This window comes from Cavia porcellus, unplaced genomic scaffold (genome assembly GCF_034190915.1).
Source record: "Cavia porcellus strain 051 isolate PalLab524CR breed Dunkin Hartley unplaced genomic scaffold, mCavPor4.1 scaffold_5, whole genome shotgun sequence".
Taxonomy (NCBI): Eukaryota; Metazoa; Chordata; class Mammalia; order Rodentia; family Caviidae; genus Cavia; species Cavia porcellus.
The window spans coordinates 98062126-98114001 of NW_026947488.1; the positions used below are offsets into that span (position 1 = coordinate 98062126).

Sequence of the window (51876 nt, forward strand, 5' to 3'; positions counted from 1 at the left end):
TGGTAGGCTTATTTCACCAGAACATAATGGCTGGTATAAATTACTTCCCAGAAATGTGGTACAGTTTCATTTCCTTTCTTGCTTTCTTTTTTTGGTGTTTTAAAGTTGTAGAGAACTACATTTGTATTTTTTAAATAAAAAAGTAGGAAAGACGCTCTTTACAAATAATTTTGATCAAGTATGTGCTCAAAGAAAGCAGGATCCAAAGGCTTTTCCTCCAACATTCTGCATTGTACTGTATTGTTATTCAATAGGCATAAGCTTCTGTCATTTGCTAAAAGAAGGAGAGGGGAACAGGATACGTTGGGGATTTTGTAATGAGTTAACAGAACCACTCTCCCTGGTAAACCACAGGGAGGGGCAGCTGTGCCGTCACTGTATGGCCTCCCATGGCCTGGAGCTTTGTAGCCAGGAGCAGCTGTAGCCCTGGTGAAATCTGCTCTCTGCTTTGAATCACCTGGCCTGCTTCAGACACAGCTGTATCGCAACACTTTTGCCTGAGGAATAATCTTCTTTTTCCTATGATTTGCCGCATTGGGTCCAGAAAACAGCTCCTTTAGAACAGCTAAAGCTACGTGTAGCTTTGCCACTTTATCATTTGGACCTGCGCCCTGAGCTTCCATTCTTCTACCTCCATCACGAAGTGCTTGTCATGGCTTCCACCAGTTTCTGGGATGAGTTCACACTTGAGTCCTCATCTTTTTGCATTGAGCTCCATTGCAGGATTTTTACCACTTATTGTGGAGACAGGGCCCTGAGTTCTTAGCTCTGAGGTACTGGAGGTTTCAGGTGTCACATTTCTAGAAGAATTACTGGAGTTTGAAGACACTTTCAATTTTGCTTCATTATCTGATTTTCATCAGAACTCATCTATTCAGTATCTGCTTTGAAGCCTGTTGGGTACCCTACTGCCTGTAATACCTTCACTGCTGTGTGAAGTTTTGAAGTTTCTTGGGTGGTCCTGAGGCTTTGTATGTTGTGCCATCCACATCTGCAGGCACTGTTAAGACTGGAACACAGACAGGGCTAGACTGAGACAAGAGCTTATGCTGAAGCCCAGGCCTGACTTCACTGAGCCTCATTAGTGCATTCAAAAGGTCTGTTGCTTTACGATCCAGGATTTACCTTAAGCTTCATCTTATCTTCTTATCAGGACTTTTATCAAACCCTAATTCATCTTTAAATGGCCTTTTTAGAGCTGAAGGGCCAACACCTTCCTTATCAGTAACTGACCAGGAATACTTCTGAAAGGGCTTATTAGATGAAAGAGGGCCCATCACCAACACTTAGTAAATCTGGCCCAAAGCTGACAGTGCATGCTGTGGGCTGTGGGCGATGTCTGCTTTGTCCGCTTTTTGCCCGACAGTCATATAGCTCAAAACATCTGTCAGGTCGTGCTCACGAGGACCATGCCGACCAGGACCCACTGGAAGCAGTATTCCAGACCCCAAACATTCCTTTCCTCATCTCAAGCCCTCAAACGTCTATGACAAGAACCTGTAGACTTTTCACATATAAACTCTAATGGCCATCTCCTAATGGTGCCCATGAGGGAACTCTGGGCATCAGTCATGTAGAAAGAACAGCTCTACATGATTTCACCCCTTTGCCCTTGCCTGGAACTATTTGGAGGGCTGGAGACACACCAATACATTGAGGCATTGCTGCTGTCCAGGAAGTCTGGAGGATTTTTTTTTTAACTTTAAAGTAACTTATATTACAACTTATAATTGTTCTACTTTACTATTAGTTATTATTGCTTAATCTTTTACTGTCTAATACATAAACTTTATAATAGGTAGGTCATAAAATGAAACAAAACCCCTCGTATATAGAGTTTAGATTATCTTTGATTTCAGGCTCCCACTAGGGGTCTCAGAACACATCACCCTCATAAAAGGGGCAACTACTGCTGCCCATCTTTTGCTGTATAAACAAGGAAGGGAGGGTCATGAGTGATCTGAGCTCAGCTGGAGAATGGCTTTGAGTCTGACCAGGTTCCTGCCATTACCAGCTTCTCAGTGCTCTCTGCTTCTCCCCAGGAAATCTCTGAGACTTCTAGCTTCTCTGCTTAATGGCCATTTCCAAATGCATTTGGATCCCAGCTAGCTTCCTAGGGAAAGCAAGGGGCTCATTTTTGCTGACACTTCGGTGGAGGTGGTGCAGCCTCAATAAGCACAGGGTCTCTGAGTAGACCTAACACCCCAGGGAATAGTCTTTAGACTTTTTTTTTTTTTGGTCTTTTTCGTTTTTTTATCGATACCAGGGATCGAACTCACGACTGTCTGCTTGCAAGGCAGGCACTTATGCCACTGAACTAAATCCCCAGCCCAATAGTCTTTAATCTCAGAGCTGCAGATCTCTAATTTTTGAGCTGTTGGGAATCTTCCAAAGACCCACTTGGGAGAGTAAGGTGAATGAGTTTGTTTTCTCTGTTATTCATCTTAATGACAGTTATTCCTCAGGAGACACAAGTGGTACCATGAGGAAATTTCATCAACCAATGTATACACACCATTTGGTGTGTTAGTGACATGGGGAACAGAGAATGCTGAGTACCTGACACATTTATTTGTGCCCTTGACGCTGTGAGTTAGGTACCAGAGGTACCATTCTTGGTATCATTTCCTGTTGAAAGATAAGAACATTGAGGCCAGAGAGGTCAAGCAAGTTGTTCAAGGTTCCAAAACCAGGAAAAGGGAACCAGAACCCAAGCTCAGGGACCGGGGCTCTGCAGTCCATATCTAAGCCCTGGGGGCCACTGTCACTGTGGTGCACATCTAACTGTTTAACTGGTCCATGTTTTCTGATACTAGGAATCAGAAAATCAGTCCTTTAGCTGGATCTTGCCCTGGGACAATCGCTATCCAGAGGAACACTTTTGCTTACGTTTGTTTCACGCATCTGGGGTCTGCATGGGTAAAGGTGCTGGTCTTGAAGGATCTCTCATTGCAGTGTTTTCTCCATCCCCTAACTAGAGGGCAAGTATCACCTTCAAAGTTGCAAGAGTTCTCTCGTATTCCTAATTACAGTAGATACCTCTTCTATATGGCGTTCCACTTGGTATTTCTCTCATGTGAATTTCTAAACCTGAATAGGAAAATTATCTTTGACTGTATTTAACAAGGTCTCTGTGCCTGTGCACATTAAAACCAATTCCAAGTCCGTATTAGTTTTTTCTCTTTTTCTCTTTCTTTCTTTATTTTTCTTTTTTTGTTATCAACAAGCTTTTTGCAGCCAGGCCAGTCCTCAATACACCACACAATGTCCGACCACTTTGGTCCTTGGACTAGCTTTCTAGCCTAATGTTCCTTCATGTCTGTCTCTCTCTCTGTTTTTGTGCCTTGTTTCATTCAGTCACTCCAAGACATGGTTAAGAGCACACTCAGCAGTGGACATTGTATTTGAACAGCTCCGCATTCTTCCGGAGATGGATAGATTGTGAATGTTTCACCATAGCATGGTGATTGTCATTATTAAACAATCTACTGGTTTTCTATAGCATTTTAAGCTTCTTTTTTCTGATCCTTCCCTCTCTTTATTGTCATCTTCACAAGACACTGTTGTGTGTGATGGTACCACTTCATAAGCCTGGGTCCCTTGACAGTCACTCAGCATCAAATACTGAAAGATGCTCGAAGGCTTTTCTCTGAAATACACTCATACACTTAATCAAGAACTGGATACACTCATACACTTAGTCAAGAACCAGAAACTATTTGTATGGCCATCAAAGTAGGACGGATAGCATTGCATTCATATAATGCAACAATATGAAAACAACAAATTCCTCCCCTGGGGTATGCTCTGCCTGGTCCCCACTTGGGCAGTGAGCTTGCTGGGCTCTTTTGGGGGACCCACAAAGATGTTATTGGATTGGAAAAGTCTAATAAGAAGGCACAGTTCAAATGGATGTTACTATCCTCCTTAAGCACCCCTCTTCTCTGTGATTTTAGGATTTGAAGAAAACATTAAAAACAAATGAAACTTTCCTCACCTAGCAAGCAGTTGGAAGAGCAGAGGAAACAACAGCTAGACACCCACTGCACACTGAAGGGAGTGTTCAGTTTCCCCTCAGGGCTTTGGTCATCCCTGCCACGAGTCCCTGTGCTCTAACCCGTTTCCATCCAGGCCAGCTGAGGCTGAACTGTCCACGGTTTGCACTGGTGTTAGTGCATCCAGGTTATATTCCAAAATACTACTTAATATATGCTGGATGCGGCCCAGGTTTTCCGGGAGGCCCCCACAGAAAGGTCTTTTCACTGGATCTTTATTAGGGATCTAAGAAATAAGAAGCCCCTTCCTGAAACATGGGCTTGGATGGAACTTTGCCAAATTATGTGGGCTATGTTTAAATGACAATGCCAAAAAATCAATATATGATACTGCATCAACAAAAAATTAAAATCTGTGGTGAAAACTTTTCTTTCATTTATCACGAGTGATAGCTCGGAGCGCTAATGTCAAGAGCCTCAAAGCAAAGCCTCCGCAGCCACCAATTTAGCATCACCCATCTCCAAGTGTCTACTAGAGATGCATTAGAGGTCTCATTGCTTAAGCAACCAGATTTATATGACTGTATCATTTTTATTAAAATCAGCTGAAGGGCTGGAGATTTAGCTCAGCAGTATAAGCACCTGCCTGGAAAGCACCAGGTCATGAGTTTGATCCCCAGTGCCACCAAAACAAAAAAAAATCAGCTGAAATAATAGGATCATAATACAGTAAGAAAGTCATTCTTTAACAGTTTGTATTTTTGACATCAGCATGGCTGTTTAAATCTGTTCAATGTCACAAGTGCTGTCTCACCAAGCTACACTCCAGTCCTCTAAAATTTTTTTCAGACACAGGGTCTTGCACAGTTGTCCTGGCTGGACTTTAACTGTAAATTCTCCTACCTCAACCGCTCAAGTAGCTGAAATTAGAGGCGCGTGCCACCACACTCCACTAATTATGGAGATTTTGATTACAATATTTGGTTTCAAATATATGCCTTCCTTTAATATTGTTTGAAAACAGTGAACAAAAATTAATTATAATTCATGTGTAAATGTCTTGGAGTGCTGGGTGTCATGGCACACACCCATCTGTAATCTCAGTTCTTGGGAGGCTGAGGGGGGAGGATTGCTGGGAGTTTGAGGCCAGCCTGGGCTACAGTGAATTCAAGGCCAGCCTGATCTATATAGTGAGATTCCACCTCCAAAAGGAAAAACAAACAAACAAACAAAAAAACCACCTTGGGGTATTGTTACTAATAATAATTAGCATATTAATGTTTGATATGCTTTTTAAGAAGTTATACACTTGTGACTTGGGAGGTGTAAGTGTATAAAGTGTATAAAGAGGAGCTCCTGCCACCCTCCTAAGGAGACCTAACCTACCTCTGCCCTGCCCTGTGATCCCACGGTATGTATTAACCTTCATTTGAGAATTACTCCTCTAAGCCTCCTTGGGCTCAGACATTTTCTCATTTATGGCCTGAGCCAACATGACCCTGCATACAGTATGTCTTTTCTTTGGGAAATGATTTGTAAGAACTGTGACTTTCTGGTAAGTCTGTTGAAAGCTCAATTTGTTTCATGATCACATCTGGTGCTGTGGGTACCAGAGTATCAAGCCTTTCCTTTAGTCTTCAGCTTTTATATTATGATTATTTTGTAGTGTAAATGATTAAGGACTGCTACTGCAATAAATTGCTTAATTATAGATTAGTGAGTAACATTTGAGTAGTATTTTGGAATATAACTGAAATTTTATTCTCCAGATTCTTTTTGAATTATCAGGCATCTATGGTGGTATGTGGCTATAATCCCAGAACTTGGGAGGCTGAGGCAGGGGAATCACTGAGTTTAAGGCCAGTCCAGGCCACATAGAGAGTTCAAGGCCAGCTTAGACTCCTGTACATAGCTGTATTTTTACTGATCTAGAAAACTAAACTTACTTCAGTGCCTTGTATTTTAAAGATGAAGAGACTATGTTGATTGAATCAAAGAAAAGAGTAAACAGGCAGAAAAGTTAAACATTTTAAAGAATAATGTAGCCACAGGCAGTTTTAGAAAGATACGTGCTATAAATTCATAAAGAAGGAAGTACCTTGTAAAGGAATTATATAAGGTTGAGCTCTGAAGAAAGTAGACTCCTCCATAAGATTATAAAGTCAGTAAACCAGAATTGAATGAGATGATGCATAGTGAAAATTTCTTCTGCCACCTGATACTAGAATTTAAATCTGAATATTTTATCTAAGGACTTCACTACACAGAGTGTCCAAAACATACAGTATTTTCTGCAGGATTTGAAACAGATCCATGCTTACACTCTGCTTCAGAATCTTGGGCTGCCCGATACAGTTTTGCTTAATTTTCTGCGCATTCCGCGGCTCTGAGGAAGCGGCTTGCGGCTAGAAGGACCTGAAGGCCAGGCAGAGGCTTCCCTGCAATCCAGCTTTGCTTGTTATCTTTCTTTTCCTCTCAAAGCTGCAGCTATGCTCATTATGGTCTAATTTACTCCAAAGGGAGGATGGGGGAGTAAATCAAAGAGCGTTCAGAGTTCTTGTCCTAGGTTTGCAGTCCTGGTGATTAGAGTGATCTCTTCCATTCAGTTCCTCTTTCCTGCCATCGGGTCAACTCCATTAGCCTGACTCTCCCAACACTGCTCTTTTTCTTAAATCATATGTATTGTTTGCAGCCTTCCAAGTTGAAGAAAAGTTGGTCCACTTCCTTCCCTGAGCTATAGAAAGCTGCCAGGTCCTGTCCTGTGAGTTCACTCTGTGGACTGCGGTGCCCACATGCCAATGGGGAGCTGCCAAAGCCTCTGCTCTGTCAGAAAGGTAGCAGCTCGGTTCTCAAAGCTGCCCACTCTCCTGCGGTCCTGCATGGTGGAAATGAGCTGATGGTCACTGGCATAAATAGAAGCAATTGTCAGGACCATGCTCATTGTCCAACACCAGCTCCCTCAGCACCCTGACCCCGATCGCAGGCTGTCTCCTCTGCTGGCCCTGCTCCTCCCTCAGGAAACTCTCAGGGGACGCTGGGCACCTTCACCTCCTGCCCCTCCAGCCTTCTGCAACCAACCACTTTTCTTCATGGTGTAGATGCTTTTAAAATGGGAAAAACAGGGCCATGGATTTAGCTCAGTGGTACAATCTGCAGTATCTAAATAAATAAACAAACTAGGGAGCGGTTTTTTGCTCCAGAATATAAGACTGTCCTCCAGAGCCCGAAGAATTGGTTCTGGGACACTCTTTTGAACCATTTCCCAGCCATGGTAGTGGCGGGAGTTGGAAAACACTTTCACTCCACCCTTTTAAGTCAGTGTTTGGTGGCCTGTGCATTCAACTGACAAAGATTATTGAGAGAAAGGAGATTTTTATTCAAGCAGGTATGGAAATTCACAGATTCCAGGAGGCAGTTAGAATTTGGGACTTACCTATGATTCTAATAAGGGAAGCGTGGGAGAGAAGGGCAATTCTGGGAAAATGAATGACTTAGGAGGTACACCTGGGACTTCAGGAAAAGGGGTGAGAGAGATGACAGCTTGGTGACAGTCTGTTTAGAATGTGTCCCCTGAAATTCAAGGAAACTTTATCCATAGGCCATAGGGATGGTATTGGAAGGCAAGGGCACTGGGAGGTCAGCAGAGGAGGTTGTGATGTTGGAATAGGAGAGCTTGTACTAACAGGCTTCCTCTGTCTCCTGCGTGATGGTTTCTTCCACACAGCACACGGAAGAAGCCCCTCACATGCTCTTGGACCACGCCATGCACCTGGACCTTCCAGCCTCCTGAACTGTAGGAAGTGAATGTCCCCTCTAAAAGTTACCCAGTCTACCATGTGACTGCAGCAAAAGAGACCAAGACAGGTGCAGGGCTGACCTGTCCCCAATGGTGAAAATCCGTCTCCCCAGCGATGCAGTTGCCTGGTACAGCATCTGTTTCATTTGGTTTACTCTGGAGACTCTGCTTTCAGATAGACCGCAGGCTGCAAGATGATGATTCTCAAATGCCTTCAGCTCAAAATAGTTCTTCTCCCACAGTGGTGGCCGCTGAAGCCTGCTCCCAACACCCTTCTGCAGTTGTCATCGGCATTTATCTAATCTAATTATCAAATCTAATCCTGCTGGGCACTTACTGCACTGTCTTCTGTTGTCATCAACACATTCAGTCACATTTCCCATTTAGACAAAAGTGCAGCTCACTGCCAGTGTTTAACTGATTTTCAGTGATTGAGAAGAACTAGCTCAACAAAACACCACTGCTGAGAGTAGAATGCTATAGTTTTTGAACTTTAGACAAAATTCACATTTTATTTATTTAAAAAATTTATTTTAAAGAGGATAAAACCAAGGAAAATAAAGCAATAAAACCAATCAAAACAAACCAGTGTAAGTGACACAGGACTTTAAAACAATATAAAAGCAACAATAGTTACCATAATGCCTCTTGTTTTTCTCAAAATAGCTACAGATACCCTCAGACACAGTGAAAATCAAACAGAACAGAACAGAATAGAGCCAACAAAAACAAAACAATGAATGCAGTAAAGGACTTCAAAACAACCTATGGTAAATCCAAAATGGCTACCACAGTATATCTTGCTGTCTTTGAAATAGCTGCCCATGCCATGGGATATAACAAGATCAAGCAAAACAAGAAAATAAAACCCAACCCAACAAAACAATGAAAATGATACAGAACTTCAAAACAAGACAATAGGGAATTAACAATGGCTATCACCCTCAGAAGGAGATTCCCCCTAGATGCCACATTGCATACCACCATCTTCTGAATAGATGATCAGACCACCAGCCCTAGACCTGCAAGGTAAGTGAAATACCAAACACTACAAGCATCAAATAACATTTCACCTCCATAGCTATCTTTACAGCCTGTGTTGCTCCAAATCAGCGGCTGACTTTGGGCTTTTCTTGATTGCCAGACTGAGCACAGGAAGGACCTGGGGTCTGGCTGTCCCCGCAATGGTGGTGGCCTGCCCATGGCCCACATTTTGTTTAGATTGAAATAAACTATATGAAATTTTCTTCACCATAAATAACAGCAATATTTTCTGTATCATTTCCTGATAAACCACAAAACATTCATTTTGTAGGCTTTCCAGGTTTTGTTTATAAATCAAGATGAGGCAGTAGCATCATGGAAAAAAACACAAGAAAACAGACAAGTCAGTTGCCTGTGTGATGGCCTGTGATTCCATCTTGACCACGAAGCAGAAGTGTTCAACATTTACCTGCTAAGGAGCTTAGGAAGATCTAGGTTCTACAAAGGAATGTAAACAGCATATCCAGATGTGGAGTACAGTGGCAAACTTTTCCATCCAAATGTTAACTGAAATCACTTCCTTTAAGTTCATTTAATAAACACAAAATCTACAATGAAACCTGGTGAGCTCATAAACTTCTCTCTAGTAATTCCCTTAACTGGCCATCACAGATTTTTAAAACACAAAACTCCTACAAATCACAAGTCAATGACAGGCTTCTCTGTAACATTTTATAAGATGCAAAGAATGCTATGCGTAGAACAATGACCTTTGCTTCCGTGCAGCTGCAAGCCCCCCCAAGTATTCTTCGGATAAAGGGAAGTGGAGTCATCATACGCTTCTTTATCCCCCCTACTCCTTTTCTCAGTTCTCCTGCAGGGTACCTATAGTATTTTAAAAGTACAAATCAGATCAGATCCGTCTGCTGCTTAAATCACTCTGTATCATTACACAAATGATAAACCCAAACTCCCTTCCCTCTTTTTCTAAGTTCTACAGAATGTGCTCTCTTCCTGCCATCCTGCGTGCATTTAATCTAGCTTCCATCGATCCACACAGAAATGGAACTCAAATCTAATCCTGCTGGGCTTTGTAAACGGTGGACATCAACAATGTCTCTTTGATAAAGATGCATATGAAGAAACAAGGGACAAACCTAGGAAGATTCACTGCTCCTGGAAAGTTTGGGGATTATTTGAAGTTTCCTCCTTCAGGGTATTAAATGCTATTTTAATGACATAGCAAGTAATGCAGCTTCCTTGTTCAATGGTCACTTGATTTTCATGACCACTTGGCACTTGCTGGGGTTTAGTAACACTCCAGGAGCTGCCAGATGGTAAATAGTTCTTTGCCAAGAAAGACATGGTCCTGTGATACAGCCCTAGAGGTTTTGCTCCTGACCCTGAGGCCACCAGAGAATCCACAGAGCTCCCGTATTCACCACGGGTAAGTCTTGCACCAGTGAACTTGGCAGGGATTTGTGAGCCAAGAGTCAAACAAGCTTCAGCACAGCAGTCTTGACCTAGCTCTGTGGTGGTGAACCCATGGCAAGTGTGTTCTTTTAGGACAAAAGATGCTGACGTGTAAGATTTTTTTTCTAAACCAAACATCAGTATTGAGGTTTAATTGCAGTGCTGGCACTTTGTGATAAGTGGGTTTTGGTTGCCGTTTGGGTCATTATCTCCAAAAGGTTTGCCACCACTGACTTCAATCCTTCTATGGCTGCAGACCTCCTCAACACTGGAAGTGTCCCAGGTTAATCAGTAAGTATATCGAAGTCACCTTCCACCACTTGCCACCTACTGGGTGCATTATGTGTGATGTCCTGAGCACAGTGGGCCACGGTAATGCTCTGTAGGATGTCAGGTCAAGGAAGATCCTGTGAAACAGGACTGCAAGGTTAACACAGCTCTGGAGCAGCACTGTGCCCTTTCCAAGACGGGACTGTTCTCCGTCTTCCTTAAAATGGTAGGGATTGGAAACAAATCCCACACTCTGGGCCACAGTCACATGTCATGTGCCACAACTGTGTAAGCTGCCACAGTGGCAGAGCAGCTAAGCCTTTGTTCTCCATTCTGTCATGTGACTTTTATACTTCCCTCGGATCTCAAGCATTACATGTGGAGATTTTCCTACTGAACACTGACTGAATTTCCCTAGCATACATCCTCAGAGCACCAAGGAGCTCTCATCAGAACGTGTCCTGTTTGTAACTTGCTATTTGTGTGATGCCTCCCCATCTAACCTGCAGGTTTATAAGGCAGCCTAGGTCAGCCTGCAGTGTCTGATTTGCTCACTATTACATCTATGTATCTGCCATGGTGCTTGGACATTTCAGGGGTTTAATAGTGGACAGATACATGCTGTAGTCAGGAGTTAGATTTTATAGTCATACAGACCTAAATTTGAGTTCTGCCATAGTAAGCTGAACAGTGATGCCAAAAGATGATGCCTGACAGTCTGAATCACTAGAACCTGTAAATATTACCTAACATGGAAAAAGGGTCTTCGCAGATGAAATTGAGGATTTTGAGATGATAACATTGTGCTGTGTCCTGACAAAAGAGAGGCTGTGAGGCTGGTATTTAGCTTAGTGGCATAACCACCTGCCTGGTAAGGTGCAAGGTTATGAGCTCAATCCCTGGTACAAAAAAAGAAAGGAGAGAGATTGAGAGAGAGAGAGAGAGAGAGAGAGAGAGAGAGAGGCTGTGACATAAATGATAAATGGAAAGGCAGCATGACCATGAAGTGAATGCTGCAGTGATGTGACCACAAGTCATGAGGCTGGTGAACTCCAGAAGCCAGAAGAAGCCACGGACAGATTCTCCCCCATGTCCCCCAGAGGGACTGGGGCTAGCTCACACCTTAATTATGAAATTAATTTCAGACTTTCATCTCCAGAGTTGTGAGACAATATATTTCTTTTTCAAAATTTTCTTTATTTTTGAGGGGATTCAGCTCAGTGGCCTAAGCCCCTGCCTGGCAAGCATGAGGTCATCAGTTGGATCCCTGGTATCAAAAAACAAAACAAAAAAACCAAACCAAACCAAAACAAAACAAAATTTTTTATTTTTGAGAATAAAACCAAACAAAATAAAGGAGAATAAAGCCAATCAAAACAGTGAAAGTGATACAGGACTTCAAAACAAGATAACAGGAAATCAACAATGGCTACCATAATGCCTCTTGTTACTTTCAAAATAGCTGCTCATACCATGAGACCTAATAAAATCAAATAAAACAGAACAGAATAAAACCAATCAAAATAGAACAGTGAAAGCAATACAGGACTTTAAAACAAGATAACAAGAAATCAATAATGGCTACCATATGTCTTGCTATCTTTGAAAGAGCTGCCCATGCCATGAGGTATAGTGTAAAAATGTCATTATCTTTCTTATCCATTTTGCAGTTGATGAGCAAGTGACCCCTGTTTTTTTCAGGTTCCCTTTGCATGCAGCATTTTCTCTCCTTTGACTTTGAAAAATGTTCTTGTATACTAAATATTGATGGATCTTGTGTCTTGATCCACTCTGCCTGTTTCTTTTTATTGGTAAATTGAGGCCACCTATATTAATGGTTATGGCCAACATACACTGGTTCGCCTCTGCCATGCTTTTTTCCTGCTGTTGGCTACTTTTCCCTTCTATTCAACTGTCTGCCCTGCTCAGTGATCCCACTCTGTGCGGTTCCTGATTGGAGGGGAAAACAAGAATCTTAGAATTTGTGTTGAGACATTTTATGTTAGCATCTTTTATTTTCATGGCTCTATGATGTTGAGTATTCTATCTTCTCATTTTGCAGGTGAGAAACAGTCACAGAGAAATGAACAATTTGCTCCAACTACATGGTCAAAATGAAAAATACTGAGGATATTTTGGAAATATATTTAGATGTTCCTAATATCTTGCATATCTTCAGACATCCTAGCCATTTAAAATAATGGTTGCTGTGTCTCAGAGGAAAGAGCAGATACGAGAACAAAGAAGTGACTGTCAAGTGGGATTTTCATATCTTTAGCACAGGATTAATCTGAAAACTGCACTCTGTCAAGTGAGAAAGGCCTTACAAATTCAGCACACATCAAGAAGCAGGACTGGGGTGTGTGTGTGTGTGTGTGTGTGTGTGTGTGTGTGTGTGTGTGTGTGTGTAGTTTCCCTGACTGAAAAGACACAGAGGGTATGAAGAAAATCCTTGCTGCAGGGAAGGAGTGGGAACCTGTAGATTGAGGGAAGAAGGGAGAGATGTTCAGTAGAAGCAGGTATTGAGAATTCAACTACCTGCTTTCCCACCATGGCCCAGTCGGGATATGGAGTGTCCTCCAAGGGGCCATGTGTTGAAGCATAGGCACTTGCTTGGAGGTGATAGGGCCCAATGGAAGGAAGTGAGGATGCCAAGGGCCTGTTCATGAGGGGTCATGGGACCACAGCCCTGCTTCTGCTCCATTTCCTTTTATATCCTGGCCATAATCTGAACAACTTTGCTCCACGCCTTCCTTTCCCTGACATAATGTTCTGTCCAGCCACACGCTCAGTGATGGACTGAGATCTCTGCACTCATTAGCTCCAGCAACACTTTCCTCTTGGTCAGCTGATTTTTCTCAGGTATTTGACTGGAGTAATAGAAAGTCAGCACACATTCCAATTCCCAGAGGTGCTGCTGTTGTGCTTCGGTTTGTCCAGTCCCAACTTTTACCACACCTGCTGTGCTGTGCTCTGAAGGGTTAAGTTTGGTGGGGTTCTAGGGACTTCTCACTGCCCCGAGGACAATTCTGCACCATGGTCTATGTGGTCTTGCATGCCTGGCTCTTATGTTAGATTTTTTTTATTTAAATTAAATCCAACCACAGTGGGCTAGGCAAATAGTTTGTTTTCTTGTCCAGGAATGGTGCTGGGTGAGAAAAAGCTCAGGTTTCTGCTACACCCTGCTCTGCCACCAGCACTGTGTGACTGTCGTTATTAGTGTCAAGACAGTGCAGCTGCTCCTCATCTGTGAAAATTTCCTCATCAAGTGCTGGTAAGAGAAGGAGGCAATGAGGCAAAGGGTCAGGGTGTTTGTGAAATGAACCAGTTTCCTTCACCAGGAAACCCATCCTTTTCCCAGAAGATCCATGCGGTAGATAGACTCTGCTTTCATCTCCTAGACTAGGGCCATTTGGCCCTTTGGCTGCAGTTAACACAGTGTGGTTAAATTTTAAAGAAAACAGTTCCGACATGTAACACAGAATAAAGAAGTGTGGGGAAACAGCCAGCAGTGTCTGCATATCAGCCCATCTGACCAGGACCTTCCCACTCGGTACATCCCCAATTGTTTGATCTGAGACAGGGTCTCTCAGTAAGTTGCCCAGGCTGGGTTTGAAGCTGTGATCCTCCTGCTTCAGCCTGCCAGAGGTCTGGGATTCCAGGTATCTGCCACCACACCTGCACCCAGATTATTATTTACTCAATTGCCCAAGTGGGCCTCAGACTTGTGATCCTCTTGTCTCAGCCTCCGGCACAGCTAGAATGATAGGCATGAGCCACCATGCCTTGAATAACTGGAGATGATTATTCTTCTGATTTACTATTATTCCTTACTGTCTTCAGTACAATGGCCTGTTTCTGCATATGGACAAGCACTTCCTACCTCAGGAATGCACTCAGCTTACAGTGTGCTAGCCCACAATGCCCTTTTCCTACTCTCTCCAGTGCCTGCTAAGATTGCCTTTAGGTCTCCACTGGACTGTGACCTCCTCAGAAGAGCCTGACACCTTTCCCCTGCAACCCAAAGTGTTACTTATGCTTCAATAATTCTCTTCCACAGTAAGTTTTGTTTCCCTCACCTTACTTTTCTTATTTCTTATTTACTGATTTTCCTTTCCTACCTGGAAAATGTTTGGGAGCAGGTCCTAATCCATCTTCTCCATGGCTCTAGTCCTGGCAACCAGGCCAGTGCTTGGTAAAGAGTACAGTACTTAATAAATATGAGTGGTATAAATACATGAATAGAAAAACAGCTGGGATTCTTTTAACATGCATATTTCTGGCAGCCCTATTAATTCCATTAACCATGCACATGGCAGCCCTATTAATTCCATTAACCATGCACATGGCTCTCCCACTTAAAGACATCCATTTCTCAGTACCTTCTGCCTGGCTCCCCATTTTAGTAAGTGGCCCTTCAAGTTGACATGTTTCCTAAATAAAAACAGCAAGCCCTCACTTCTCCAAGGTTCTGAGTACACCTGAGTAAGCAACATGGGTGAGCTGGGGCTGTGTTTCAGTTCTGCCCAAGAGCTCAAGCACGCCTACTCACTGTACTCTAGCAGCCACAGAGGAAAGAACCATTTCTTCGAAGGCCCTGGGAGGACCTGCTGCCTGCCTGAGCAGACTTGCGTTCAATTCTGATGGTGCAATGTTAGTTCAGTTTTTTAGGTTTACTCCAGCCTCTCCGTGAAGAGGTGGTTAGAAGACAGGCCGAGGAACTTCTCTTCCTCCAGGAGAGTGTTGTGATTCAGTCCTTTGCTCCTTTTCTCCCTAGTCATTCATCTGTCAGCAGACTTTGGATGAGCTGAATGTCACTAAGAGCCTGGCTGTCACATTTCCTGCAGAAGCAGTGACTAACACTGTTAGCAACCTTTGCATAGAGAATGTCATGTACTGATATTTTACTTACTTTTCATGTATTTGAAACATTCTTGCCAGGGTGGCTTAGAACTTCTGAGCTAAAGTAACCTTTTTGTCTCTGCCTCCTGAGTAGGTGGGACCATATGTGCCTGCCACCATAACCGGCTTAGTATTTATTTTTAAAATGCATATTTTAATAAAAGTACTCCACTAGCTGTAAAAGCTATCAAAGATAAAGCTGGTACTAAATTAGCAAAGAAAGATTTTATTACAATAGCCAAAAAGAAGAGAGTGCATCAAGAATCCAAAGTTCCCTGAAATAAAAGGCTAGAGACTTTTTAAAGGCTGGGGTGTACCAAAGGAAGGCACAGAAGGCTTCAAAGCATGTGTGTGTGTGTGTGTGTGTGTGTGTGTGTGTGTGTGTGTGTAACTGGGCCATCCGGACCTCCTAATTGGCCCTGATATAAAGAAACAAACTTCCCGTCGTGTCATGACAGGAGGAGGTGGCACAAGTGAAGCAGGACTCTACCTCTCCACAAGAACTGGGCACTACAGTGCATTATTTCCCTTAATGTTCCTCTCTCAAAAATAGTTATGTGGCGGACTTACATCTCCATGTAAGAGATGTTCATCATTGCCAGCTTTCCAAGGCAACTCATCCAGGGAGTTAAAGGCCCTAACTACCTATGACCTGATATTGGCTAGAACATACAGTAAATTTTCATTAACTTTAAGCTTTTCCGGGCAGGCATTAAATAAGGTTTTAAACTGCTAGAAGTCTCGCGAGAATGTGATCAAACTTGGTGCAGAAGTTTGGATCACTACGTGCCATGTGTTCTGCAGTTTTTTTCAAGGTCAGCATGATGGTGTATGCCTGTAATTCCCATGGTCGAGAAGCAGACGCAGGAGATGGATTCGGAATTCAACGCCAGTCAGAGACACATAGTAGGACCCTGTTTCTAAAGCACCCCTGAACTTCTCAGAATGTTACATTTGATCTTTCTTTTACGATGGCCAGTTTTACTTGTCTCTATTTGAGTGTAGTGCCCAAACAATGATAAAATTTACAATTTGCCACATTTACAATTAATATTTTTTTAAAAGGCCAGATTACAAAGTTCTCTGGATAACCTAGAATTCCAAATTCTAGGACGGCTGACTTTTTATTTCTAAGTTTCTGGTCCAGGCCGTGTGCCCATCCCACAGTCTATTTTTTAAAGCCGGAATCAAACTCAGGGCCCTGAGCTTGTCAGGTAGGCACTGTGCCGCTGACCATGGGTTCCTTTGAATCCCCATGAGTTTCAAAGGTCGGCCAGACCTTTGAAATCTGCAGAAACACCGAGCTGGGTTAAAAAGGGGGCTGCGGGGGAGAGAAACGCCTCAAGATGCTGGGGTTGTTTAAGTGTCCACCGCTTTCCTTAACAACCGACTGCTAACACTGTCCCTTCCTGTCCTCAAACAGTGCAGCCAACTTCTCTCGAGCTCTTCTGCTTCTCCTAGCAGCCACTTCCAGTTCTGGTTCCTTTCTCCGATCCGGGTATTCCCGGGTACTCCCCGGCGCCGCCCGGTAAGCCCCTCCACCTCGGCCCCGTGCGCCTGAGCGGACTGAGAGCCCGCGTGGGTCCAGGGCCCTACGACGTCTACACGACACTTGTTTTGTGGCGTGCCGTAAAACGCCACCACGCACTGGGTACGTCATAGAGTCCCGGATGCAGGTTCCCGTAGTTGGGTTGGCAGTGTGGGCGTCACGTGTCGGTGTGGACTGGGTCGCCCCTGGGAAAGCCCTCGAGTGTTTCTTGCGGGGGCGCCGGGGTGTGTGTGTGTCTTGGTCGATGTAGCGACTCTGTCCCGGGAGTTGGGGCTGCCTGGTCCTAGTGCACGGCGGACGCGTGCCCCTGGCCCCGGCGGTGCTGCGCTTGGAGTCCGAGGCCCAGCTGAGAGCAGCCTGGCTCTGCCGGGCGCCGATGGCCGCACGCTCCCTGGGAAAGGCCTTCGTCGCGGTGTCTCTGTCAGTGACGCTGGCCTCGGTGGCAGTCGGGTCCTCCGGCTGCCGCAGCATCCCGGCGCGCAGGTATCGCCGACATACAGCCGGCTCCCGTTCCAAGTCCCGGGACTGGGGTGGGAACCGAGCTTCCTGTCTGGCCGACGCCGTAGACTTTGCTAGCTCATGGAATTTTTATATCCCTAAGTCTGTAAGGGTCAGGGACCTTTTCGGGGTGCGAGGGTAGTGACTGAGGTTTAAACACGGGGCCTTCACAGTGAGTTACGTCACCAACCTGTTTGTGTACTTAGCGATAGAGTCTGTTTAAACCGTTGAGTTTCCCTGGCTGGGCTCGAAGTTTGGATGAGATGACAGACGCGCACCACAACCCCCAGCTTCAGGACCTGTCCTGACTCCTGATTTTGAAATTTGCCGTCCTCTGTAAGTCACCAACAGTACAATCACCGACCGGTGTTTTATTACTTGTGCGGAGCGGTGCTTCCCGTTTTCTTTTCTAGTTCCTGTTAGAGGTAATGGATGCTTGCCGTATTTTTATTAATGTGAGCAATAGGCCGTGTTTTCTCCACATGAAGTGGGGGGGGGGCCTGGTAGACTATTCTTTCTTTGTAGCAGGTCGTCTAACCTGGAAAGTCGCAAATAAATTGAAACTTCACAGGCGTGGCAGAGCGGCTTTTCCTCGGGAGTACAGTTTCTTCCACTTCCTTAGCTGATTTCTACGGTTATTAAGCCAAAGTTGGCAAGTTCTGAAACACTACCCTTCACAGTAGGATTTTGGGTTTTATTCTGGGGGCAAACATTAACCTCTGGTTTCTGGGGGAGAGTAATCTCAGGATTGCCTCACTGCCCACTTCTGAACTTTTACATTTTTGGGTTTTACTGTGGGGCAAACATTACATTTTGGGTTTTTTTTTCTGGGGGCAAACATTAACCTCTGGTTTCTGGGCGACTGAGTAATCTCCACGGTTATTGCCTCACTGCTCACTTCTGAACTTTGGGCGCACTGACCGCAAGCACAGTACTTGGGCTTCCCCTGTGGAGATGGCATTTCTCCCTCCCTCTTTAGGGATTTCATTCACTCCATCTTTCTGAAATTGTTTAAAATCTAACATTCACTAATAGTGTCCTTCCTCTGCTGCAGTGAATTTTATTTCCTTGAATACATTTTTTTTTTAAGTCTTTGAGTGGAATTTGGGGAAGAAAGGATTTAATGTACTGCTTTTTTTTTTTTTTTTTTTTGGTCTTTTTCCTTTTTCTCGGTACCAGGGATCGAACTCACGACTACCTGCTTGTAAGGCAGGCGCTTATGCCGCTGAGCTAAATCCCCAGCCCCTTAATGTACTGCTTTTTGGAATAATGCTATCTTTGTTGCCACCAGAATACTGTGAAGTTGTGTGTGACAGTTCTTTATCCCTCCTGCCCCCTTTCTTTTATTAGATAAGTTTACAGTACCTAATACATTAATTGTGGGGAATTGGTATGTATACATATGGGGTCTTGGTCCGTGAAACAGGTATGTGCAGACTTGCAGTCTGCATACTGGCTCAGAACAAGCTAGGGGGTGTTGTGTACATACCTGTAATCCCCACACTCCGGAGGCTGAGGCAGTAGGATCCTTCATGGCAAGTTCAAGGCCAGCCTGGACTATAAATAGTGAGTTCAAGCCAGCCTGAGCTATACAGAGCCCCTGTCTCAAACTACAAAAGCCAGAACCAAAAACAACCCAAACTATGTATTGAGTACTTGTATCTAATATTGCTAAACATCTTAGGAGAGAGATGGATGTCATGCAGAATATCCCCACTCTGTAGTAATTGTGGAAAATGCTGAAAGTGAGTTTTGTAATTAACTCCTGTGATTTGTCAGAAGTTTCACTGTTTTCAAGAAAAAAAAATAGTATATAGTCATGTTCCAGATTTCCCACCAGGATCCAACAGTGACAAATTAGTGGAGAATATTTGTATTTTGTTCCTGTGAATACATGTCCAAATTTCTGAACTAAAAATGAAGTAGACTTAATATAGCCTGGAATAAATATAAGTAGGGTTGGAATTCTGAGCCAGTTGCCTGGTTTGGATTCTGATTCTGATTCTGATTCTGCTGTTACTTGTGTGACTTTGGTAAATGTATTTAATCTCTCTGGGTCTTAATGTTCTTATTTCTTAAAATAAGATACCTTTAAACTCAAGAATTGTGAGGGTCAAATGGGTTAACAGTATTATATCGCATAGAATAGTGTTGTGCATAGTAACTGTAAACACTTACATTCAGCTACTATTACAACTATTACAATTATTATAAACTTTCTGTGGTTTAGAGAATCATGTCTGTGTCATATTTAAGTTTTAGGGACTGGTTTTTGCTTTGTAAGATGAACTTTATCAGCTTATTAATTTACTGTTTTATTTATTATAAACTTATTTTATTTATTATAAACTTATTTATTATAAATTACTGTTTATTAGGCCTAGTACATTTCTTGTATATTCAGTAACAGTGAAAATGGCCTGGGCTGTGTACATGCGTATAAGTATTTTCATTCTGGTGCTTTTCAGCATACCACTTTAAATAGCAGATATAAATAGTATTAGCACTTTTGTATGTAGTATGTGAATTTTTGCCATTTTTCTTGCAAAGTTAAATTTGTTTGGTAAACAGTCAATGTTTTTTTCAAGTCAGTGGTAGTAGATTTGTGGAATTCCATGTGCTTCTTCCCAAGTCAAAGAACAGAGAACCTAAGTTACCTAAAAAATATTTTTATTACTTGATTGAAGTGGGTGGAAAAAGATCAGTGTTTCCTGTGGAAATATTTTGTTCCTGCTTCCATACTATGAGCTCATTTTGTAATAGAATTTGGTCAGAGGGGCCAGGGATATAGCTCAACAGCATAAGCACCTGCCTGGCAAGTGTGAGGTTGTGAGTTTGATCCCTGGTACAAAAAAAAAAAAAAAAACAAAATTGAAGAATTCGGGCAGAAACCAACGCTCTCTGTTCTAAATTTTACTTTTTAAAACACATACCAAGGTCTGTGCATGTGTTTCGTATTTATACATTTTTATTGAGTGTGGTGGTAGAATGAATAAGGTCTTATTTTCAGAATATTCACTCTGTGGATTTCCAGAGCTGAGGCTGCTAAAGCAAGCAAGTCATCATAACTGGAAAATAATGGATGGGGTTACTACTTTTCGTAAGTTGGTCAGCAGTCAGATATTGTGACTCTAGGTTTCAGCTTTTTCAAGATACTATCCCACCACCACCAGGCATGAATCTAAAAGCTCTATGATTCCACCTGTATTATACTTCTTGAAGGCAGAAGAGTGGAGAGAGTAAAAGATTAGAACTGGGGGAAGACTCAGATGGACTGGGGCAACAGAGGACTGTCATTTTTTGATATCTTCAATTTATAGAGCAGTTTAGGTGCACTGCAAAATTGAGCGGAGCACACAGAGATTTCCCATACCCCCCAGCTCTTACACATGGGGAGCCTCCATCCTTAGCAGTATTCCTCAGAGAATGGTGGGTTTGCTACAGTTTCATGGACCTGTATCTCTTTATCCCCAGATCCCACACAGTTTACTCTTGATGTACACTTTTTGGGTTTGGGCAAATGTGTAATAATATGTTTCTTTCATTATATACATTGAGATGGGGTCAGGAGTGTATATAGTAGGCAGTCATTGAAAGTCAGGTTAAGAAGTTTAATCTTTTTAGTTAAAATTTTCTATGTAAGTATACACACATAATTTGACCAAAATGCGTAAATTGGATCACTTCATACTCCCTTTGGTAATGTTTGGATAGTCTTATTTTTCTTCATTTTTGCTGTTTTTTTCTTATCCCTTTTTATAACTTCATTTTTCTTCCTCTTCCTTTTATGTTTCTTTCTAGTCTTTACATTTCCCTTATCTGTCTTTGTCTTTTCCTTCTCCCTCTCCCTGTTTTTCTCCTCACATTAGCCCTGTATTAAGAACTTGACGATGTAAGTTGTTCTCTGGTTTCTTTCATGGTTATGCAGTAAATAGCATGGACATCTGTGGCTGGCAGAATATTGCTTCTTTCTGAAAATGTCCACATTCTGATCCCTGGAGCCTCTGCCTTACAAGGTGGGGAAAGAGATTGCATATGTGATTAAAGATAGGGACTCAGTTGGGAAGTTCTGTTGGGTTGTCATGGAGTACCTGATCTAATCAGGGCCTTACTGTGTCAGACAAAGATTTGACTCCTGAGGAAGGGTCACAGATAAATGTTGCTGGGGACCACAGAGGGAGATACTGGCTAGAAGTTGGGAAGTGAGGGCTTGGATTATTGCCAGGGGCTTCTGGAAAGAAATCAGTTACATTGAAAGAAATCAGTTACATTGGCTTTCTTAATTACTTTTCTCAGTACGTGACACCCAAAACTTAATGGAAGAGAGATTTAATTAGGCTCAGTTTATAGAGGTTTTCAGTCTAGAGTAGGCTGGCTCCAAGGCAAGGCAGCCTGACCGAGGGGTGTGGCAGCAGGAAGCAGAATCAAGGAAGGAGCCTGGAAGGGCATGCCCTCCTAGGCTAGCCCCACAGTGACCCACCACTCCTGGCAAACACCAGCTCCTAGCAGCAAATAAACCTGGGCACGGTGGCACAAGCCTGTAAGCCCAGCATGTGGTGTCTGTGGCAGGAGGAGTGCTGCATGTTTGAGGCCATCCTGAGCTACAATAGTGAGTTCAAAGTCAGCCTCAAATACATAGGTAGCCCTCCTGCCTCTATAATACACTTACCTCCCAAAGGTCCTGCCTATGACTGCATGCTGCCTCGGGGCACATCCGGATATGAATGGTAACATTGGCTTTAGTCCATTTCTAATGTGGAACCCTAAGGTCATAAGCTTGTATTGTTTTAAGCCACTGAGTTTATGGTACTTTTTTATGGTAGCAATAAAAAAATACATATTCTTACATACAATGTTGCTGTATAAAAATAGGATCATATAATACACACTCCCTGTTGTTTTACTGTTTAGTGATAACCTTATGAAATACTGCCAAGGCACTCGGCATTATTTTTAATGGCAAATGTATTCACATCTTTGCCAGCACTCACCTCTTCTTTCCTTCCTTATGTTCCCCTCTCCATTGGTGTGAGGTGATACTTCATTGTGGTTTTGATGTACTTTTTTTTAATGATTAGTGATGTTGAGCCTCTTTGTAATGTGGTTACTGACCAGTTTTACATGTTCCTTGGAGAAATGTCTGTGCAAGTCCGTTGCCTATTTTGTAGTTAGATTTTCTTGTTGAGTTGTAGGGCTTCTTTATATATTCTAGATGTTAACCAATACTTTATCAGATACATGATTTGCAAATTCCTTCCATTTTGTGGATTCTTTTTTATTCTGTTGGTTCTGTCTGATACACAGAAGTTCTAATTTTGATTGTATTTCTGTTGTAACATTTAGGAAATTATTGCCAACCCTAACGTCATGAAGCTTTCCTGCGTATGTTCTTAAAAGAGCTTTAGTGTTTGGGGTCTTACATGTAGCTCTTTGATTCTTGTTTGCCCCTTCAGTGCTGGGGGCCTGGTACACACCAGGCCAGTGCTCTGCTTCTGAGCCACATCTCTAGACCGGTCAGTCTTAGTTAATGTTTGTATGTGGTGTAAAGAAAGGGTCCAACTTCATTTTTTTTTTTTTTTTTGCGTGTGAAAAACTTTTTTTCAGTATTGTATTTTGAAAAGAAAGATCTTTTTCCTCTTGAATGGTCTGAGCGTCAGTTACGGCTTTTGTCCAGATGTCCTCCTAAAATCTAATGTGATGATGGGTAGGGCTTTTACAGAGGTGGATGGATTTAGGTTGTGTGATGCTGGGATTAAGAGCATGAGATTACTAAATAGTTCTGGGGAGGATTAAGCCTGCCTCACCCTGGGTGTGAGTGCTACCTGCCTTGGGCAGGTCACCTAAATAAAAATAAAAGGGACAGAAAGAGAGCTGCACTCTTGCTGCTTGTCACTCAGGGCTTGCTGCTTATTTTGCTGCCTTCTGCCTGCTGTGAACTTTTTCTCTTCTGTGATGCTCTTCTGCCACGCCATCCTGCCTTGGGAATCTGCCAGTTACGGACTGAAACCTCTACCAACTGTAGATAAATAAACCTTTCCTCACTTAGCTGTGAGGTGTTTTGTCTCAGCAATGTCTTAGACAGCACTCTCTGAAAATATGTGTAATGTATGTGACTGTTTCCTGGCGCTCTGTGTGTCTGTGTGCCACTGTCACACTCTTGTGATTACTGTAGTGTTGACATTTTGACAATAAGTCTTCAGCCAGAGAACCTGGAATATTTTTTCATGTCTTAGTATTTTAATTGCTTCCAACAATATTATGTAGAGTTCAGTGAACAAGAATTGTGCTTCTTTGGTTGCATTTGTTGTAAATGATTCTTTGTCCTATTGTAAATAAAATTTTTTTCTTAGTTTCCTTTTTGAATTGTTCATTGTTATTGTTTTGAATATATCTTTTTGTATGTTGAATTCATTTACTCTGTTAGTTTTTTTATGGAATGTTTTTGGGGTTTTTTACATAAAAATAATAGATTTGCAAATAGAGGTAATTTTACTCCTTCCTTATTATGCGGAATAAAGGTAATGAAAATGTGCTTCCAAATGATGCCTGATCTTATTGATTTATTTATTTTGGGTGCCGGGGATCCAACTCATGACCCATGCTTGCCAAGCTTATTTCTCACATTCTGTCTTCACATCATGTTAATTTATTTTCAACACAAAAACTTTGCAATAATAAATTTTCACTGTTACTCCTTGGTGCTGTTTTGCCATACATTTTACACATGTAGGTGGTTTTTAAAAGTGTTACTTTTCACCTAGACTTAAACAAATTTTTTTACCTTCATGTGTGTGGTTTCATTCTCATAACAGACTTTCCCTTCCTCAACAGGTAACACAAACTTGTGTCCTTATTTGTCAATTAAAATCGATGAGTAGGCGCCAGTTAATGAAATTTAACTGTATTTAAAAATTTTTGTGTTTGAAAGTCTCTCACAGATGAACTGATTTATTAGTATTGACCGAATTTGAATGTTTTGAGTTTTAAAAGTTTGTGAAATTGAAAAATATGTTCTTAGGACCTGTGAATTAGATTTTTAAATTAATATACTTCTGTTTGTTCTGTAAATATTTTTCCTCTGCAGAAACTCATTTTCTTCTCGGTGGTTTCATCTAAACTCTAATATCATGTCCAGTTCTAATGGTGCCAAAGAGAATTCTCACAACAAGGCTCGGACATCACCTTACCCAGGTTCCAAAGTTCAGCGAAGCCAGGTTCCCAATGAGAAAGTGGGCTGGCTGGTGGAGTGGCAGGACTACAACCCTGTGGAGTATACCGCCCTCTCTGTCTTGGCTGGACCCAGGTGGGCGGATCCCCAGATCAGGTGAGCAGAGAATGGAGCCTAAGCTGGTTAAGACTTGAGAGAAGGTACTGCCCATGTTTGTAAATCATCATTGGATCCCTGGAAAATCACTTTTACCTATGCTTGACTTTGTTATCTCAGTTTCCACATTCGATTGGATTTTTGTCAAAAGAAAGAGTTCATATTTATTTATTATTTTGGGGATTCTTTGAGGTCCTTTCTAATAAGTGAATCTATTTTGAGTTGGTAGAACAGTTGTTTGCTATGAAATAACAGCTAGGGTTATTTTCATGTGCTTTGGATTGTCAGTGGTACATTTTTGGTGGTTATTTTCTAACATAGCTAGACTTGCTTTTGAAGTAGCAGAAATATTTTTCAGAATTTTTTTCCAGAGTACTAAGAATAGATGAAAAGAAATTAGGGCGGAAAAAATAGGAAAATAGGAAAGGGACAAAGTGTGTGTGTGTGACACAGGGAGACAGAGTAGGGCAGGACTGGGTACAAATCTTGAGAAAATGCCTAGAGTATTCAGCTGGGACGTTGCTCCTAAGACAGACCACAAATACTTGCATATTCATTTACTGGAATTGAAGCAAGAAAACAGGTGAAACCTGTGCTGAAGCTGCCAGGGATGCTCCATGCTACAGGATCACTCCCCGAGGGCAGCACCGTGTGTCCCTGATGTCAGAGCACTGAGGGAAGCAGTTTAGTTATATCGATTTCTAAAATATTTTTGTTGAAACATTATATGATTGCAGTAAAGTCTGTGTTTCTTAAGTGGGCAAGTCCAGCTCAGTAAAATTGTATATTTGTATATTCTGTAGCTGTGTAACTGTAATCAAGGTCAAGGACTAGAACACTTTGACGTTAGTATGTCTATTTTTAATTCATGTAGTATTTATTATGCAGTTTATAGGTTCAGTCCACTGTTTCTGTGACAGTATTATGACAGAACATCAAAATGTGCAGAAAAAATTTATTTTTGGAACTACTTGAGAACCAGTAGTTGCCATAATGTACCCACAGTCAGTTCTTTATTGCTGATAACAATGTAGACTTCGGTAGCATGTAGGAGAAGACTCAGTTTTTCTGCTGGTACTCCTTCCAGGAGAGGGTTAGTAGTCTAATTGTCTTGGTTAAAAAGGGCTTTGTGTGTCCCCTTAGAAACTGTTTTGTAGGTATAAAATGGATTTATAAATTAAAACTAACCTTTGAGAAGTCTACTCTTTCAGGAATCTTGACTATATTGTGAATAACAAGGTAATTTACATTGTTTAGCTGTTGGTAGTATCAGATCGTGGTTTCTCACTCTGTGTTGGACCTTGTGTTACAGTGAAAGTAACTTCTCTCCGAAGTTTAATGAAAAGGATGGACATGTGGAGAGAAAGAGCCAGAATGGCCTGTATGAAATCGAAAATGGACGGCCCAGGTGGGTTCTGGGAGGGGAGTGTCTTACAGTAATGGCTTTTCAGAAATAGAAAAGGTAGTTGACATTTGTCATACTATTGAATATGCCAGGCATTGCACCAAACGTAAAGCTCAGCCATTTAATACTAAGGTTCTTTTTATACTTTGAAAATGATTTTTTATACAACTCCCAAATCTTCCATTTTACTTAAGAAGACATTATAAAAGTAAAGAAGAAATGTAAAAATTAACTGGCCCCAAATAAAACGAAGATCATAATCATGGTTGTCACCATATAAAAGTGTCACATTTTGTATTCTCAGTTTCTTTAGGGCACAGAAATGATAGAGCTCCTTTACTCTGGCCTGGTCTTTCAGTTTTGCTAAATTCGTTGGTCATAACGTCGTAACTTTCCTTTCTGAGTTACTGAGTTTTTCCAAGTGACACTGTTTTATTTTTTAATAGTACCTATTAGTTACACAGAATAGGAGGTTTTATTTTGGCCTGTGTAGGTTCTTTTCTGAATAAGTATGAAAAGATTGTATTTCTCTGAAATGATAGGCAGCAGATCCAAGACACATTGTTGTTATAGTTAAGTGTGTGACAAACACAAGCCGTAACTTGAAGTTGAGTTATTTTTCAGCTGTTGGGTGGTGTCAGAGAGCCCAGAGCAGAAGTCCATTGAGCTTTAGGAAAGGAGGGAAGGGAGATCTATCGGGACCTTATCTCTGCCTCTGTTTTCTTCTGTATGTTGGCTTCATTTCTCTCTGCAAACAATTTTGTCCACTCTCTGGGTCTAGGATAATGCATGGATCTATTCCTTGGTTTGTAGTTTGCAAAGTGCTATATAACAGAAACCCTCCCACCCCACCCTCCAATATGCGTTAGTTTCTTGGTTGCCCAGTGTTGTGGTTTATGTAGGTGGCCCCCAGGCATTTGTGATTGGTCCATTGTCTAGCGCTTGGATTGATGGTGTCAGTGCTACACCCACCAAGGGGTGGAGCCAGCATACAATGTAATGGCAGGAAGAAGGTGTGTCTCTCTTGCTGGTTTCTACCTTGCTGTTTATAGCCACCATAAACTGTGGCCCCGCCGTGCCACCTTGCCTTGGAGCCAACTGAGTATGGACTGAAACTTCCAGAAAACTATAAGAAATAAATCTTTCCTTTCCCAATATTGGGCATCAAGTATTTTGTCTCAGCAATGAGTTAAAAGTAACTATAAGACACCCAGTAAATAGTTCCTGTTCCTGTTCTTGTTGCTCCTGTTTCTTAAAACAACTGGTCACTATGATGCATAAACCAATCCCCAGATGACAGGCTTCTGCCCCTTGTACTTCCTGCTTAATTATCCCATGTAAACTCTCCTTGACTGCCAGAGCGCAGGGCTTGCTGTTCTGGGAGTGACCCCAGTCAGTGCTCATTGATGTAAAATACATCTACCTCCCAATCCTGGATGTCATTTTGGTGTTTCTGCATGCTGTTGCAGTAGGTTTAATGACTGTATCAGTCGGAGTTTACTAGGAAACTGATACAATACAGGCTATACAAATGTGTAAGAGCTTGCAGATTGGTTACTATGGCTGCCCGCAGAGTTGGTTGTGGAAGAGTGCATAAGGGCTGTCTGTGCGCTGGGGATACAGAGGATCTGGATGAAGGCCTGGAGCTCTGTGTACTGTGTTATGCAAGTCTGTATTAGCAGGCTGAAGGGTCTGCACCAGAAGGTCTGCTGGAGGCTCAGGAGTCTGCCTGGAAGCCAGGAGACGATGTCCCAGGGGAAGGTGAAGACTGGAGCTCCTCCGAGGAAGACAGTCCCCTTTTGGAGCATTCTGATTACAGTCCTCCCTAGCTAGGGTGGGTCTTCCACACCCAGAACTGTGCTGAGCCAGTTCAGCTGACACAGTTTATCAGCTCTCATGGCTCTCTATAAAAACTAATATTCTTGCTCTTACCACTTGGCTTTGATGACTTGTGTTCAGGTTGTGTATTTACATAGAATAAGATATGGTTGTTAGCCACCCTGGCCCTTCTGTGAATTTGAGAAGAATTATTGTTAGCATGGCAGTTGTTTTTCTGTGTAATTAGTAAGTCTTGCTGAAATATTTCTGAGTCCAGTACAAAACAATGTAAAATTCGGTTTTCAAAGATTAAGGTTCTGCACAGGATACCATAGTCACTCCACAGTGCTGTGTTTTCCCAAGGATTTATAAAATTTAGCCACTTAATAGTTGCTACATAATCCATGGTTGGTGATTTGAGAAAGTAAAAAGTGTTAGAAAATTACAGTAAAATTTAGTTTTAATATAGTACAGGGAGCATGCATAAAAAGAGACGGCTACAGGGCATCTTGGCAAGTGGTTTTTTCACATTCCACATAGTGAAAAGAGAAAAAAGATAGCATTAAACATGGAAGACTGCAGATTAGGGCATTTTATTGATACAGAATGGTAATTAAACATTTAACATTGACAGGTGTAAACTTATTGTGGTATGATTGTGATGTGTTTACCTGACATAATTTAACACTGAATTATGGCATTAGGTTAAGAAGTGGGTTGCCCTGGGTACCACTAAATGCCAAGTGGTTGCTTGTACCAGGATCTGGGTTCAGTCCCCAGTACTAAAAAAAGGAAGTTGGAATTTTTATAAAATTGGATTTTGGTGTACTCAAAAATCTATGAAATATTAAGTAATACTATCTCATTTTTTGCTTCAAAACATGTATTATTGCCTGGGATGTAGCTCAGCAGCGCAAGCATCTGCCTGGCAAGTGCAAGGTCCTGAGTTCAATTCCTGGTACAAAAACAAAACAAAACAGAACAAAATAAAAATGCATAACCCACTGAGGAAAAATGGACTGGAATGTGACATAAGCTACTTCAGAAGGGTGAGTTTTATGAGAGTAGAGTAGAAGAAGAAGATCACAAGAAAGTGAAGGGAAGTGTGCGTACACTGTGAAATAAACTTTTGTAGAGCTAGAAGGTTAGCTGCAGAGTGTGGTGAGAATCCAGGAAGGTCTAGTTTGAACTTGGTAGGTTAGATGAAATCAGAAACAAATTTTTACATTGTACAAGCTCTTTGGAAATGATGTCCTCAATGGGGATCAAACTGAAGAAAGTGCAAAGAACAATTAAGTAACAGCATGAGATGAATAATTTCAGAGCTGGAGATGTGATAGTGTTGCTGGAATTGTGGGATTACATTGCTTTTCTCTTTACTAGTCGTGTATCTGTTTTTGTGTTTAAAAAGGTGAACGCATTCAGTTAATTCTGTATTTGTGTATGTATGTATTTTTTTCCCCACCAGAAATCCTGCAGGACGAACAGGCCTGGTTGGCCGGGGGCTTCTGGGGAGATGGGGCCCAAATCATGCTGCGGATCCCATTATAACCAGGTAAGCAGCAAATAAATATTTCAGTGGTAAAAACCCAAGGGACCAGCAAAACAGTAGTTATGTGTGGACACGTTTTTGTACTTACACATGTATATATGCATGTTTGTGTTCATCTATGTGTATATATGCACTACAGATGTTCATGTGTACATATATACATGTATGTATACACACACACCTATGCACAGACACAAAAGTTTGTAGTTTAAAGAGACTATGTAAAATTATAGTGATATCTGATGGAAGCATAAACCTGTAGTTTTATGTGGAGCATTGATCTTAAAAATAGTGCACCAAATTTTTTGACGATCTCTTTGTTTTTAGCATCAAGTAGACACTTTAGAAGATTTAAAAGTATCTTAAAGAGCCAAGGTTTTGGTTCCCTGTCATTAAAGAGCTGTGCCTTAATTTATATGATGGAAAATTTGAAAAAGGAAAACTAGTCAAATAAGATCATGTACAGTCCTGTGTCACCTACAGTGGAGACATCTGAGGAGTGTGTGGTGAGACAGCTCTGTCCCTGTGTAGCTGGCACAGAATGTGTTTACACAGGCAGAGGTAGGGTTAAGGTAGGGGTGAGATGTGTACTCTTGATGCAATCAGGAGTGGCTGTGAACACGAGGCATGAGACAAGTGGCAGACTGTTTCAGAATAACGTTCTTAAATAAGTTCAAGGAGTACACGCTAACAGCCCAAAGGACAGTAAATTCCCACACATTTCAGTAATGTGGTCCTTCCTTACTAAGTATTAGGTTCTGTACCTAAGTGTACATGTTATGTTTTATATGCCCGGCACCCTGTTAGGTGTGTCTACACTTGCATCACTGCAAACATATGAGAAATGCATGGCAATGTAATATCATTAGGTGATAGGAATTTTTCAGCGGGAACTTGGTCATATGTGGTCATGATGACTGACATGTCATTAAGTGTAATATAGGTAATACAGGATGCTTCAGAAGACTGGATGTGGACACAACCATGGTTAACTGGAGCATCCAAGAAAGGCTTCATAAAAAGAGGTAGTTTGTGTGTGTGTGTGTGAGCGCGTGCTGCTATTGTTTTGTTTTTTTTGAGGCAGGGTCTCATGTAGCCCAGACTGACCTCAAACTCTCAGTGATCTTCCTGCCTTAGCCTCCTGAGTTGTAGGATTACAGATGTGCACCACCACTCTCAGAAAAAGAGGTAAATTTGAGCTAAGTGAAATCTTAGGGAGTAGGAGCTCTAAGAGAAAGGTTTGCAGAAATATCTGTACAGTAATACCTCAGTTCACAAATGTTTCTGTCTGCAAACAAGTCAGTTTGTGAACAGAAGCCTTCGGCAGGATTTTGCTCCCATTTGTGAACTTCTCATTGGATAATAAAGATGCATGCATTCATTTTCTCTAGAACACACTAAGTTCATGAACTGAGTACTATATTTAGTCCTGCAATTCTCAGGTTACTCACAGATTTAGCCTACCTTGGATAAAAACATTAGCAAAAAATTGTATCTACTGAGTATGTGCAGACTTTTCTTGTCATTATCCCCTAAGCAACACAGTATTAACTATTTACGTAGCAAATATGAGATTATATGAGATTAGGCCTTGTAACTACTTGAGATGATGTAAAATACTCAAATAGGAAATGTACAAATACTGTACCACGTTTAGTAAGAATCCTGGGCATCCGCAGGTTTTGGGATGGGGGTTGGTCCTAGTCTCCTGTAGACACCAGGGGACAACTGTATTTCAGTATTGAGCAGCAGTAAAAAGACAGGCTGGCTTAAAACAAAAGATTCTTTTAGAAGTATGGTGGGTGATAAATGAATCTTCAAATTGATTTTTATGCAATTCTATTGTAGGAATTATTAAATGCCAAGTTAGGAAGTTAGAACTAGAGCCTCTAGACAGTTTCAAAATAGAGGAGAGGCATTCTTTCCCTGAGCCTGGCTTGTAAGTCAGCTCATATTCAGGGCCTTTGGCAATCATGAATCAGAAGACAGCCACAGGGTAAATAGCTGTTCCTGCCACAAGGTCACCCTAGGAGATACTACCTTGCCGTGACCGAAAATGATGGCACAAGTAACTATAGACTGCAGCCTCTGAAACCATGAACGAAGTAAACTTCCTGCTAAGAGTAGCTTCTCTCAGGTCTTTGGTCACAGTATTAGGAAGCTACTGCAGCATGCAGCTGGTTTATCTGTGTCTTCCGTGGACCACACAGTGGCTCTGTGTGCATGGTGGTTGTCTGTCAAGTCATTTTGCAGTGGTAGGCTTCATTAGGTTAGCTCACAGTCCTACAGGGAAGGGGACTTAAGGCCTCCAGATAGTCCAGGGATGCAGAAGAACCCACATGTGACAGTCTAGCCGTACTTGTAGGTTGATGTTCTTTGTTGTCTCAGTGATGCATGTAAAAATTGCCAAGTTGCTCTTAACAGGTAAGTGGCAGGAAGAATAGAAGAGCAAGAAGGAAAGATGTTAAAAGAAGAGTCAGTAAGACGCAGTGAACTTTTAAGAATACTGCTATATTTCAGGCACTCTGTGGTATTTTAGTGTTTCCATTTGTTTCTCAAAATCACCCCTCCTTAGAGCAGGCATGAATGTGTCTTATTTTATAGATTTGAAAATGGAGACATAGGGCTGGGGGTTTAGCTCAGTGGCGTAAGTGCTGGCGTGGCAAACATGAGGTGGTGAGTTTAGGCACCGAAAAAACAGAAAAAAGAGTGGAGACTTACTGGGGTTAGGTGACCTTCCTGAGTCTTAGAGGTTTGAGTTGGGAATGTGTGCCTCTGAACATCATACTTTTTTTTTTTAGCCCTGTGTCTCACTAAGGAATATTCCTGATAATCACCTTGGCACTTTGGAAGCAAAGACTCCACCCCCTTTTCTTTTAAGTATCTCATGATTAAAACAACATTGTGTAGTGCAGCGTTTCATAGACTTTCCTGTTCAGAATCTCCAGGCAAGTGTTAAGTATTCAGACTCCCAGGAAGTTCCTTAGACTAATGAGATGCTTTTCCTGTCTCATTATTGTCCTGCCAGCCTTCCATCTGACCTCCTCAATCTCTTCCCAGGATCATGGTAACAGCCTTGTAGCTGGTCTTGCCTTTAATCTTGCTTCCCTCCAAATCAACCTCCTCGCTTTTGTTAAAGTGAATGAGCTTTCAGAAATACAAATTGGAAACCAGCTCTGGTGGCCCATAATCCTAGCACTTTGGAGGTAGAGACAGGAGGATCATTGGAGTTCAAGACCAGCCTGGACTACACAGGGAGTTCAAGGCCAACGTAAACTGCATAAGCACACCTTATCTGGAAGGAGAAGGGAAGAGAAGAAAAGAGAGAAAAAGAAAGAAAGAAAAGAGAAAAGCAAAGCAGATTGGTTAAGGATGTGCCCTGCTTGAAAATGTTTTCCAGCTCTCCAAGCAGATAACTTGGATGAATCTTGTCACGTAAATAACTGCCTGCTTCCGAAGCCTCAGCCTCTCTTTTTCCCTTGCTGATGCTTGTGATGCCAGACCCCGCGTAGATGATGTTTCTTGAACTCATTATTTCATTGCATTTCTTTCCTCTTTATGTTACTCCTCTGTCTGGCATGTTAAAAATAGATACTGAAACCAGATGTAGGGGCCCACAGCTGTAGTCCCAGAATTTAAGAGCTTAAGCAGGAGGATCATTGCAAGTTTGAGACCAGCCTGGGCTACCAAGTGAGCTTAAGGCCAGCCTGAACTGCATAGTGAGACCCTATCTCAAAAAGAGAGAGAGAGAGAAAAGATACTGATTATTCTTTGACTTCTGGTTACTATCCTGATCAAGCTGCTACCCTGTCTTTAGGTTATTCTCTTACATGGCTGGTGTAATGTTAGACTGAGCTCTTGCAGGGGAGAAACTGTGGGTTGGATAAGTCAGTTTACCATATGAAGAAACTTGGTGACTCATGTCCAGATTAGCATAGTTTTGGGGTTTCATGCATATTGATGGTTGTAGACTTTCTTTTGATTTAGTATTAGAAATTCAAAATTTTTATCTTTCTCTAAGAGACCATTAGAAAATTTTAAAAATTGAAGGTGGAAGTTGATGTGATAGAGATTAAAAAGGAGAGCGATTCATTAGCATACTTGGGGAAGAGGAGGTGGTCAGAGAAACTATTCTGAAGTTAACGTATGGTTTACAAAATCATGTAATTTGATTCAGAATATAAAATTAAAGGACAATCCGTAAGGGTTTATTCTGTGTGTGAAATGGACATGAGGACTGAAAAGAGCACTTAGGCATCCAGCTGAAATGGCACCACGTGATAACGTGCTTTCTGAGAACACAGGACGGACTGTTCAGTGCGGTTATCAGCAGGTCTTTTTTACTGTCTGTAATTAAAAAAAATAGTTCTTAGGTTTTTTACTTTATTTTTAACAACCATTCTTTAAATTCTCTTTTCTTTTTAAACGTTTTTGATAGCACTTTAGTAAAAGCTACTTGTGTCCTGACTTTTCATTATAAAAATACAGTGTAAGTAGGCTGTGGTCTTGGTTTATAACAGTACTAAATATATAGTATTTTTTTATATACTTTTTTTTTTCTTTTTTCTTTTTACCGGTACCGGGGATCGAACTCACGACCGTCTGCTTGCAAGGCAGGTTCTTATGCCGCTGAGCTAAATCCCCAGCCCCAATATATAGTATTTTTAATAAAAAAAAAAGTTCTTTTGGGATGAAACTTGCTGATTTGAGGTAAATTTATATATACTGTGTTATGAAGAGCAATGTATCTTTATAATTTTCTCTCAGGCTCGAGGTAGAGCATTGGCCTTTGTTGAAATCAGTTATGATTTTATATTTCTCTTCACAGGTGGAAAAGGGACAGCAGTGGAAATAAAATCACCCACCCTGTTTCTGGGAAATGCATCTTACAGTTTGTTGCAATAAAAAGGAAAGACTGTGGAGAGTGGGCGATCCCAGGGGTGAGCATTACAGTTGATGTTTCAGATTGTTTTAGTGGCTTGCTTACTACACAAAAGTACTGTGTGGGGATCTTCCCACCTCAGTTATTTTTCATCATGGCAGTGACCTGTCATTCTTGGTAAAAGTTTCACATAATATATCAGGGACCCCCTGCTGTGAGCCTACAGTCTCGGGGTGTTTCTTGCTTGTTGCACAAGACATGGTGAGAGAGAAAGAAAGAGCAAGAGATAAATGGCAGTAGAGGGGATCTGGGATGACCAGTTGTTCACAAGGAAAGAAACCCCCTGGAGGCAGCCAAAACCCCAGCACTCACTGATGGAGGAGGGGGAGTTGAGGAGGGATTATTGGATGACTCAGGAGGGCAGAGGTGATTTCAAATGACAATGAAGAGATAAAATCGGAGCGTGGAGAGAACATGGCGGACAGACAACAGCAACTACCAGAGGCTCTCTGAAAGGTTCGGCTCAGAGGCCAGAAATAATGCGGACTAGGGAGACACGAATCAGTAGAGATATGCTCTGCTGACTCAGGAACGAACTGGGCTGAGAGAATCCAACTTGGAATACAGTCCTGGCGCTAAAATAGGAACAGAAAAATCTCGGTGTGGAGGCTCGACTCCGCGCCATCGGAAACTGGTTTGGATTTCCCGCCGTGCGGCGGCCGGCTATCTCCACAGCGGCTCAGCAAGGAGAGACGCGCCGAGCTCTGGGAGCGCCGAGCTCTGGGAACGGGAGAACGGAGTCGAAAAAAAAAAGGACGGACAGAGGTGTACACGAAAACTGACTGGTGGCGAGGTGAGTGAGAATCTGACCCCCCACCACAGTTTGACTCTAGCGGAGATCTCTCTGGGCGCCATTCCCCTCTCGGACGGGATTGGAGAAAAGTGCCTGGCCTGAGTGACGCTGCTGGCGGACTCTCTAGGCTAGACTAGCCTAACCCAGATCCCAGAGCCGGACGATGGCCCGGAGGAGCGACTGACTTCCGCGTAGGCTGCCTCCTCCGACTCCCTGGTGCGCAGCGGTGGGCGGGAACAACTAGCCAGCGCAATTTGATCAGGCTGTGGCTGACAGGCAGGGAAGCCGGGCCTCCTTTGTAAGATTGCATTTTATAAGGAACAAAAAATATGGGGAAGGGAAGCAACAAAAAAAGCTCCTCGGCCCCCAATCCTGAGAAACAGGCAATAATGGACGCCGCACCAGTATACATTAAGCACCATATTGAGAGCCTCATAGACCAATTCAGGAATGAAGTTATCAATGATCTGAAGCTAGAAGTATGCAGAATAGTTAGAGAAATGCTAAACACCACCCAGGAAAAAACAGATGGTGGAATGGAAGAACAGAAAAAGAGGGGAGAATTGCTTGATGGAGAAAACAGAGAAAGCATTGAGTATGTGAAGCAGGTTCAAAGGGACTATCAAGAAATTAATAAGTCTATACAAGACTGGCATAACAGCTTGAAAGAAACTAAGGACAGACTATCTGAACTGGAGGGCAGACTTGAAATATGGGAGAATGAAATGAAAAACTTCTTAAAAATAACAAAGAAACAAACAGCAATAATACAAAGACAAGAAGATGATAAGAGGAGCCACCACTTAAGGATTAAGAACATAGAAGAAGAAGTAGGGACACAAACAAATGAATTACAAAAGCTACTCACAGAAATAATCCAGGAGAATTTTCCTAATTTAGCAAAAGGTAAAGATACTCAGCTGTATGAGGCATACAGGACCCCAGCTACCTACAACCCTAACAGAGAAACACCCAGGCATATAATAATAAAAATCCCAGAAATTCAATACAAGAACAGAATATTAAAAGCTGTAAGAGACAAGAAACAGATCACTTACAAAGGAACACCCATCAGAATTACAGCAGATTTCTCTTCACAAACCATCAAATCACGAAGAGCATGGGGGGAAATAATTCAAGCTTTGAAAGATAATAATCTCCAGCCAAGATTGAGATATCCTGCACAACTGTCCCTGGAAATTGATGGAAAAACGAGGTGCTTCCAGGATAAAGAGGAACTGGGGGAATTTGCAACCACCAATTCAACTCTACAGAAAGTATTGCAGGATATTCTAAAAAAAGAAAAATACAAAGAACCCAGAAATAGTGGCAGGGAGGCCACAACGAATGGAGCAGAGAACAAAATGAAGAAGACAAACTGACAGCTACTGACAGAAAAAGAGCTCAACAGAAATGAGACAGAGAAGATTGGATGATAGGAACAGCTATTTTTGAGAAAATGACATCTTAATAGGTAATGCTGATTCAGTACCATCTTGTTTTGAAGTCTCATCTAGCTTTTGTTCTTCTGTCTCCAATGGTCTAACCAGGTTGTATCTTATTGGATTTTGTTATGTACGTTAGTATAAGCAAAAACCTTTTAAAGACAAGGAGATTATACAGAGACCATTGTTCATTTTCTGTTAGTCAATTCCAAATACTCTATAATGCTGTCATTCTCTTAAATGGTTTTACATTGTTTTGATATACTTAATGCTACAGTATATGAAGTTGTACTCAAGGACTTCAGGGAGGGAGTCAATATGGTAACTATTTTTAAGTCGGAAATATCTGGTGGTGAAACACTATTCTGCTTAAAAGGTTATGTTTTGATCTGCCCTGTTTCGCTGTTATGCCCTCTTTTTCTTTTTCTCAATCTCCACTCCATTATATACTTTTTTATTGTTATCCATTTAATTAAAGGGAAAAATATAGCAGGATATAATATAGTAACCCACTTTGACTTTCTATTTTCTCGATTTGAAGCCCTGTATTACTCTCACCATCTTGTTTTTGACTGAGGTTCCTCTATTCTGTTTTGCTGAATAGTATCAGGTTCGAAAGTTTAGGCATCAGCTGAGAAGATAATGAGATTCATTATAACGCCCATTCTCGTTGACTTCTATCTACTTTTGAAGACCTACAATATCTCCAATGTTTTGGTTTTGTCGGTTTTATCCTTTACGGTTTTGTTCAATAGTATTACAACTAACGATATAGGCAATTCTATTAGAAATAGCGGGAGGCATTAGGGTAACCATTGTTGATCACCTTGTATTATGTTTTTATATTATCTATTATATCCACCCTTTTGACTTGACCGATTCTGTTCTGTCATGTCACATTTGGTTTTACTCTCTTCCAAAAAAGCAATAAGAACAGTGGGAGCAATGAAACCCAAAATGTGTAATAGTCACTGTACAAAAGAGAGGAAAAGAAAATGCTCTAAACTATATAACTGCATGTATATTTAAATGTATAAGACAGAAAATGATATCACAGAGTTCTAATGGATCATTGAACAGAACTGTTTGCAGTATCATTGCTGGAATGTCTACTCTACAAACTTTAATTCTGTGACTTGAACAATTATTTCTAAGATGGCAATATGTAATCTATTAACTAGTGATTTCCTACTGCGCATTTTTTTTCTTCTGTAAATCTGTATAACTTGTACCCTTCACTGTTTTTTTTTCTTTTCTTTTCTCCTTAAATAAAAATTAAAAAAAAAAAAAAAAAAAAAAAAAAAAAAAAAAAGAGATAAAATCCTACGATGGAGGACTGGGAACTTAGCTCAGTGGTACAGCACCTGCCTGGCAAGCCTGAGGTCCTCAGTTTGATTCAGTGTCTTAATCTTAGTGGGCAGGAAAGGATGGTCCATCCCTAAAGAGATAGTGAGAAGTCTCCAAAATGATACCAATAATCCCTAGCCTCCATTCATCCCTTAGGGAAATATGCAAAATTAGCCATTGTGAGTTTGTGGTCCCCAACAATAGTAGAAAGGCGTTAACATCTGAGTGTAATTCTGCTTTTAGGAAGAGAACATGGGTTTTGGAGTTAGACCTGTTTTGCATTTGAGTCTTTCCAGCTGCAGCTGGGGGATGGGGAGTTTAAAGGCAGCGGTAGCACAGAAGCCAAAGGCTCTCACTAATGTCTGGGCCTGACTCCACCCACCTCTGAGCTCAAGCTAATAATTTTAGTGGTTATGCTTGAATTTGGACAACTTTAGGCATAATAAAAATGCTTTTTATCATTTATTGATTATTGTAGTTTAAAAAATTTCCCAAGTCTCATTGGAGGAGTGTACTTTCATTGGCTTGTAGTTTGAATTTATCCCACTGAGACAGTGACCTTTTAAAATATGTATAAGTGTGGTAAAAGGTTTTATTTTTTTTGCTTTACTGTGAAATGGAAATAGTCTGTGTGGGGATGATTCTATAAATGTACCACTGTCTGCAGTAATAATTTTTCTTTATAGGATATAAATGGAATGGAATTAAAGATCCCTGCTGTGTGCCAAATCATCAAACTCCCTCAGGGTGAATATAGTAACAGTAATGATTCCATCACAGGATTTGTTTTTTTGGTACTGGGAATCAAACTGAGGACCTCAGGCTTGCCAGGCAGGTGCTGTACCACTGAGCTAAGTTCCCAGTCCTCCATCGTAGGATTTTATCTCTTCATTGTCATTTGAAATTCTGATCACTAAGGCAACTCTTGTCATAGACACAGTTTTGAGAGTTATTTACTCACTGTGATTTGAATATCTTCCCTTTGTTTAAAAACATTAAGTATGTAACAGAGCATTTATTTACTTATTTATATTCGTACCAGGGATCAAACTCTGAACCTCGGCTTACAGAGCAAGTGCTTAAATTGCTGAGCTAAATCCCTGGCCCAGCAGAGCAATCTAAACATTCTTATCTGTGGTACCCACATTCCAGTGGGACAAGAATATAATGAGTTAAAAATGCTGGAAAGAGAGAAATAGGAAAGGTCTGAGAATTCGCAGTGTTAGGCAGTCACCACTGTTAGAAGATGACTCAGCAAGGCGCCGTCGGGGTGAAAGGCTGAAGCTGGGGAGTGCACAAAGTTACTAGCAAGTGCCAAGGCCTCCTGGGGTGGTGTGAGTGATGGGTCCTGGAAATGCTGGGGTGGCCCAAGCAGTGGAGAGCAATGGTCTTGCTGTGTTCCTTGCTTCCAGGTCTGCTCCCTTTGGAAGGTACCAGGAGAAAAGCTGGATTAGCGTGGTTTGTCAGAGGCTAACTTTGGACCAGTCACTGTGGTCTAACACTCAGCTTCTACTAGAGACACATGGTTTAGGGGGAGTGAGACTCACTGTTGTCTGGGGAACAAGAGTCACTGGTATATTGAAGAATGGTGTTTTAGTTACTTCATTGTTGGAGGACAAAATACCCAGTACCCACAATTTAAAGGAGAGGCTTATTTTCGCTTACAGTTTGTAGAGGTTTCTGTCCATAGTCAGCTGGCTCCAAGGCGGGGTAGCATGGCAGAGCGGCATCATAGATAAGTAGTCTAAGGCAGATAGCATGCAGTGAAAGGGCAGCAAGCCTCACTTTCTCTTTATCCTAAACATTTAGGCCACCGGCCTTTTGGGTAGTGCCACCCACACTCAGTGTGGGGCTTCCCATTATCCACACCCAGTCTGTGCTAAAGCAATCATTGGATTCATCCAGTACCACCCCCCCAATCCAGTGGCCTCTGAAAAGCCCCACCCATGCGTGCATGAGGCTGGGGGGATGTCATAAAGGGCAGTTACCTGCAAGACCATGGAGAGTCGTTGCACGAATCAAGGCTCACTGCTTTTCTTTTACTTTTAAATGTGATCCTTAGGGGATGGTGGATCCAGGAGAAAAGATTAGTGCCACCCTGAAAAGAGAATTTGGTGAGGAAGCTCTCAACTCCTTACAGAAGTCCAGTGCAGAAAAGAGAGAACTGGAGGAACAGTTACACAAACTCTTCAGCCAAGAGCATCTAGTGGTGAGAGTGGGGGTTCTGGTAGGGTCTGTTCTAGTGAAAAATCAGGTTCACTCAGAATCAGTAGAGCCTTCTCTAAATAAAGTGGACTCCCTGTGTATGTGAAACACAGATTCATAAGACGACTTTTGGTTAACTTCTTTACTTATTCTTTTTTCCGCTTTGTTATTCTTTGGGCACAAGCTAATATAATAGACCATTTTTTATGTTGTGTATCCATCGAACAGAAAACTTTTTTTAAAAAATTTCTTTCTTTTTTTTTTTTTTTGATACTGGCAATTGAACTCACAACCTTGCGCTTGACAGGCAGACACTTATGCCACTGAGGCAAATCCTCAGCCCTTCCTTTTTTCCTTTTTAAATTAATGTATCCTACTTTCTCTGAAAGGACATTTACATTTTAAATTATGTGATACTGAATTTTTCTATTGGATAACCATTGAAATATGACCATTTTGCCTGTATATCCTCTATAATTAAAAAAGTACCTTATAAAGTATGTGTGCATTAATTGGGAAGAATAGATTTTTATTTTGTTGACTTTCATTACAATACTTTATTTTCTTTGAAGAATTGGGATTTGTTGATTTTTTATTGATACTGCCTACATAGTTTGAATCATATTTGTGTAAGATGACTAGGTCCAGTGTTTTAATGTTTAAAATTTTTTGGTGGCACTGGTGATTGAACACAGAACGTTTGGACTCAGTTATAGCTCTAGGCCTTTAATTTATTTATTTACTTTTACCTTGAGACAGGGTCTTACAGAGTTGAGTTGTCCAGGCTGTGCTTGAATTTATAATCCTCTGCATCAGCCTCACAGTAGTGTGGATTGTAGGATCCAAATCTTAATCCTTAATTTTAATTATAGGTCCCATGTTTAACTGGAAGTATCTGTCCTTCTTTTTATGAAATTCTAGTCACAAGAATCACTGTAAGAAGGGCTTAAATTATGGGACCTTTTTAAAAATCCTGTGGCCCAAGTCTGACTGTTCTTCATTTGCTTATAGTGCTGGGGGTGAGGGCAGGACAGCGCCACTCCTGAGCCAACTCGCAGCCCCTGGCATGTTTTGAGATTAGAGTCTGAGGTGCTGAGGGTTTTATGTGTTTTTAAATGCCTCAGAAAAAGGATATTATTCTTTGATGAGTTTAAATCCAGTGACTTTTAAAGGTACACGATCAATTCTATATTTATATTTCTTTATTTTTGGTTACAAACAATAAAATTTACTTTGTAACTATTTTTATGCATATACTTCTGTTAAGTATTGTGTAGCAGATTTCTTTTTTTTTAAGTTTGAATAATAAGGATCCCTTTCTTTGCTGACTACCATTATAAAAACTGTACATTAGCAACAAAAATGTCTTCTTGAATTGATATCAGAGACAGTTATTCCTCTAGGGTGTTAAGTAAAACAGTGTACAACATCAGTGTTAAAATGTCAAATTTTACATTGTCTTTACCGCTTTGATATTCTGAATAACTGAATTGAGCAAAATAGGGTAAAAGATTTACTTAGTCAAATAGTTTTATTTCTGAGTCCAGTGAAGGTAATGTGCTTCTGTTCTACCCATTCTTTTTTCATCCTAGCGTTTTTTTTTTTTTTTTTTTTTTTTTTTTTTCTGTTATTGGGGATTGGATCCAGGGCTTTTGAATGGGCTGTATTCCCCGGCACCTTTTAATTTTAAGACAGGGCATACTGAGTTACGAAGTTTCTCAGGCTGGGCTCTAATTTGAGATCCTCCTGCCTAAACTCCACGGATGACTGGGATTACTGGTGTGTACCTTCCCATCTGGCTAACTGTCTACCCCCTTTAACAACAGATATATAAGGGATATGTCGATGACCCTCGCAACACTGACAATGCATGGATGGAGACAGAAGCTGTGAATTACCACGATGAGACAGGTAATTTTTGTCCGTTATGTGGAGGGAATTGGCAGATCAGTGTAAGCCCAGCAGCCCACTAGGGCGTGATGACATCTGACTGTTAGCATTTGAAGCCAACTCATTGTTGACTTCAGGGCTATACAGTGTATATGTGAAGGCAGATTTGCTGGCACGGAGGGAATCCATGGAGCGAAGCCTCAAACATATTCCTACCAGGGCTCAAATTTGTTTAACCTGATTCTAGCTTATGAAATTAAGCTTGAATTTGTGGACTTGAGTGATATACTTTAAAGTTCCCATGCTATTTGTGTAGCGTGATTCCATTTATATAAAGCAGCTGAGCATTTGGGTGGAAAAGAGTGGAATGATAAAAGAAATGCGATTTATATGTACCATTCTCTTTGGAATATTTTTGTAATAAACACAAAGTGCAGAAGAGTATAAAAAAGATGCAAGTCATCAAAAAATTTAAAATTAATTCCTTTTTCTGCTTTATGGGTCTTAAAATTTATTGAAGGAAGTCAGATCTTACTAAGGGAAGGAAATCTGCTGTCATTGAGGGTTTTTTAAAAAACTTTATTTGGAATGTGGTAAAATACAACAGAACAAGACAGAACAAAGCCAATCGAGACAGTGCAGTGACATTGGTACAGAACGTCACACCAGGATAATGGGATGGTAGTAATAGGTACTGTGGTATATCTCATTATCTTCATAATAGTTGTCTAGGCAATTAGATATAGCAAAATCAAACCAATAACAGACCATTATAAAACCGATTGGAGGAGAATATTACATAGAGCAAAACCATCAAAACAAAATGTAACAGTGAAAATAACCTTTGCCTTCAAACAGAAGATAGAAGGCAATCCCCATATTTGCTATATTTTATCTGGTCATCCCCGCAAGAGATGCGCAAGCCTCTGTCCCTAGTTGCTAATGGTGGTTGGTAGGGGAAGATGTTTGAATCTTAGCCCTCGCACTGGTAGGCTCCCGGGAACAGCTGACTGGTTCTCCTCCCGGCAGCGCCAGGGTCACTTACCAAGAGGGCGGGCAAATTGCCTTCTTGTGCAGCCACCTAGGTCCCACTGTGGCTGGGTCTCTTGTAGCTGCTGGTTTTTCTCCTGGCCCACGCCAGGGTGCTCACCAAGAGGACAGGCAAATTGCCTTCTTGTGCACCCACTTTGAGGGTTTCTGTTGAAGCAGGTTGTGTTGCTACGTGGAAAGATGCTTGTTTGGTACTTACCTGCATTGTGATGAAATGGGCCTCGCCAGAGGCCTGCGTGTGCTTTACCTGGCTTCTTTAGGAGCTCTGGAACTTTGTGCAGGTCATTTGCTCTTGGACTCAGGACTAAACCTAGATTACTCCTGTTACACAGAGCTTTGGTTTGTTGGACTTGGGGGAAACTGCGAACCACTATTTCCACTGTGTTAAAAGTTTCTCCTTCCTAGATTCTGTATTGAGAACTTAGGAATCACAGATGTAACTTAGAATCACATCTGAACAACTTAAAGCTGACACATTTTTTTATTTCAAGGGTTTAGAATAGTGACCGCTTCTCCCAATGTTGACTGAATATGGCTTCAAAGCTTTTGGCTTATCTAAGCTTGACAATTAAACTTGGCTGGTCTCATGAGACTGTTCATGGCTTTTTACACGTTTGTAGTTTATATTGAAAGCTAAATGTAGTTTATCTGGTAACGAGAATTAAGGCCAACGAACCTTTAGTGCAAGGGTCCATGCTTGTCTGGCTAAGTTAGAGGTGTTCGTTGTTTACTGTGCTCTAAGACATTAAATATCCTCTAGTGTCCTTGTTTTTATGTCTCCTGTTATGTTTGGATTTCTCTAGAGACTTTTCCTTTTTTTTGAGTGGTACTGGGGATTGAATCCAGGGCTTTTACACTGAGTGAAAGTTTTAAAAATTCTAAATTTTGACACAGGGTTTCACCAAGTTCCCAGGCTGGGCTTGAGAATTTGAGACCATCCTGCCATAGCCTCCTGGAGTGCTGTAATTACAAGCATGCACCTCCACACCTGGCTCCTCAGCGGTTGCTTAGTAAGGCTCACAGGCGTTTTCAGTTGTATCCCCTGTGATGGTAGTAAGTTTGGAGTGAGGGAAATATAAGAGACCCCGATGCTGGGTCTCAGTCTCTTAGGGAGCCTGTGTCCGGGTGTGATCTTCATACCTGCTTCTCAACTTCTCTCTCTACCTCTCATCCTTAGGGCAGAGGGGAAGGCTAGTAGGGGCTGCAGTTGGGTGTTTTCCCTCCCCCAGGTTGGCTGGGCCTTGTTAAACTAGTTTTTCATGAGGGCAGTATGCTGTGGGCACAGTGGTGACTTTTCCTTTCTCCTTGCTAGAAACGAGAGGGGCCCTGAGCCTCTGTTTTCTAATGGAGCAAAGCAGAATTACTGATTTTTAGTTCAACTCTTTTCTTGTTGTGTGGGTAGATAGAAGTGCTGACTCCTGAACTCTACATGTCAGACTTCCTCTCTTTCATTTTGTGGAATTTACTAAGTGACCCAAGGGACAAGTAAAAGAATATTTAGACATTAATTCTGATTTTAAAAAAAGGACTTCAGAGGAAATTGTTACTTAGATAATCTGGTATTTCCATTTAGCTCCAAATTTGGGTTTATTTTGTTCTGCAGTGCTGGGGATGGAACTGAGGCCTTGCACATGCTGGGCAAGTGCTAACCTACTGAGCGACACCCCAGCCCTGGAGGGTGGCGTTGCCATTCTGTTTCTTCTTTGATGGGTAGATGCAAGCGCAGTGAGGGTATGCATGGAACTACCATTTAGACATTGGAATTTGGGAATCTGTGTGCTCAGCAGTAAATTACTTCTTTTTATAAAGGTAGTTACTATACAAGGAAAGTTATTTAGAGTATAGATGATGTAAAGGGGAAGATATTTTGAAAGTTATTATTTCACTACCCACAAGTATGCATTTCTTTCCTAAGACACCTGACAAACAGTGCCAAATTGTCCTGTAGAAATGTGCCCCTACATTCCTGTGACAGCACTCATTTTACTTGTTAGTAATGATAACTAGAAATATTTTAATATTTTATGTGTATGTATAAGTAGAATCATAAGTATTTGGTTTCTGGTTTGGTATTTCTTGAGTATGTAGAATTGTGCAAAAAAAGAAAGTGTCTTCTTTTCTCATCGGTTTCCTAACGGCCAGGTGAGATCATGGACAACCTTGCCCTGGAAGCTGGGGACGATGCTGGGAAGGTGAAGTGGGTGGACATCAGCGACAAGCTGAAGCTGTATGCCAGCCATGCACAGTTCATCTACCTGGTGGCAGAGAAGCGGGACGCGCACTGGTGCGAGGACTCGGCCACCGACTGCCATGGCCCCTAGGCTGGTGCCAGGGCCCAGAAGCCATCAAGGTGTAGGTCCTGAGCGGGAGGGGGAGTCCTGGAGCTGGTGTGGGGACCGCGCAGGCAAGGACCGGAAGTCACTTTATTCATGTGCAAGGTTCAGAATGTCTACATTTAGAAGGTTTGGGGTTAAAATAAAATGAGTAAATGTGATAAAAATTTTCATGTTTCTGGTCAAAAGGATTTGATATAGTAATATTTTGTATGTGTTCTATTTAAGCATGGCATGGCCAGTACTGTTTGACAAATTGTAACTCGAATAAAAATAAATTCCTGGTTGGACATAACTTCTGTTCTTTTTGTCCTAGTAATCTGAAAAAAGTAAAAACTTCATGTATTCTTGACTTTGGAGTCATCAGGTTCATAAATACAGTTATTCTTTTAGCCAGTAAGGTCAAGGCCAGTGAATAAGAGTTCATATTCTCATTTTCAGAAATCCTGAACTTAATCTGTCCAGGGAGTTAGCACCTGTGGAATTTTTTTTTTGTACTGGAGTTTGGGGATTGATCTCAGGACCCTGCGCTTGCCAGGCAGGTGCTTACGCCTCTGACTATATCCCCGGTCCAAAATTTTAATCTGTTACAACTGCTGTGCCACAAATTGATTAAAAATGGATGCAGAATGGAATCGATGTCGGGCAGGGTCTGAGGATGATCCTGTGACAGTGTTTTGTTGTTTGTTTGTTTGTTGTTTTGTCTTTCTGAGACAAGGTCTCATTATATAATTCAGGCTGACCTTGAACTTATTTTGTAGCCCAGGCTGATCTCGAACTCACAGCAATCCTCCTGGCTCAGCCTTTTGTGTGCTGAGATTATGCTGGCCAGTGTCCTTGTTAGGGAGTGCTAATCTTGAAGTAAGTTTTTCAGAGATGGGTAGTTAACATTCTAAATCAGGAAATCAAAAGGTTAGTATACAACGTCTGTCCCTTGGAAGTAATGAAGAGAAAAGAAAAGTAACACTGCATTGTCCCTGTAGACCCGTGTATTACTTCCAGGCCAAAGAGCCATTGGGAAGTCCCGTGATACCGACTCCTGTCGCCCTGTGTGGGAACGGTCCTGCTGCTTTCCTCGTTTAGATGGAATACAGATGGAACCTCCAAAGGGAGGAGGCTGGAGAGGGCAGCGTGGTAGTTTCCTTCAGGTGTTTGAGAAAGGGCTTAGGTTTACCCGTGTAGCTTGAGAACAGAACTAGGTAAAGGCAAAACAAAGGTTTTGTTTTTATTGTTTTATTTTTTATTTGTATTGACTTTTTGTTAGAACTTCGTTGTTAGTAACCCTGAACTGAACTGACAGGAGGCCTTTCCCCCTTAGGCCACCTTGCAGATTGCTGAGAAACATTTCCATGTGTGATTTTAGGATGCTTTGAATTTTTTGAAGAGGTAATAATTATTAGACTGCACCATTCCTGGTCCCTAGCCCGCGTCAGGAGGGACTTGCACTTGATAAGAGATGACCTTCCTTGGAGGGGAGGCTGCAGACCCAGCCCCAGCGTGAAGGAGCTGTGACTTACAGTCTTGGGCAGGAGGAAACTTCTCATTCTGGTGTGGAACAAGACTCTGATTTGGCACCACTTACAGAAGCTCTTAGGAAACTGTGAGCTACTTTATGAAAGATGGCATTTGTTTGTGTTTATTAGTTTTGATATATTTAAACTGAAAGTAATAAAGACTCTGGATTATGTTAAAGTTTTATTTAAAGTACAACTAAAGCAAATGACCAGTATGTAAATCACAAATTCTTCATTGTGTTTTAGAGTTTTCACTGGAACTTTTATAGAGTCTGGAAAATAAAACATGCATTTGTAGATAAGCTAGAAGCATATAATCTTCTGAGAACTGTAAATGCTCAGCACCATCTGTACAGGAAAAACCAAATGAAAACATTAGCTTAACACATTCCTGGAGTTACAGCTATTCCTATATCACCAGGTAATGCTCTCTTCCTCTTTGCTGTTCCTATGTCTTAGGTATAAAGAATATTTTTCCTTTTCCTTTAGAGACAGGTAGTAAAATAATTAATCATAATAGATAACATTTGGTGAATATTTGTGTATCAGAATTTTCACAGAAGTCCTGTGAACTGAGGTGGTAGTTACTCTCACTGATGAAAAAAAAACAGGTATTTTGAAATGCTAAGTAGGGTTATATCCAGTAAGGAACCCAGCTTGGGTTTGAATCTCTGTCTTCCTAGGTCTGGTGTCTGTTCCCCTGTGAGGTTATGGATCTTTTGTGGTCTGCTCCTTTCAGGGTGCAGCTGGGGAGCTTATGTTCCATGAACAGCATTCAGAGAAACTGACCTGAGCTGTAAGGCCAAGCCTGATTGAATGGCACTGCTGAAACTGTTTGCATGATCCTGTGTTAATCTTAGAATAAATGGTCACAATCTGTGTTTGTCTTTCCTGAGCCTCCTAAAGCATTTCAAGCACAAAATGATATGTGCTTAAAGGCATGATTGCCTTAAAAGCAATATGTAGTGGCGTTTAAAAGATTTGCACATTTTACTAGCTGCATAACTTATGGCATCAGAGTGACAGAATTATTTCCATTAAAATAGACAGTACAGATTACAATTACTGTAAGAAGACGTTTTCACTGTATTTACTTCCTCATCCCTACCCATCTATCCTGTTTTATGGTTATTGTACTGCTGATGTGTTAATATGAGTGATTGGTTAGGGGTGGAAAATAATGTAATTCTGTTACACTTAAATTCTGATAAATTGAAGCTTCAAATGCCTTTTCTGAAGCATGAAGCTTCATTTTTCCCACATGGCCTCTGATGGCCTGATGCAAGAATCTGAGTGGTAGAGGCACCAGTGCTATAGGGCAGTGAGGCTTGTTGGAAGGAAGCTGGTGGGTGAAATACAGTTTCTCACAGTTGGGGTTGAAAATGCTTTGATTCATCAGTTTCTCTCATGGTGGAGTAAAATAAACACATATCTTATGTCATTTTAATTATATTTTGTTTTTTAAAACCTGTGCCTTTGTAGCCTCTGCATTTTGTTATCATATGTTTTAAATGAAAGAAAACGAGTGAGAGTCAGAGACTCAGGAAGTTGCTTTGAGGTCTGCCGTTACTGGGTTGGTAACTTTACAGTGGGCTTTTTTCGTTGTTTATTATGAATTGTCCATGAAATGGAGGTAAGCCTAGGTAGACTTTAGTGTTTGAAATTTCTTAAACTAATAGTGCTTATGCTTCTGTAAACATAAATTCTGTGAGATAACTATGGAATTCTGAAAAGAGTATCTTTTAAGGTATGCAGAAATGTAAATTTTAAGGTGTTAGAGGAAACTGAGTTTATAACTCATGAGATCTAATTGGATAGATCAATTGAGTTGATGTACCGTAAGCCTTTATAGTTTAGAGGGGCTGTTCTTACCTTTCCTGACATTGATGTCACTTTGTCAATAAAATCATAAAAATAACGTCTTATTCCAATGAAGCCCTGGGGGGGAAAAAAAAAATAGAGATACTGTTTTCAGTTCATCCAGTAAATTTGTAGTTTTTTTCTGTTTTTTGTCCTAGGGATCAAACTCATGATCTTGTGCTTGTCAGGCAGCCACTTACACCGCTGAGCTAAACCCCCAGTAAATTTGTAGTTTATAATAGCATACAAATGAACAGAGACTTACCCTCAGTTGGTTCAAAACTCATCTTTAATTTAGTGCATAAACTGAAATAGTTTGTATGTGAAAATTTTTTTTGAAAAATTACTTCCATTCTGTTGTATAGTGTTTTGTTTACATGATGTTAAGATTTGAAAACAGAGATGCAGCATTTAGCTATAAGTTCTTTTAGTCCACAGAAATGCTTTCTTGTTTCGTGACAGTGCTAACAATGTTAGGACATTAGACAACGGATTTGAATAAACACCAGGGTGCACTTCACGGAAGGGCTGTGTTTCAACAGTGATACCAGTTCCCCATTGAGTGGCACTTGAATCAGAATCTCACTGCAGCTCTGAATGCATACTTCGTCTCAAGGGTTTGCTTGTGCAAGCTGATTTACTGGAAAAATACTGCTGTGTAGTTTCCACCTGGTTCTTCTGTTCAGAGCTCAGCAGCCTGCGCAAAAAAGAACCTGACCTACACTACCTAGTGGTGAGTGCTTTCACTTGGAGAACTGTGGGCCCTGGAATGTATGGAAGAATGTTTATGCTAAACATTGTCTGACCTTGGCAGTTCTCAAGTGACAGCAGTGCTCCCTGGTAGTGCTGGTTCTTCTAGTGTGTCCTCTCCTGCGCTCTGCCTTAGCTAGGAGTGTCAAGAGGGAAAAACCCTTATCACACGGATGTGACAAACAGTTCAGTAAGTTGTTCTGTCAGGCTCTTTTTCCAGAATAAGTTGTGGCCAACAGGGCTTTTAAAAGCCCTGGTAATTTGAATGAGGTAAATGTCTTGGCAAACATTTCCACCGGAAGGAATCTCTGAGTTCACCAGGGTCACGCAGCTCATGTAATTGCACAGGTGAGGTTAGGGTCATAATTAGGGTCTAGGATAAGATTAGGAGCATGCGCAAGTGTGCCTCAGCCATGCTTGGATGGAAAGACGAGTTAATTTTTAGTGTGTAATTACCCATGGCAATCATTTGGGGCAGTCCTTCAGACAGCCTTGGTCAGAGGCGTGCCAGAGTTTTCTGATGTGCCTTTTGGAAATGACTGTAGTGCTGTTCACAGAGTGGGTTGGGGAAGAGCACCGGGCATTTGACGCCAAGACTTGGGTCTTTTATTTAGTTGGGCTCAGAGGCTGTCTGTTTGACTGCCAGTTTCCTGGTACGTCTAAATGGTGCTCCAGATAACAAAAGTCATCAAAGAATTCTGAAAAATTGTATGTTAGGATTAAGGCCTAATTTTCTTCCCAAATGATTAAGGCCTAATTTTCTTCCCTCATGTCCCTTAGCATTCGGAGATGCTGTTAGTAATAAAATAAAATGTTCTATTTCATTAATAGAATTTTAAAAGAAAAAGATCCTAGATTGTCTGTATTGTCCATCATGAGATTCATCCTGATTTCAGAAATGTCCATGTGAAAAGCGTTCAGACAAAAGGGATGGAATTTTTTAGTGTTATCTTTTATAACTGTTCCAAGTATTTCTCTTACATTTTCATAACTAAGATTTGGAGTAATTTCTTGTATCAGTAAATCACCTCATTATAAAGTTGAATTGCGTGATGTTAAAAACATGTTAGAATTTAGATTTGATAATGTATAATGTGTTACATATTTATGCTAATTCATTAGTAAAAAAAAAATAGCCAAATCTGTTTTGTCTTTCCTAAAGCCACTTGTTCTGCAATCCTGAGTCTTCTGACCCCACTCTCTCTGATCAATAGAAGACATTGTTTTGCTTTACAGTTTGGAGGAATTGAATAAATGAATATAGAACTGTTCTTGTGCATTGAGATTGTTTTTAGCTTTGAATTAAACAGCTGTGCTTTATTTTGTGTCCAGATGAGTTGTACTCATAAAGGAAGTGACTTTCAGTATGAGTGAAAGGGTTTTGACCCAGGCCGTACACTGTAGCTGAAAAAGCCTCAGCCAGAACCAGGGAGCTCCTATCTCCCCCACCCCTAGAGATTCACCTGTGACTGTATCTCTCCCCACCCTTAGGAATCTGCCCCTGGCGCCAAACGTGTGCCAATGAAATATCTGTGCATCTCTAATGGCCGTAGGGCACTACCCTAAGCTTAGGCTACTTATATACCAACCACGTCACATGTCCGCCAGAGAGAGCACTGGACTCCAGCGGCCGGGGGATGTTGGTTATCTCTCTCTGTGTTCTCAGAATAAAGGCCTCTTTTGTTTTATACTTTGTATCTTTTGGAAGTAATCCTATCATTTGGTGCTGTGACTCGACCGGCAGGCGACTGACTCCTGGGACACACCCATTTTGAGTTCCCAGTTGAGTCCCCCAGCGGATTCACGAACCGGATAACATCCTGGATTAATTCCGTGCTTTTTCCTATCCTGAGACCCGTTTGACTTGTCACACCAGCTGCCTGCACTCACCACCGGCCAGATTGATTTCAGGTGAGCACTCTCTGAGGAACTCTTGGAGCTGGGCTCCACCCCAGTTGACTATTCTCCCCATTTGTGTGGGTCTGTGGCACTTTCACGTCTTTAGGACAGCCCTGGGCAGGGTTTTTCTGCGCAAACCTGTGTCCACATTCTAAAATCTCTCACGTTCTTTGAGTTCTGATAGCTCAAAGCAGAGATTTTTGGACCACCCACACTGAAAAATGCCTCACTTTCCTTAAAGCCTCACGCTTTCACAGGCAAAACTGTTACTGCCCCACGTGG

The 51876-nt window shown here is 41.4% G+C and overlaps 1 protein-coding gene and 1 pseudogene across 5 annotated transcripts; one reads left to right on the forward strand and one right to left on the reverse strand.

The window, feature by feature from the left end:
- Positions 1 to 274: 274 nt before the first annotated feature.
- On the reverse strand, positions 275 to 6930 carry LOC100716363 (spermatid perinuclear RNA-binding protein-like; annotated as a pseudogene).
- A 10153-nt stretch (positions 6931 to 17083) lies between these two features.
- On the forward strand, positions 17084 to 50966 carry Nudt9 (nudix hydrolase 9). 5 transcript variants are annotated; one of them, XM_005003446.4, is made up of 9 exons: positions 17087 to 17452; positions 17674 to 17803; positions 24552 to 24791; positions 26104 to 26199; positions 29483 to 29569; positions 34395 to 34506; positions 40156 to 40302; positions 42125 to 42209; positions 45381 to 50966. In XM_005003446.4, the coding sequence occupies exons 3-9, from the start codon at positions 24595 to 24597 to the stop codon at positions 45557 to 45559; spliced, it is 903 nt and encodes a 300-aa protein (XP_005003503.1). In that variant the 5' UTR covers positions 17087 to 17452; positions 17674 to 17803; positions 24552 to 24594; the 3' UTR covers positions 45560 to 50966. The 5 variants fall into 5 exon arrangements, with proteins under 5 accessions (XP_013007406.1, XP_003469434.1, XP_005003503.1 ...); XM_003469386.5 differs by lacking the exon at positions 17674 to 17803 and having other exon boundaries at positions 17086 to 17452; XM_023564933.2 differs by lacking the exon at positions 17087 to 17452 and having other exon boundaries at positions 17461 to 17803.
- Positions 50967 to 51876: the final 910 nt, after the last annotated feature.

What these genes read in the sequence shown, in the direction of transcription:
- Nudt9 (XM_003469386.5), top strand. Translation starts at nt 17,346, where the DNA reads ATGGCCGCACGCTCCCTGGGAAAGGCCTTCGTCGCGGTGTCTCTGTCA. An exon ending in ATCGAAAATGGACGGCCCAG is followed by an intron (nt 26,200 to 29,482) that starts GTGGGTTCTGGG and finishes TTTCCCCACCAG; the next exon opens with AAATCCTGCAGGACGAACAG. An exon ending in GCGGATCCCATTATAACCAG is followed by an intron (nt 29,570 to 34,394) that starts GTAAGCAGCAAA and finishes TTCTCTTCACAG; the next exon opens with GTGGAAAAGGGACAGCAGTG.